At 34.7% G+C, this 61,811-nt stretch overlaps 7 protein-coding genes and 2 long non-coding RNA genes across 14 annotated transcripts; 4 read left to right on the top strand and 5 right to left on the bottom strand.

Moving 5' to 3' along the window:
* The first annotated feature begins 1,279 nt into the window (after positions 1-1,279).
* On the top strand, positions 1,280-2,703 carry LOC140957837 (uncharacterized). Of its 2 annotated transcripts, none has more exons than XR_012171698.1 (3): positions 1,280-1,424; positions 1,886-1,938; positions 2,063-2,703. It is a non-coding gene; the product is annotated as an uncharacterized lncRNA (long non-coding RNA). The 2 variants fall into 2 exon arrangements; XR_012171699.1 differs by having other exon boundaries at positions 2,048-2,703.
* LOC140957836 (potassium transporter 7-like) lies at positions 2,410-13,557 on the bottom strand. The gene is made up of 10 exons (XM_073415231.1): positions 13,090-13,557; positions 10,493-10,721; positions 9,954-10,202; positions 9,774-9,824; positions 8,708-8,968; positions 6,882-6,934; positions 6,656-6,770; positions 6,181-6,435; positions 4,279-4,801; positions 2,410-3,380 (listed from the first exon to the last, which is right to left on the bottom strand). Exons 1-10 carry the CDS (start codon positions 13,360-13,362, stop codon positions 2,849-2,851), a joined length of 2,541 nt encoding a protein of 846 aa, XP_073271332.1. The 5' UTR covers positions 13,363-13,557; the 3' UTR covers positions 2,410-2,848.
* A 5,674-nt stretch (positions 13,558-19,231) lies between these two features.
* On the top strand, positions 19,232-23,277 carry LOC140957045 (protein LNK1-like). 5 transcript variants are annotated; one of them, XM_073414115.1, is made up of 7 exons: positions 19,240-19,311; positions 19,409-19,635; positions 20,179-20,551; positions 20,640-20,949; positions 21,942-22,427; positions 22,902-23,035; positions 23,142-23,277. In XM_073414115.1, the coding sequence occupies exons 3-7, from the start codon at positions 20,238-20,240 to the stop codon at positions 23,254-23,256; spliced, it is 1,359 nt and encodes a 452-aa protein (XP_073270216.1). In that variant the 5' UTR covers positions 19,240-19,311; positions 19,409-19,635; positions 20,179-20,237; the 3' UTR covers positions 23,257-23,277. The 5 variants fall into 5 exon arrangements, with proteins under 5 accessions (XP_073270215.1, XP_073270214.1, XP_073270216.1 ...); XM_073414114.1 differs by lacking the exon at positions 19,409-19,635 and having other exon boundaries at positions 19,232-19,311; positions 20,142-20,551; XM_073414113.1 differs by having other exon boundaries at positions 19,234-19,635; positions 20,142-20,551.
* LOC140957047 (uncharacterized) lies at positions 19,498-20,357 on the bottom strand. The gene is made up of 2 exons (XR_012171576.1): positions 20,136-20,357; positions 19,498-19,950 (listed from the first exon to the last, which is right to left on the bottom strand). It is a non-coding gene; the product is annotated as an uncharacterized lncRNA (long non-coding RNA).
* LOC140957046 (uncharacterized CRM domain-containing protein At3g25440, chloroplastic) lies at positions 23,106-26,770 on the bottom strand. Its single transcript, XM_073414118.1, has 4 exons — positions 26,580-26,770; positions 25,748-26,222; positions 25,250-25,651; positions 23,106-24,395 (listed from the first exon to the last, which is right to left on the bottom strand). The coding sequence occupies exons 1-4, from the start codon at positions 26,630-26,632 to the stop codon at positions 24,258-24,260; spliced, it is 1,068 nt and encodes a 355-aa protein (XP_073270219.1). The 5' UTR covers positions 26,633-26,770; the 3' UTR covers positions 23,106-24,257.
* An 8,177-nt stretch (positions 26,771-34,947) lies between these two features.
* LOC140956873 (pollen receptor-like kinase 4) lies at positions 34,948-37,890 on the bottom strand. Its single transcript, XM_073413780.1, has 2 exons — positions 35,803-37,890; positions 34,948-35,705 (listed from the first exon to the last, which is right to left on the bottom strand). The coding sequence occupies exons 1-2, from the start codon at positions 37,034-37,036 to the stop codon at positions 35,026-35,028; spliced, it is 1,914 nt and encodes a 637-aa protein (XP_073269881.1). The 5' UTR covers positions 37,037-37,890; the 3' UTR covers positions 34,948-35,025.
* Positions 37,891-38,732: 842 nt separating this feature from the next.
* Positions 38,733-40,315, bottom strand: LOC140956872 (uncharacterized). Its single transcript, XM_073413779.1, has one exon. The coding sequence runs from the start codon at positions 40,213-40,215 to the stop codon at positions 38,935-38,937; it is 1,281 nt and encodes a 426-aa protein (XP_073269880.1). The 5' UTR covers positions 40,216-40,315; the 3' UTR covers positions 38,733-38,934.
* A 3,967-nt stretch (positions 40,316-44,282) lies between these two features.
* On the top strand, positions 44,283-46,855 carry LOC140956708 (uncharacterized). The gene is made up of 4 exons (XM_073413560.1): positions 44,283-44,667; positions 44,762-44,822; positions 44,945-45,089; positions 46,433-46,855. Exons 1-4 carry the CDS (start codon positions 44,430-44,432, stop codon positions 46,682-46,684), a joined length of 696 nt encoding a protein of 231 aa, XP_073269661.1. The 5' UTR covers positions 44,283-44,429; the 3' UTR covers positions 46,685-46,855.
* An 8,553-nt stretch (positions 46,856-55,408) lies between these two features.
* Positions 55,409-58,154, top strand: LOC140958100 (F-box/LRR-repeat protein At4g14103-like). Its single transcript, XM_073415495.1, has 4 exons — positions 55,409-55,540; positions 55,935-56,904; positions 57,390-57,533; positions 57,715-58,154. Exons 2-4 carry the CDS (start codon positions 55,951-55,953, stop codon positions 58,027-58,029), a joined length of 1,413 nt encoding a protein of 470 aa, XP_073271596.1. The 5' UTR covers positions 55,409-55,540; positions 55,935-55,950; the 3' UTR covers positions 58,030-58,154.
* The last annotated feature ends 3,657 nt before the right edge of the window (positions 58,155-61,811 follow it).

Below are 61,811 nucleotides of genomic sequence, written 5' to 3'. Positions count from 1 at the left end.
GCATTTGTTGTTGGGATGTTGGGAAGATATCAGAGTAATCCAGGTTTAGACCATTGGAAAGCTGCAAAGAAAGTAATGAGGTACCTTCAAGGGACCAAAGATTATATGCTTATGTTCAGACGAACTGAGAATTTGGAAGTAATTGGCTACTCTGATTCAGACTACGCTGGCTGCATTGATTCAAGAAAATCCACTTCAGGATATATTTTTATGCTAGCTGGTGGAGCTGTATCTTGGAGAAGTGCAAAGCAGACATTGACTGCTACTTCCACTATGGAAGCTGAGTTCGTATCTTGTTTTGAGGCAACCTCACATGGTGTATGGTTGAAGAGTTTCATTTCAGGGCTTAGAATTATGGATTCTATATCTAGGCCATTAAGAATATATTGTGACAATTCAGCTGCTGTTTTTATGGCTAAAAATAACAAAAGTGGTAGTCGAAGCAAGCACATCGACATTAAATATTTAGCCATACGAGAACGTGTTAAAGATAAGAAGTTACTTATCGAGCACATTAGCACTGAATTGATGATTGCAGATCCTTTAACTAAGGGCATGCCACCATTGAAATTTAAGGATCATACAGAAAGAATGGGACTTGGTTCCTTTATGTAATTTTATTGTAAGAACAAATTTAATGAAACTATGATGTGATATTTTCTCATATTTGTGTACACATTCATTGATTCGAGAAATATCAATAAAGTTGGACCTCGAATAAACATTGGGTTTATTCATTAAGTTATACAGATTTGAGAGACATAATGCATTGTAATACATGGAAGATAATATTCGTTTTAAAGATGACCTATCGTCATGATTCATGTATTTTGTTTTCTCATATGGTAAATGATATATATGAGCCAAGTGGGAGAATGTAAGTAAAATGGCTCATATCAGAAAGGAAGACGTATCGTGTAGGAGTTGGCGACGGCCAAGAAGCCTAAAACTTTTGACGAAAAGTTGCGTACGCCGACTCAACTTCAGAAACTGAGATGCGTACACGATTATTCCTTTGAAAATAATGCTCCCAAAATTTCTCGTTGATGGTATGAGATGCCTATAAATAGCAACGATTGAGGTCCCTAAGCACACACACCTCATAAGAAATATACACCATCTATCGAGAGGGTGGAGTGCTTAGAAGATTTCAACCGGAAAGAAAAGCAGAGAAATCAAAATTTTCAATGGCCGGAGGTAATACTCGATCTATTTCCGCATATAGTTTTATCATGTTCATGTATACGTAAAAACATGATTTTGATAAAAATTTCTAACATCTTCAGCTAATGTGAATCTCACTACTGAGACAGCAATTGTATGGCTTGTGTCTGATGCCAAGGTTGCACCCGGATGGCAAAAGGATTTAGGGCAAGCTCTTGCAAAGAATTTGACTAGTTGTGGATTCGAATCTAATCTCAGAGGTGGGCACTTGCTTATCCATTTTTTGGACTGTTCAGTTAGCTTGCCAAGTCACTGCTTATGATCTTGCAGTTGCTGTTGTTTGCTGTCGCCATAACCATGAAAGTTTTCCAGCAACTTCCTAACTATTGAAATTTTGTTATTAAGTTAGAAAAATGTGATAAATCGATTATGAGATAACTATAGATAGGCTTTAATGCCAAAATCACATTAGTTGTGACTATTTTGCCTCTCCTCTTTACTCTTTGTTGCCTTCGTCGAATTTACCGGGTCAGTCCCAACGCTCAAGTATGGGGCGTATTGTTATGTTTAGGCAGGTGTTGATGTTGTCAGCTAAATCCTAACTACTAGTCCTCTGAGACTGCCCTCTAATTTTTCAAGTAGACAAATGTTTTGTTATAAGTTGTGGGCTTTCGCGGAAGCTTCCTGGGGATATTGACTGATCAAGGAGCTACTGATGCAGATGCACAATCGTAGGATACAAGGGATTCTCTTTACAACCATTCCACCTTCATGGTATGTCATTCTACAATCTACATTGTACATAGAGAGATTCATTTGCATCTGTTTACCTAGTCCAACTCTATCCTCCTTTTACCATTTATCCACCCTAAACACTGACTAGTGAAATATTCTATAGGTTCATCTTCTGCTTAATCCAAGGTGATTGCATTTGCCCCAACGACACAAATTTGCCATTTCATAAGTCGGTGGGTCAAGTCACTCAAGCATGAGTTGTTGACATGTGATATCTTGTTCAAAAATACTTTGTAGTATTTGGATATAATTAGGTGACGAAATAAAGTGGTGTTTGTATAACTATGTATGGAATATTGTAAAAAGTTGCAATGGTAAATGGTATGGAGAAAAATGCTCATGCTATAATTTGATGTTGATATATTTATTTATTGCATTTTAACTCTTCATTGGACTTGAATTCAAGATATAAATATAAATCAAGTAAATGTACATTCATTTCTCTTAATCTTTGAATCGGTAAATATTTCACACTTACATTATTCTTTCACGCAAACCGACGAATATGTAGAGTATACAAACAGATGAAATTCCAAAAATGCTCAAATCCAACAAAGAGACGCATCATACACGCGGAACAAATAACCTTTGAAAGAACCGCAAATCCTTGGTTCATACCCATGTTGAATCGCCCTCTCCACACCGGTTATGTACTTAAAAAATAGTAATTTTGACATGTTACTATCAATATTCCCACCTCTAACGAGACAGATTCACCAAAAACTACAAAATTTTAAGAAAAATTAATAAATAAATGAATAATATTCATAATAAGTTAAGGATCAATACCTCAGATACTGGAACCACCTGAACTCTGAAGTTTGCCACCTTACGACCTTCGTATCCACAGAGTTTCCAATCACCAAATGGGATCAATTGGTTATCGGGTTTAGACCATGTAAGTCATCCCCACCTGTATCAAACGTGAGTGTGGAACACTCAAATTTGCGGTACCCCTCCTGCTGTTCTTTCTCAAGAATGCGTAGAAATAATTTACAACAAGCTTCTTAATAAACCAAGAACTTTTTCTTGCTCGAATGTTTCCGTGCCCAAGAAGATACACGATTCCAGATTCCTTAGCCTTGCGTAAAATAGAAAGCTCCATCTCAAGACTTTCTTCAGCATCAACTATCATCGGCTCAGTGGAAGCTAGTTTTACCTCTTCTGAGGTGCTTGCTTCTGAAATGAAATTGTTTCTGTTATTAAACTCATCCAGAAGAGGGACGGCAAGCGAATAAACGCTTCCATTGGGAGCTATCAAAAACTTCGACATAGAATACTCCTCTTCAGATTCCGAGTCATCTCCATCGGTTTCCAGCGACCTTTCTTTAGCTTCCCGGCGAATAAACTTTTCGAGGCTCTCAATCAGCAATTTCTCAAAGATCTCATGGTTTTCTTTGCGAACATCCTTGTAACCATATCTGTTAATTGCAGAGTCAGAGGACCATGGTGTCAAAATCTTCTTAAAATCAGCTACTAGTCACACTAAACAAGCAACACTACTATCCCAAAATTAATGTGGGAGTAGACTTTGCTAAGTTAATGACAGGATAAACAAGAACTGATACATGGAGGTTACCTTCTCTTTGGAAAATCATGTCTGGCGTATTATTAAACTAATTCAATATCATTGAAATTAAAAACAAGAAGTCCACTATATAAATAACGAGCACGATTGTCTTCAGGTCTCAATTGCAAAACAGCATTCCAAATGTAGGATTTTTTCATTTCTACTGAAAGCATTCTTGAACAAGATTTGATTTCAGGATTCGTAAGAACAGATTGTGAGGTTCTAATTCAAATAATACAAGTGAAATGGTGACTCTACTTGGTCTATCTAGATGTCAGTTTGAGAAGTGTTATTATCCCACAAGAGTGTACCAGTGCGTCAAGTAATTTTTCAAATGTCTTGACATTATTAACACATGCTTGAATTAATTTCAAAAACCCAGAATTTAATTTGTTCAATTTGAGAGAGAGTTCCGTCCAACATGCTATTAAATTATCCACAACAGAAGGCCACTAGACCAGTAGTCTTAATGGCATTTTTGGGTGTTGGCCTATTAAACTAAATAATTACTCCAATCGCGCCATGAGCTATCGATTTCTTTACGAAGCAGAAAACACTATCACTGTATGTTTCCACATCAGACTTCGAAATATCCATAGAACTACCAGAACAAATCAGTGTAACCTCTCAGTTATCAATATGAGTTGTCTTTACATACCACCCACCAGCCACGATGAGTGAAGGCAGCTTGAGGACGACATATAACCACATAAACTAAAATCACGAAACACTCTTGAGAGAAAAGTTACCTAGCAATGCAACGGAATAAGTGGTAGCCTCTGGAGCAGACTCTTGTAAACAGAAACCTTTCGCTTTGAGGCACGAAAGATGCGGTGACATACTTAATACATACAAATATGACCATTGAATGCACTGCCGGTAGAGTGGTTAGAAAATAGCCAAATATAGCTGGTACCCCTTTTGCTAGCTCATTGTAAAGCAAACCAATGCCAGGAGCTCTCACAGTACCTAGGTTGGGACCTAGTTCCCGCAACAAATCCATGGACATCTTTCGCTTCACCTCTGTTTCATACTTCAGCTTGCTCCCATAATTCCAGATGTACATTATTAAAAATATGACAATGGCAAAAACCAATATGATCCAACTTCCATCCCCCACACTCCATAAAACTGAAGAAAAAAAGGTCAACTCCAAACACAAGAAAACGATAGCAAAACTCAGCACAATAAAAATATTTGTCTGCCATATGAGAAGCATCACAAGAGTTACTAAGATTGTGGTCATCATCATGACTCCAAGTTCTGCAATGCCTGTAAGAAAGTCAAATTAGAAAACAGAAGCCTGTCCGATCCTAGTAGAAGCACAAATTCATATAAAAAAATATATAATGGCAATCGTAAACGTGAAGCCACAGCTACTTTTAGTTTGAAAATCATCAGCTCAAACTTAACCAAATTCCATATTAGATCTTCCAGCAGCCCAATATAAGGTGGAAGTCACATGCATATGTGACTGCTAATACTATATGGGTAGTAAGCCAGAAAAGCAGGGTCTGAAACACCAATGATGTACTCATCTTCTTAAAAACTGCCGGAAATGCTTTAGCTTCGCAAATGATTGAATGTTTTAATGATGAAAATAGTGCTGATCAAACATACATAGTCTAACCAGGAATTTGGCAAACATCTAGTGCTGGAAACAACAAATTTTTAAATAATATAAAAATAAATAAAATGAATGCATAGCTTTGTAAATCAGTTTGGATACAGTAGCACTTTGCTCAAAAAAGTATTTTTCCAGTATAGCTTTTTAACGTTTTTCATAAGCAGTTTTTGTTTTGCTAAAATCGTGAAATAGCTATTTTAAAAAAGAAACTAAAATTGAGATTCTAAAAGCTAAATTTTCTCGCTTGTGGTTTCCACTTTTTTTAGTAAGTATTCAAACTTCTCTATCTAAAATATGAGTTTTGAAAAACTAAAACTTTCATTTAATCAAACTTATATTCAATCGCATGTTATGTCCTCAAACTTAGTCGTTAGATGTCAGTCATTGCAAAATGACAGGTTATTTTGTAGTAAACCAAACACGTCGTTTCTTGTCTCCTCTCTCTCAAAGTATTGTGCCAGGGGGGCAAAAGGCTTGCAAACTCATAACCCAAAACCCAATCAGTACCCAACCAACTCAGTAGGATAAGTTTCAGGAAGGTTTTGAGCCAACACAATCACAAGATGATTGACCTTAACCTGACAAAAATTACTTGCATCCATTGTATAAATTTTCTGTGCTCTCAGAGAGTTACCAGATAGAAAGAATTTTCAGGTTATGATAATTTTAGGGGAATTTATATTTTTATTAAGACAAAAAATATAACTAATTATTAGTTTATAGTTGAAATTTATTGTTTGTCTTAAATTTGATTTTTATTCAAAACTGTTTAATAAATGCCATTTTCTTCCTTCCATATGTCTCCTAATTGAAAGGCCAGCCTTTTGTATCTTGTGCTCCAAGTTCCCTCAGAACACAACTACGCGTTAAAAATGCTAATGGACCTTTCTCAACACACATGTGAGAAGTTCTATAATTTACAGAAGACTAGTTGCACAAAATCGCAGAGAGACAACCTAAATGAAATGGCAGGATCATGCGAAGCAAATAAACAAACTCCAAATAGATGTGATCTGAGAGTTACCATATGCATTTCCAATCTCATAAATACTTGAGATATTGCACACCAACACCAGGGTCAACGCCAGCAAAAACCAGTTCATGACTGGAATATAAATTTGGCCCCTGAATTTCCTTGAGGTATGTATAATTTTAAGACGTGGGAAGCAGCCAAGTGCTATGGACTGCTTAATACAAGAGAAAGTCGCAGTAGTCATAGTCCTGCTGGCAATCAATGCAGCCACATTAGCTATGAGGAAGACAGGCCAGAAAACTCCAGCTGCAGTAGATACCAAAGGAAAATCCTACATTAGCTGGCAATTAAAGGTCAACCTCAAAATAGAAATAATTGTCACTATCTCAAATTTCACAACGCTAGACTGTGACTGGAGGCGGGAACCCATTATCAAGACAATAATGATGCACAATCAACATTGTCTAAGTATAGTACAAATGATAAAATGCATCTCATTCTTAATAAATATATAATTCATATTTACTTGGAACTGAAGAGAAAAAAGCCTGTGTTGTGTCCTCATGGTTCTCCATGAGATAAGCAGCTTGACCCAGATAACCCAGCAGAAGGCAAGGCAACACAAGAAACACAAACGTGAGCTGCCACAACCAGTTATGTCCTTCGTGAGAAAATAAAGAAAAAAACAAATCTTCTATATTATTCTGTTAAAAGGAATGCTAAAAGAATAAAGGCAGTAGCTTACTGCTTACCTGAACAGATCTCACAGAAAAATAGCAAAGATCTGCAAACATTGCCTCAGAACCTAAGTCACAAAACTGATAATCAGAAATAAATTAAATTACCGGTTTAGTATAATAATAATGATAATAAAGACAAAGCTGAATTTGACATCTGAGAATGTTTGATTTCTGGTGAACTACACTTTAAAGTTGATGTGCAGTTCTAACACAATTCATATAAGCAAGCTAGCACCCAAAGTTGGTTGGCTTTAAACCATGATAGAAAAAGAGAGCGGGAAACATTCAGGGGAAAGGGGTCTTCATTTCACAACAAAAATATGTTCTGGATATACTAAAGAATTGAGATGATAGGTCGCAAGCCTTGTGACAATCCAATTGAACATTCGCAGATATCAAAGATTGGTGGGCAAGCTTATCTATATCTCACTCACATACGTGGCCACTGGCCAGATATAGCAAATGCAGTGAGATTAGCCCGTTTATGCACATTGCAAAGAAATCTCACCTTCAATCAATTTACAAAGTATTCAAGTACTTGGAAGCAGATCCAGGCAAAGGAATGCTCAACAGAAAAAATGGTACTCTGAAACTGGAAGACTACACGCTTGCGGATTGGGCAGGTGCAGTTTTAGACAGAAGCTCTAGTTTGGGGTATTTTACCCAATTAGGAGGAAACTTTGTAAAACAGAGAAGAAGAAAATAAAGTATGGTGTCAAGGTAAAGCACAAAATCGGAATTCAGATCAACTGCATTAGGAATTTGCAAGTTGTTGTGGCTTAAGATCATCCTAGAAGATCTAAGATTATCCTGGGAAGGACCTATAAAATTGTGTTGTGAAAATAAATCTGCCATTAGTATGGCCCATAATTCAGTGCAACGTGATCAAATAAAACACATTTAAGTAGACATATATTATATATTTCATTAAGGAAAAACTCAATATTGGACTAGTTTGTACGCCTTATCTTCTAAACTCGTGACCAACTTGTTGACATCTTCACCAAGGTTGTATTTGGATTGATGAATTTTAAATATATTCAAATATATTTTGTTGTTTTAGAGAGCAATAACATGAACTTCAAATCCACTGTAATATGTTTATTTAATGTTTTATATTAATTATGATTAATTTCAATTCACCAAATAATCCATCCCCCAAATGCATATCAAGAGAATCTTTAATCCTACATTCAGAAATATTTTAGACAAGTTGGGAATGACGAATCTCTACCAACAAGCTTGTGGGGGTGTTGAAAACTTGAAATGACAGAATTAGAATTTTTTTCTAAACAGCTGTATAGAGCTAATTTATGCTGATTATTTGGCTCGATTTTAGAAATATGATCTGTATTTATTCTAGGATATGTATTTATTCTTTTGTAAGGTTTCCTAGAATAAATGGGTATTTTCCTAAGACTGTGTACATATTTACATATATATACCTATTCCTCTGTATCAAAATAAAATGGTGAAATAAAGAGTACATTTCTCTTTAGATTCATTCCCACAAAATGGAAATTTTTTATTTGGTTTGAAGTCCTTCATGGTCATCCCTGAAGTCTATACATATTCTATCACTTGTCATTTGCCAAACCACTTTGGCATTCAAACGTAAATGATTCTGGCAAATTAGTAAAAAGATCAAGAAGAATTTAATGGTTCGGCCATGATATTACGAACAAAAATTATAAACTAGGATAAAGGACAAACAAAGATTGACACAGGATGCGTGTTGAGAAACTGAATTTCATACATTTTAAAGCAAGCCTGACTTCAGAAAATTACATAATTCCCTTGAAACATGAAAATAAACAGAGGCATTCTTCAGAACTTACCTGTTGCACAAAGAAGACAGCCCCCTAAGGAGTACCAGGCGTTTGTTGAGTTGCGCTTGAAGAAATAATATATATGAATTGGATTAAATGCCCGCAAAACTCGAGTATCATACTTGATGAGGTTGTATATGCCAATGGCACCAAGAGAACAAAACCATATAAACAACACAGGACCTATTACAATTCCCACTTTACTGGTTCCATACCTCTGGACACTGAATAGTATTATAAGAAATGAAACTGAGATCACCACCACGTGATCTGCAATCCAGAAAACTAAAACCTTTCAATAATCAGCTAGAGTACATCATTCAACTGAATGTCTGGCCATTAGACAACTAATGGCACAAAATATATGAACAAATCCTATTTCATTTAGGAAGCTAGATCTATACATAAAGAAAGCATTCAGAAACTAGTGCCATTGGTTTTTGTACATTAGACATTACTATATTCGATTAGTATGTAAAGATGAGAAAAAAGTCAGTATTGCAAGAGTCTAATCAGATCAATTACGAGTATGGAGATCATGTAATTTACTATATCATATTAGGTTAAATTGGAAAATTTGGAATTGATGTTTCTATGATCACCCAACCTTAAGGGGAGATCACAAGATATGGCCTTTAAGTACCCATACCTCAATTGAATTGTTGAGAGCATGCAAATGATTACACCACAGATCCTAAATTTTCTAAGCTGACATCTCCTAGAATGTTTCTAAATACTCGTTACTCATTACATTACGTGGAATCTAAATACACGGATCCTCCACGTTTAATCAACAGTCAAAGGTAATATTCAAAGTCAAACTACAATGGATAATATAATTAGATCGTTGGATTTTCTTAACTCAAATCAAAAATCAAAATCAAAATCATTGTGAGACTCAAATTTGTTGGCGTAGCAGCATTTCATGACCACTGGATTAATCTTTTACTTAACAAAGCAACAGTTTGGACTGATGTTGATATCATAATAGCTTTCAAGCATCTGAAAAACAAGGAAAGTATTTTATCCCTTAACGTATTCTGGCAAATGTAACTAGTAGACAAATATTAATCACCTTGCTTGATCCCAGACACTCCAATCTTTAAGCCATCAACAGCGGATATCACTGCAAAGATTGTCATAAACTACTTCATGAGATTTTCATAATGCACTAGAGCACTTTTTGTCTTCGACTACTAAATCACTAATTTATCCAGGAACAAATGGATCTAAAAAAGAATCTGGTAAAAAGCACCTGACATAGCCGGTGTAACAACACCATCAGCTATCACCATAGAAGTACCAGCAAGAACCAACATCAGGAGAAGCTTTTTCAAAGCCAGGGAGGCTTCAAGTCTTTCCTTTATCTTCAGTGACCTATCCAGCTCAGTTGATGGCACCTCTAGTTTAAAGATTGATATACGAGTATCTGATGGAAGTTGGTTGGGTAAAAGACTAACTTTAGCATGCCTACAAATCAATGAGTAAAGTGCAAATGTACCACCTGCAACAATAGGTCAATCAACTAGTTTAATTCATTTATAGATTATGCATTAACAAGAGTATGGTAATTGTGTGTTGTGAGTGATGTAAAAGAACATTCTCAAGGTGATGTACCTTCACCGACATCATTAGCCCAAAGAAAAATAAGGGCATACTTGATCAAAGGAATCAGAATTAAGGTGTACAAAACAAGGGACAAGCACCAAGAACATCTTATAGATTATGCATTAACAAGCGTATGGTAATTGTGGGTTGTGAGTGGTGTAAAAGAACATTCTCAAGGTGATGTACCTTCACCATCATCGTTAGCCCAAAGAACAATAAGGGCATACTTGATCAAAGGAATCAGAATTAAGGTGTACAAAACCAGGGACAATGCACCAAGAACATCTTCCTTTCCATTGGCTGGTGCTTTGCTAAACATCACACTGAAGGTGTATAAAGGACTAGTTCCAACATCTCCAAAAACAACCCCAAGAGTCAGAAAGGCAAGTACTATTTTCCTAGCCAAAGTGACATTCTGCGAATACGATTTCAAAATCAACACACCAATTCTATACCTATTGCAGGACAAAAAGAAATCTATCAAAAGCTTAATTCACACGTTCTATTTCAGTAGAACAGTTTTCTAATAATGTCAAACATTCAACAGATTCCTAAGAAAAAAACTGAAACTAAAAATTCAAGGGCCTTGGTGCTTGTTATCTTAATAGTTAGAAATAGCTAACAAACTAAAGTATTAGCCACATAGACCAAAGTGATTTACATCAGTAGGATATGCGAGACAAAACAACAAGATCATACTAAAATCAAATGCAGCTGTCTCGGATTGCAGGGTTTCAGACCTTGTAGCTCAAAGGAATTTTCCACCGGACCAACAATTATGATGCCTAATTATCATTCATCAATCCGTCACGTCAAAACAGAGGACAGTGTTTTATTAATTTTTTATGAGATTACTGTTCTCAAGCTTCAAATTATCAAAAGCGTGAAGCATTCATTGCATCACTTGGCATACCAAGATTTCAGTAAGTTCAAGAGGAATTAGGAAGCTTTGCAGAGCCTTGGGGCTGTTACAGGTACATTTTGATATTTATAATAAATGGGAGAAGACAAGAGTCAGGGGCGGAGCCACCCTTGGGCTAGGGTGGGCTCCAACCCCACCTATTTTTTTAAAAAAAAAAGTTAGTAAATTTTAATTTTAATTTATTTTCAGCTCATATTAAAAATAGAACAAATTTTTTATCAGTTTCATTTTTTTAGTCTCATGTTTAAAAATAAAAAATAAAACAACTCCCACAAATCAAAATCCATATTGTGTATTGGTTGGTTTATTGTCGTATGTTCTAAAATTATGTAACTTCGAGATAAAAATTCAACGACTCTAAAATTATGTTGAATATTTAGTTGTGATTATTCGAGTTGCAATAATATTGTCTTATGATATATATGAATTTTGGAGGTTGAATTTTGACTCTAAAAATCTATTGTTGCAAATTTTTGGAATAATAATCAATTGGTTGAAATGTTTGATGATTATTGATGTGCAATTATTATTGGGCTTGTTTTATGATTTTTTTATTTATAATAACCGAAAATTGAATAAGTATGAAATTTGAAAAATAATTCTTTGTTGTAAATTTTTGGAAATATTGAATTTTTCTAGTTAAGTAACTCAGAGAATGAAGAAAATAAAAACTGTCAAGTTATTTTTAAATCAAAAGAGCATAGCAAACATCAATTACATTATATGAGTGAACAAAATATCGGTTTCAACCAAAATAACAGACCGAAATGAATTAATTTGAAAATTCGGTTCGGTGTTGAGGTGCAATTTTCCCTCCTAAGTAGAGCAATCGAATCATGACGCTTAAGCTGTTCTGCGATTTAAAATATTTGAGTTGCATTATTACCATAAGCTATAACTTTTGGTAAAGCGGCAATCGTTTGGTCCTACATTCGGTTTATTCGGAAGTTCGGTTAAAATTTTTTAAAATATAGGTTAGTTCGATTCAATGTCAGTTTTTAATATAAAACTTCGTTAACCTAACAAACTAAACTTTTACAGATAAAATTAATATTATTAAATTTTTTAATAAAGTTTATAAAGATATAAATATTACAATTTCTAATAACATTTATTAGATAATCGTACTATACTTAAAAATATTTTTTTAATAAATAAAATTTAAATTTATTTAATCTTATTTTTATATTGTACTTTTTTATTTTAAACATGATTATTTTTAAAAAAAATTCTAAAATTTCGGTTAATTGTGTTACTGACCAAAATAATCTACTTTTTCGATTTGGTTTGTTAGGTTTTCGTTGTAAAGTTCGGTTGGTTCGGTTTGTAGAAAAAAAGTTTGGTTAATTCGATTTTAGAAAATTTGGTTCGATTTTAAGTGAACTTATTACTCATTCTAACATAGAATGAAACCAACACCAGGTACTTATGAATACTGGATTCGTCCCTTGTATGAGTATAACAATGAGTTGAACAGTATGCACCATATACGGAGCAACACAAATCAATCGACCTTGAAATGAACATGGGCCGAGTACAAAAACAGGATAAATGGCCGCGCAGAATCTACTCCACAAATCTGCAGCAACGCTAAAGGTGGAGATTTTCAAATTCAGTAGCATAAGTTCGACCTCTAAAGAAATTAGAATAAAAAATACTTATAGAATTCAATCCGCTTCAATAAATAATTTGCATTACGTTCCTCTTGTGCCAGTCTTTTCGATCAATTTATTGAAATCAAACCAGGCATGCAATCATTATGAGAAGAATTGAAAGACCTATTCCACCCCTTTATCCCCATTTTTGGCTGAGTATGAGAAATACAAGAGCTTCGAGGGCTCGACTTAAAAAACACGCATACCTCAAAGGTATTCCTCTGAGCGCCACGAACTTCGAGTGCTTCAACGTCAAACGGATCAATCCTAGGCTCAGTACGTATCAACTTGTACTCGCCGCTGTCTTCGTCATCAGAATCCAGCTGCCGCGGAGAATCCTCAGCTCCTCCGCCGCCACCTCCTTCTTCCTCGCCGTCGTTAACAGTCTGCGACCACTCCTCGTCTTGATACACCCACCGAGAATCAACTGAATCCAACGACGATAAATCACTCTCCCCCCTCGACGATCCCTCCGCCATCCAACTACGTGCGTACACGGGAATTCCTAGACGAAATCATACATTGATTCGACAACATAAATTTCCTCGAGCCGGTGAGTGAATTTATACGCACGTGTCTAAGATTGAATGATTTGATTTGAAGATTGTAACAAAGGGGCTTTCTTTTCCATCCAATCTCAGATCTGATTATTATTTATTTGGCGGCTACGCAAACTATTTATTATTGGTCCAATTTGTAATCGAACTAGTCTTTCCCTTCTCTTTCCATTTTTTTATTGAGTGATTTTATTATTACATGTTTTCCATTCTTCCAAATTCGATACTCCATTCGAATATTAGATTTTTTTATCTGATTAAATAAATAAATAATCGGATATGATGATTTTTGGGTATGAGATAGGACGGATCTTAAAGATTTTTTTATTATCATGTTAATTTTAATATGTTTTTATTGAACGATTTGGTTTGATAGAATGAATAAAATTATTAGTATAGAGTTGATGCTATTTTTGTTGGATGATAATGATATGATAAATTATTTGTAATATTTTGTTACTTTTTGTATAACGTTTAATTTGCTAATTTTTATATATTTTTTATTGTTCTCAATTATTTGGTGAATATTCATAACTTACTTGAAATAATTCGAATTTGAGAAAATACAATCGTATGGGATAATATGATATTTGGATATGATATGAATATTCAATCTTTCTATGGGTATGGGTATGAGTAAGGGTATGGGTGTGGGTATGGAGATGAAATTGAATACCCGGTGGAGATGAGGACGATGATGAATATAATAGATGGGGATGAGGACGGAGGATATGAAATCCAATCCAAACATTACATATTGTCATACTTAGTTACGGATTTATATTTATGATATATGTGATCCTTATATGGAGCAAAAAAATATTATTTTTAGCATAAAAAACAATATATTTTTAGTGTTCAGATCGGGTAGAAGATTTGTATCATAAAAATGATAAAATTGACTCATGAGACGTTTTCATAAGAGTTTTTGTATTTTTATTAGCCACTGGACATATCCGATTATTATAATATAATAATACTTCTGTATGATATAATATATAAATATTATATATTATTCATATTTTGTTTTTAAAATAAAATTTGATTTACCTATGATGTTTATTAAATTAAACATGTCATGATTTAGGAAGATGATTTTTTTACAATTATAAAATATGCAAATTCAAGTATATTATATTATATTAAAATTAATAATTTAATAAAAAAACATTATCATTTTTATGAGTCTTCCAGAACAAAATCATTGACATCAGAGTGTGAAGGATAAATTTTCAGAATTAAGGAAAAACACTTCATGAAAAAGTGAGTTAGGTATCGAGATCTCTCGCTTAATTAATATTATAAATTATCATTATAATTACATACTTTCTATCATCGGCCACGAAAAATCTCGATCTCGAGTTTGAGTCTTTCACCCTCGATTTCAAAATATATAGTCTCACTTACTAGCCAACGAAAATTTGTTATCAATTGTTGTCGTTTGTGAGCTCTACAAGAGTGGCGTAATTATTAATCATCAAATAGCATTTGATATTTTCTTCGTTTACAAAGCATATAAAAAATTTGTAACATAATGTTTTTTTTTGTTTAAAAACTCTAACAATCATGAATTTGTTGATAACCAAATTTGTTATTGTGTTTCTAACATATGTACTCAAGTATGAAGTTACTAAATAAATATGAAAGCTGAAATTCGAATTTAGTCAAACTAAAAATTTGATTAGCTGTAGTGTTTTGATGATATCTCTCAGCTCAGTGACGCAATTGACCAGTCACCAAAACGACAGAACATAAAACTCAATTTTTGTTAGGTCGTTGTTCACGTTTGTTGGACTAAATCGGATGCTATCTAAGCAAACTAATTACAGCAAGGTTCGTCAGTTTGGTTCATCAACAAAGACCAGTTGGGTATGAGAAGTTGCGATATTTTTGTCACCTTGATCGAATCGTTTATCCAAATGAAACGATTCAGTATGCGTTACAAAGCTAAGAGGATTATCTACAAATCATATTCATAAGTAAAAGTATGAATCGGAGTGTAAGATGCTGCTAAATGACGATAAAAATAAGAGTTCTACAAAGGCTGAAATGTTGATTTCAGCAAACCTCATCAGTTTGGTTCAATATAACTTACAAGACCAAACTGTGAACCAGACTGAATGACCAGTATAGCTGACGACCCCAACTGAATTATCAGGCCAAACTGATTGACCAGTCTAGTAAACGAGCCAAACTAAATTACCAGTCTAGCTGACGAGCCCAATTGAATTATTAGTCTAGCTGAAGAGTCCAACTGAAAAAAAGTGTCAAAATAAATTTGGCTTTGGAAAAATGTCCAGCAAGGTGGATTTGACTGTTTTAATATCAGATACAGCACATAAAATTTCTAAACGATAATATTCTTGTGTCTAAAAAATATATATATATATCATTGTTGGAGCCTATATATACAACATCTTGAAAATCAAATACAAGCTTTGGAAGGAGATTCAAAGCATGAGCAAACTACATGAAAAAATTAGCTAGAATGAGAACAAGTCCAATGTGTGATGATGCATTTGAGATAATCCTCCACTTCCCTGAACTCTACGGTACTAGGACGACATTTGATAGACAAGTAGGAAATTGTACTTCTCGAATAAGCTCTGCACTAAGAAACTCTCCCACTTCTTTTTTTATAACTTTATCTTTCTCGGACTCGAAGTGACTCTTCTTCTGTTTTACAGGACGAGCATTCGTCAAGATATTCAATCGATGCTCTGCAACATCCGGGATTGTCCCTTTGAGTTCTTGGGCTGACCAAGCGAATACGTTGGGATTAGTCTGTAAACAAGTATTGAGTTCTTTCTTAACCTCTGGGTCAAGGTCTGGGGATATTTTGAGTGTCTTCTTCTCGGACCGCAATGCTATAATCTCAGTCTCTTCATCCACCACCTCCTGAACATCTTTCTTCACTATGGGTAACCCGCTTCTTCCCCTCCTGATCATGTTGACCTGTACATGCGCCTTTTTTCCCTCCTCCATTACTACTCCTTCATAACATTGACGCGCGACTTTCTGGTCTCCGCACAAAACTCCAACTCCTTTGCCCACATGAAACTTAAGCTTCTGATGATAGGTGGAAGCTACAACTCTGAAATCCTTTAGGGCTTGCCGTCCCAGAATTCAATTATACGCCGACGGGGTATCCATCATTGTAAAGGTTATCGTTTTTGTTACTCGACGAGAATCATTCCACAGGGATAAGGGAAGAACAATATGACCCAACGGCGGAATGGCATGCCCCGCAAACCCATACAGAAGAGTGGAGACCGGCTTGAACTCAAATCTTTCCACTTTCATCTGATCCAACGTTCTCTTAAACACAATATTCACAGATCTTCCATTATCAATAAAGATCATTGTCACATCGTAATTCGCAATAGTAGCCGTCACCACCAAGGCATCATTATGTGGAGCCACAACGTCTCGGAGGTCTTCCAGTACAAAGCTGATGATGGGATCTTGTGGCAAGTTTGTGCCTCTAGATATCTCAAAGTTCTCCAACCTTCTTCTGTGTGCTTTCCGAGCTCGCCCAGAGTCTCCATCAGTAGCGCCCCCGAGATCATATGAATCATTCCTCTCGTAGAACGGTTGTCCTCATTCATTCTCCCCAAGTGTTCTTCTAGGTCAGTACGCCCGTCATACTCTCCCACGATCGATTGTCAAAAACTTGGGGGAAGCTCTTCTTCCAAAATGGCGGGGTAAAAAAAGAGTCTCTCTCTTGGGCGCTGGAGCTCAGTTTCTCAATTGCTACATCAACATTCTTATATCTTTCCGCATCTCCTCCATTTCAGGATTCTCCCCACTTGAGAGGGGCCACGTCTCTTCAACTATGCGCTGATTGCCCTCAGCATTCTCCTCTCGTTCCTGGCGAGTAGCTTGTAATTCGGCAAACATAGACTCTTTGTTCTTCTTCATGGCCTCGTCTACTTTCTTGGTAATGAATTGGTCTAACTGTTCCAAGGTCAAGTTTCTCACATTCTCATCGGGACGAGGTTGTTCAGTTCTCGTCTCAGGACGATATTGTTCGGATCTCATCTGAGGACGTGACGATACTGAGTTAGTTCTTCTGCTTCCTCTCTGGCCTACCATCTCTACGTCTCAGCTCAAGTTTTCCCACAGACGGTGCCAAGTGATACTCACTGAAAATTTAGGGTTCGATTCCATCATGTGATATTAGTCCGAATGCAGACCTCGAATTTAATCTAGGCATGAAATCACAAGGGAGACCGTTAGAAGGGGCCCGTGAGGGTATCCCGGCGTAGCCCTTCTGACGCTCAAGTCAGATACTGCGAATGGAATGGGAGAGCAACTAAGGGTGCTGCTAAAAGTCAATATAGTGAATGAATGAATTGGACACTCAAACATGGTATTTATAAGATAGTACATGTGTTTGTCACGGGTCACCTACGTGGTTAGGAATGAGCCGTGGGTCCAAAGTCCGGTTTGGGCCTGTTTTTGATCGGCCCATTCATGGGGTATCATCTAATAATGTCTTCTAATAAGACAAATATACGTGCATGCTTTTTTATCTCATGTATTAACTTTTTAGAAGTCGTTTATTGTTGTATTTTGATACATGCCAATGTTCATTAACTGTTAAGTATTATTATTTGAAAGAAGACAAAAAAAAAACTTGTTTTTCTGTTGGCAATCAGTACAACTATTTGTTTGATGAAGACATGACCTTTGAAAGAGTTCATCTATATAAAAACATGATTTCAGATTGAAAAAGACTTAATGGTCAAGCTGCATCTAGCCGATCTAAAAACAAACATCGACAACTAACAACTATTAAAGTCAGCTCAAATTTCAATTTTTTTTAAATAGTTTATTTACTCTCTCCGTTAATTCTTTATCTACAATCTCAACAAATATATAATCATAATATTATAATACAGATAAATACTAAAATATCATTTATCATATATTTGTAAATATTTTGAAAATATATTATATTTGAGCATAAAATTTATCAATTGATATATATTTGTGTTACTTAATAATTTACTATTTTTATACCAAGAGTATGATACTTATTTCTTATAATATATTCTTAAAATTTTTAATAAAAATAAAATTTAAAAATAAAATGTATATTTAGCTGAATTTAATAATAATAATTGAACTTGAAAGCAATTTCGTTTAAGGGTAAAATTTATCTTTTATTTCATGCATCAATTAAGTCATTCACAATAATAGTTCATGCACGAATTTATTAATTTATCAATATTTATATACCAATTAAGTCATTTACAATAATTCATACATCAATTTATTAATTTATCAATAATTCGTATACCAAAATGAATTTTACACTTTAAATTAATAATAATATAATATTTTAAAAAACCTAGAATTTACCAATAACAACTTTCAAAAATTTTACTTAAATTATATTTTATTTTAAAAATAGAATACTTGTAACATATCACACGAGGCACACATTTTTTTTTTTTTACAAAGTCAAATTGACACGGCACTACATTTTATATTTTAAAAAATAATTAAAACAACGATCAAAATAACAATAATAATAAATAATTGTGTGGGTTCCAACTACCAAAGCCCAATCCAAATGTCGAAAGCCCAATCTCTCTAAACACATAGATCCGACACGTGTCATTATTTAAACAGGCACGTGGACCAATAGGATCGCACCAAGAGATCGGCCATGCCCCAATCCACCACCTGTTGCCTGTGCAATGATTGCTCCACACGTGGCTCCATCCTAACCACTCGGACTCTCTTTAAAGCTCTTCCACTTATATTCTAGTAATCTCTAGAACTTTCCGGATCATGCACATATAAACTGAAGAATCTGAAACATCAATTAATCTCTGAGTCGAGGCTTCGATTCGATTACCGGTGAGGTTTCCGGAAAGCTTCTGCTGTGGTGATTTATGATTTTGATTGATGCTCTTGTAACTCTTTTAGAATGTTGCTTTTTTTTTGTTCGATCTAGTTTTGTTTGATCGTTTGGAAACTGAAATCAGGAGAAAATTGTTGGGATTTGGGAATAGAATGAGCAGAGGAATTGCCAGATTCCGGGTTTGATGATGCGGAAGTCCGGTTGAAGAGATATGCGTTTTTACTGGTCGAAGTATGTCTCTCTTCCAAAATTAGGAGATTAGGCGCATTCAGTGGTGAGAAGAAGATAGAAGATGACACATTTCACTGAGCCTGAAGCTCGTAAATTTCATTCTTTTGTAGAAATAAGCAAGTGAATGTGTTAGATAAGGCGAAGGGTTCAGCTATCTTTCTGTGATGACTTGTCTTGAAACGAGAGAAAGCTAATATTTTTGAAACAGAGTAAAAAACTTGGAAATTATACTCCTTGTAGGAAAGCTAGTTAATTCAATTGGTTTGTGTAAAGAACATTTTCTCTTATTTTCTTGATGTGCCTCGAAACACTGATGCATTACTTTGATTGTGTTGTGAATTCTTCTGCATTAGGACTGCGTAATTAGCGTAAGAGAGTAACGTCGCTGTTGGCTCCTTGTTCTCCTCAACTTGAGTATATTTTAAGTTTTTTCCATTCTCAGCATCATAGTCCTTGTCTTTGTTATTGAAGTTGTGATATTGTCGGTTAAAAACTTTATGGGTGGAGGGATTGTCTTTCACATTTATGGAAATATCTGCAATTCTTGCGGCTAGAGTTATGTAGCAGCTTCATAGCATTAAAACCTCACCTTCAGGCAACTCGTGTGATACCAAACATACATCTGTTTCTAGACACGACGAACGCTGAGGAAAACAAAGAAGATATTCAACTCTTGTGAAGACAAAACAAAATGTTGGGAAAACAAAGTGGCGTGTGTTCATCTGACAGCAAGTCAAGTGGAGGAATTCCAAGTGTAACTTTTGACAGTACAAAGGATGGCTTCAAAAGCAATACAGATTCCGAGGGTCGCGTGTTCTCAGCGAGCAATAGCTTTTTCGGCAACAGGAGCACTCCTGTTTATAGCCATTCTCTTAGCTTTCCTCTCAGTGACCTAACTCACACGCGAAATAGTCTCAATTTGTTTGAGAACACATCTTCTACTGATTTCCTATATGATGATTTACCTGAAATAGGTTGCTTCGACGATGTTGACAGGATATTTAGGTAAAGCCAACCAGTTTCTCATATGTGATTATTTCAATCGCCATTCTTGGTTTATTACACTCACTCATAAACATGCGTTGTCTTCCAGAAGAAGTTATTCAACATTTGGTCTTGAAGACAGCAAAGAGGATGAGCTTGGTTGGTTATCATCAGATTATGATAAAGGAGAGTCAGGAGAAGCGTTGCGGTCAGATTTCGGGTTTCCATGTCATGACACAAGCATGCGAGCAAATGTATCAGAAAATCAGGGCTCCTCTAAGAGCTATACTGAATTGAGTGAGGCACGAATTTTGATGAAAGGTGTCTCTTGTACCCAGGAGAAATCTGATTCTTCTACATCTTTTGTGAATGGACTTGGCATATGTGATGGCAAATATTGTTTTATTCCTGAAGAGCAGGTCAGTTTATAGCTTATCATTTACACCTATGCATCTTTTCTTTCCCGACTTGCCTATGCTAGAAAATTGAAATTTCAAATTACACATGGGGCTATTATTTTATGGAGAGGAGGATACTGGTAAACTAGTTGCTATTCCAATACAGCAAGTGGTGGAGTGGTAAGCCTAAATTTTCTTTATTATTGTCTATTAGAAAATTATTTTTAAACAACGGCTTCATGTATATTTAATAACTAAATTCCACAACCACGTAACAAGAGAAATAAACACTCATTTATGGGAATGAACAGTTTGTTCCGAATAAGTAGTGAAAGATGTGTTAATTAGTTTACTTGTATTTGACAAAGAACACCCACTTGCAACCAGCAATATCACTATGTACGTACATGTAGAAATAAAAACAGAGCCGCACTTCCATTGGGATAGCAACACGTACTTCTTGTCATTCATAGCATTCTTCTATTCCTGTAGGTTGTTTCTCGATAGGAATTGCGAATAGAAAAGTAGACAAGGCAAGGACGAACTAACAAAAGTTTGGAGAAAGGCTATGATAAGAAATAGGATTTAATAAAAGGCCAGTTGTGTTGGTGCGCTTCCCTCTGAAAATGGCATAGGAGTATCCAAATCAGAAGCAAGCTGCCGATGGTCCAGATCTAGGTTCGAGAATTGGACATTGGTTAGGATTCCAGTACATCAAGTAAAATATTAATGTGCTAACAAATATCTAGCATATAAAGCCAGCCTATAATACAAGATAAATTTATTTATTTTAATAATAGTACCTAACAATCATGAAATCAATGTTGCTTGAAGTTGCAACAATTTGCAAGTAAATGGCGAAGGAAAGAGACGCTACACAGATGCAGAAAGTAACAAGTTTCTTTTAGTAAATGCACTCTATTAATGTGTCAGAGTTGAAATGAGCTCTATTCTTGCTGAAAGTTTGTCCTCAAGTAGAGATCCTAAATTATTTGTTTTTTGATGCCTGACAGATGAATGAGTGCAAACACATGGAGGAAAAAAGAAATGAACCTAACTTTGGAAATGGTAGCAACAGTTACCTTGGCAATTTACCATATGAACTAAATCAGCTTTCTTCTGGAACCACTTCTCTTCAGGGTTACCCATCTGAACATATGAGTCAGCGACTGCGAGCGACTGGACCCGATTCCTTCTTTTGTCCACTATCAGGGAATGATAATGGAGCGGACACATATACTTTTCAAAGTAATCTATCTTCTCAAAGTACAAGTTTGATGGAGCAGGCTTCCATACAGGATCCTGGACTGGTGGGAAACCAAGTCAAACTTTGTGGAGATACATTTGAGAATGCTGCTGATGCTGGAGGAGTCAGCTTGGTAATTCCAGTCGAACCAGGCTCTTCAAATAAACAAGAGAGCTCAATGATCAATATGGGTGCCGAATATATCTCACTGGCAGCAGCTAGTTTTTGCCAGCTTCAGCTTGTTATGGAATGGGTAACTGCCTCTTCTTTGACTCTTAAAACTAGCATTTGTAATTGATGTCTAGGGCTTTCATTTAGTTGCACGACTTATTCTTCAAGGTGTTCTGTTGTACAAATCAGTTTATGTATATTTTTGTATGATGGAGTTGATGTTAAGGGAGAGTAAGGCAATCCACGCTCGACTTCTAGTTATAAGGGCATAGAAGCAGTGTTGAGAGGCCAACTGAATGAGATACTGAGGGATAAACTGCTAACAATGTTTTGACATGACTATGTTATGACTAAAAACATCAATTCAGCGCCCTCAAAGCGTTGAAACATTCAAAATTATCTATTCATTATAGAAGAATCGTATATAAATTTATTATAATAATCATTTCTTGGGGACTATATTTTCTTCATAAACTAGAATGCTAGTCCTGTTGCTAGTTGTTTTGTTACATGATCAACTGTCTTGAAACTTATTGCGGTTGAAATTCTTGGTCAGTTGGATTTGAGTACAAAGCTGTGCATACGGGATGGTTTATACCGTTTGGCTCAAAGTGCTGAACAAAGGCTCAACCATGCAAACTCACTTGGTAATTCTAGTGGTGGATCATTCATGGCTGAAGAAACAAACAAGTACATTTTATCATATCTTTTATTCTGTCTAGAGTGCGAAACCTAATACCTTTTTACCTGTCTTCTCGACTTCTGTTGTCATTGGTATTCTTTTGATCCTTTGTAGCTGCACCGGTCACATAATTATGGAAACAGGCACAAATCCTATAGATCGATCAATAGCACAGTTGTTGTTTCACCGATCTTCAGATTCATCGGTGATATTCGCCCATGATGTGTAAACTTTCTAGTCATGTTGTAAGGTACAGTTTCAGTCTTGTGCTGTATATGATGATTCATGCAATGAGATGCATTGAATTTGATTTTCATGTGATGAGCAGGTTCCTATCCCCCCGAAACTGGTTGTGTGAAGAAGGCTACATTACAAGAAGGTGGACTTTGATGTCTCAGATCATCATAGAGTATGTAATTAAAGTGCAGTGTAGCAATGTATATTCTAACGTCTTTTTGTTCAGTTTTGTATGTTCATGTTCCCCTCCAAAAATCATAATTCCGACATTTTTTAACATGTAATTATGATTCCAAGGGGAAAGTTAGTAGAATTTGGAGATAGTCGATGTAAATATCTTCAAGATGTTATATGCACAAAACTCTTTTTCTCTGAATAAAAGAGATCCTGCTTCTGATAATAAAATCGTAAATTTCTAATAAATTAAACAATATTTAATTATTTTCCCATTTCTCAAATTCCTTGCCATGTAATTTCCTTTCTCGCATTCATAGATCGATATGTGACATAAACCCACCATCAAAATTTTCATGCCAAAAGAGCACTAAGAGAGCACTGGCGGAAATATTTTGTATAGCTCCAAGTAAGCCACATTTGCAAAGATAAATTGTCACCTTACTGTCCCCCTTAAAAGATATCTAATATATGTGATCACTCTTACGATTGGACGCTTCGGGCAGTCGCACTTCTTCCCGTGCTACCTCGCACCTCCTAGCAGAAGTTGTGCGGTCCGATATTGCCATGAAAATTCTAGCAAAAGAAATTTATCCACTAATTTCAAAATGTATCACGAATTTTCTAAGTGAATCAAGTGAGTTTTCGTTCCATAACTTACAGATTTACAAGCCTAGCAGACGGTGGTGTGAATGTGAATGACAAAATCTGAATGAGATACATAACAGGTAATAACTACATAAAAAAAATACTCATCAACCTGTAACTCATCATTCTTCAAATACTCGTGCCCCAAAAGCTTTCATCATGTTTTGCTCTTCACTCCCCCAACACCGCACTTCGATCCTTTTTAAACCGAGCTACATGTTTATGATATTCTTCCAGTTCATTATCCAATTTTTCAATGAACTCACTTGTATGCTCCAAGGACTGCTCGTAACGATATTTTTCCAGAGCCTACGATTAGAATAAATAAATGTCATCAAATCATGTCAGGATGAACACAACCACCAGCAGTCCGTGATAAACAGAGTGATCTCTAAATTTTGTCCTGATTTTTTTCCAACTGTTGCACTGCACCTAATCTTGACCAAGACAACATAGCCAAGTCTAGCTCGGAGTATTCAGGTTCATGACTGGATTAAATTACTCAACTAATGTCAAATAAGCTTCTGTTACAACATAAAAATGCAACCCAAAAATTTAAAGCATAAGACAACCTAAATATAAAGTTTGATTGATCTGTAAAATAATAGTTAAACAACGAATGACAGAAGTGACAATTACCCCTACTTGACAATCGGTTACAATCAAACACAAGATAAGAGCTGACTAGACAAGATTCTAAAAAACACGAAGTGTGACATTTCGTCACTGTCAAGCTTCAAGCTTTACAAGTTTAAGCAGGCTTACAATGAGAATAATGATAAAAAATCGTTTTTAGTTTCAGCTATAATTTTAATTATATCATATCAATCAATATGTTAAATAACATAAACATACAAAATTTAAAAACAAATGCATAAGTATGAGAAACTCTTGACTATTTCAGGTTTTATTTCGGTGTTTTTAGATTTTTTTTTTCAAAACAAAAATAATATTATCAAATACATATTAATAAAAATTTAACTTTTATATAAAAAAATTTACCAATTAACTTAAAATTCAAAGAAAAAATTAAAAGTTCATTTAAAATTTTGTCTAAAAGCTCACGCTTTTTTGCACTGGTCAACCTAAGGTTGCCACTTTTTTCTCGCTTCATGCTTCTTGCTTAATCCATGTTTTCATGCACACTCAAGAAGAGTTGATACCTTCGCTTTAGACAGAGTATCTGGGGGTGACATGACATCAGGTTGAACATAATTCTTCCCTCGATAAAATAATATTATATTATTTGGCTTTATGTCGATAACAATGCCTTTGCTCAACCTAGCAAGCTCCTCAGCATATTGATGCACTTGTCCAGGCTTGCAAGGCTTGCACACAACTTTCACTGTCTCGTGCTTCTTCCAATGAAGATGCATATTAAGAACCACGCCACCAAATACCCCTCGTCTCCCAAGCGGAACATAATTTTTCTTTTTCTCACCAGTACGCTTCAGATAAAACCTTTCCTCTTCAGTCAATATTTCGGGATCATAGGTTTCAGGCAGTGCTTTTGGCACCCCATATTTCCTTAATTTCTCAATCAACCATGCTTCCTTCCTTTTTGCCTGATATCTTATAGAATACATGAAATGAAATGAAATTGTACATAAAATATAGAAAATAAATTTGAAAGTCAATAACTTTAGGGGCAGTATGCAGACCTTTTCTAGCTTGTATCTCATTCTAACTTCAGGATTCGGAGAATTCATTTTCTTCTTTGCTTTCAACCTGTAAAACCTAAGTTCATTCAGCTTTCGTTTTCTAGACAATTTGTCCTGTTTTGCTTTCAGCTTTGCTTTCTTTCGAGATCCTAGTTCGCCACCTGGCTCACCAATGTCAAACCTGACAACATCTCCATCCGTTTTCAGCTCAAAAACTGAAGCATCGCTCATGATTCTAGCAATTTGCCACCTCGAAGAAAGATTTCGATGATCAAACATGTAGGATCTTTTACCAAATGAATCATTTGCTAACAAGTATCCACATGACAAATGTGGAAGAAATTTCCTCAACGGATAAATTCTCTGGCTTTCACAGTTGAAATGACCCGAATATCGAATCAACAAAGTAGGTTCTTGTGAACATGAAGAACTTGAAGTGTTCCATGCAGGACGGAGTAATTGAAGGACAGACTCACTGCATAACAAATAAAGTCCATTACCACTGAGCTCCCACAGTCAAAAAGCTTAACCAAGAACCCAAAAGGTTTCCTTTTGTCCGTAATTACTGAAGACTAATGAACCTTATCAGTTAGTTAGTAAAAGAAACTTAAGAACAGAACTCCTTTAGGTATTCAAGAAATTCTTCAAAATCAAATCAGAAAAAAAACAAACTAATCTTATTCTAAATTCATTCCGATCCCCAAACCCATTTCCCTGATGTAACAACACCCTGCATTCTACAAAAAAACTTAAATATTTGAAAATAATAATGAGAATTTCATCAGATGCAGTTGATGTTTAAAAAAACCTTGATTAAAAACACAAAGATTACCTTTTGATAGGTGGAATCAGGCGAGTTTTGCTGAAGATGGTACATCTACGCATCGTTGGTTACGGATTTGTGCTAAGGCATCGCTCACCAGCTCTTCCACCAAATCCCTCCGCTCTATTATTATTTCAAAGAACTGGAATCGCCCAGAATGTCCAGGTTTTGTCGTGCCTTCACAATGTTTTTAATATTATTTAGTAATTGTTGTGAAAAATTTACGTAAAAATCTCAAAATCTTAAAATTATCACACTATACATTTTATAATATTTTTTTCTCAACTCAATTGTGATTTTCTTNGACTCTTAAAATTATCACAGTATACATTTTATAATATTTTTTTCTCAACTCAATTGTGATTTTCTTCACAAATGAGAGATCTATTTATAGAAAATTTTTACAAATAATTCAAAAATAAAATACATCGTTACATACATCATCACACACTAATTTTCAATATTCAACACCTAATTTTACCTAATTTTCAACATTCAACATTCACATTTTCAACACAAATATTTATCACATTTTTAAATAATTTTTCAACACTCCCCCTTGTGATGATGATCATAATGATTGTATACATTACGTGTTTTTATACTGCCTCGTTAAAAACCTTACTAGGAAAAACCCATTGGGATAAAAACCATAGTAAGGGAAAAAGAGTGCAGTCACGTAAACTCCCCCTCATGTTGACACGAACAATTCTTCACAAATTTCGTAGATTGCGCATCCCAATATTATATATGTGCTTTCTGAATATTGTCGTAGGAAGTGCCTTTGTGAAGAGATCTGATGAGTTTTCACTTGATTGAATGTGACGAACATCAATACATTTATTCTTCTCAAGCTCCTTGGTGAATGCGAAGAACTTAGGAGGAATATGTTTAGTTCTGTCGCTTTTTATGTATCCTTCTTTCATTTGAGCAACACATGCAGCATTATCTTCATATAGTATCACAGGCTTCTCGTCGAATGATAATCCGCATGAGATTTGGATATGTTGAGTCATTGATTTTAACCACACACATTCACGGCTTGCTTCATGTAGTGCAATAATCTCGGCATGATTTGATGAAGTTGTTACAAGTGTTTGTTTCTGTGAACGCCAAGAAATTGCAGTGCCTCCACGAGTAAATACATATCCAGTTTGAGAACGTGCTTTGTGTGGATCAGATAAGTATCCAGCATCGGCATAACCAATTATACTTGGATTAGCATCTTTTGAATACAAAAGTCCCAAGTCTGTCGTTCCTCGTAGATAACGGAATATATGTTTAATTCCGTTCCAATGTCTCTTTGTTGGATATGTGCTAAATCTTGCCAATAAATTTACGGCAAAAGATATATCAGGCCTTGTACAATTTGTAAGATACATAAGGGCACCGATAGCACTTAGATATGGTACTTCTGGACCAAGAATATCTTCATCATCTTCACATGGACGGAATGGATCCTTTTCTATGTTTAATGATCTAACAACCATTGGAGTACTTAAAGGATTTGATTTGTCCATATTAAAACGTTTAAGGATCTTTTCTGTATAATTTGTCTGGTGAACAAATATTCCACATTCTTTTTGTTCAATTTGTAAACCCAGACAATACTTGGTTTTTCCAAGATCCTTCATTTCAAATTCTTCTTTCAAGTATGACACAACTTCTTGAATTTCCTTATTTGTTCCAATGATGTTTAAATCATCAACATATACAGCAATAATTACGCATCCGGATGTTGTTTTCTTAATGAAAACACAAGGGCATATTGAATTATTTACATATCCCTTTTTCATCAAGTGATCACTTAGCCTATTATACCACATTCTGCCGGATTGCTTCAACCCATATAATGATCTTAGTAATTTCACAGAATAACATTCTCTGGGTTTTGAACTTTGTGCTTCAGGCATCTTAAATCCTTCAGGGATTTTCATATATATATTACTATCAAGTGATCCATATAAGTAGGCTGTAACAACATCCATAAGACGCATTTCTAAATTTTCAGATACTGCCAAGCTAATCAAATACCGAAACGTAATTGCATCCATCACAGGAGAATACGTTTCTTCATAATCAATTCCAGGCCTTTGAGAAAAACCTTGTGCAACAAGTCGAGCTTTATATCTTACTATTTCATTTTTCTCATTTCGCTTTCGAATAAAAACCCATTTGTATCCAACAGGTTTTACACCTTCAGGTGTAAGGACTATAGGTCCAAAAACATTACGTTTATTTAGCGAATCCAATTCAACCTGGATGGCATCTTTCCATTTTATCCAATCCTGCCGATTTTTACATTCACCAAAAGATTTTGGTTCATGATCTTCATTATCATTTATGATGTCGATTGCCACATTATAAGAAAATATATCATCAATTTCTTCTATATCTTTTCGGTTCCATATTTTTCCAGTATTAATATAATTGATAGAGATTTCATGATTCTCGTCAGTTTGTGGTTCTGACAAAACATTTTCATCATCATGTGTTTCTTCAGGAACATCATTCTCTATTTTGTGATCATTATGTGTTTCTTCAGGAACATCATTCTCTATTTTGTGATCATTGTGTTTCTCTATGAATTTTCTTTTTCGAGGATTTTTATCCTTGGAACCAACTGGCCTTCCACGCTTCAGGCGTTTAATGACATCATGACTATCTTCAATTTGTTTCTTCGGAATTTCAATTCGAGCAGGGGCATTTGCAGCATGTATATATGATTTAGTTACCCCTTTTGTGTCTGCAAATGCATCTGGTATTTGATTTGCTATTCTTTGCAAGTGCACAATTTGCTGTACATCTTTTTCACATTGTTTTGTTCTTGGATCCAGATGTAACAATGATGATACATACCATGTAATTTCTTTTTCGGTATGTTTCTGTTCTCCCCCTAACATTGGGAAGATTTCCTCATTAAAATGACAATCAGCAAAACGTGCTGTGAACACGTCGCCTGTCTGTGGTTCAAGATATCGAATGATCGATGGACTATCATAACCAATATAAATTCCAATCTTTCTTTGAGGTCCCATTTTCTTTCGTTGAGGTGGTGCAATAGGCACATACACCATACATCCAAAAATTCTCAGATGAGAAATGTCTGGTTCTTTACCAAATGCAAGCTGCAATGGGGAGTATTTATGATATGCACTTGGTCTGATGCGAATTAATGAAGCAGCATGTAAAATTGCATGTCCCCATATAGAAATAGGGAGCTTTGTTTTCATAATCATTGGTCTAGCAATCATTTGCAGACGTTTAATCAATGATTCAGCCAATCCATTTTGAGTATGTACATGAGCAACAGGATGCTCAACAATGATTCCCATAGACATACAATAATCATTGAAAGTCTGGGAAGTAAATTCACCAGCATTATCAAGTCTAATTTTCTTGATTGTATAATCGGGAAATTGATTCCTCAATTTTATTATTTGAGCAAGTAATCTTGCAAATGCAACATTTCGAGTTGACAATAAACATACATGTGACCATCTGCTGGAGGCATCAATCAATACCATAAAGTATCTGAATGGTCCACATGGTGGATGGATTGGTCCACAAATATCACCCTGAATACGTTCAAGAAACATTGGTGATTCAGTTTGGATTTTGGCTGGTGATGGTCTTATAATAAGTTTTCCAAGAGAACATGCTTTACATTGAAACTTATTATTCTGAAAGATCTTCTGGTCTTTCAATGGATGACCATGTGTATTTTCTATAATTCTTCGCATCATTGTTGAACCAGGATGTCCTAATCGATCATGCCAATTGGTTAATATTGAAGAATTATCAATTACCATGTTTGATTCAATGGGACGTATATGTGTATAATGCAATCCAGTAGGGAGCATTGGTAGTTTTTCAATCACATATTTCTTTCCTGATTTATATGTGGTAAGACACATATATTTCTCATTCCCTTCATTCATTGTTTGAGTATCATACCCATGGGAATATATATCATTAAAACTCAACAAATTTCTTTTCGATTGTGGTGAATATAAAGCATCATTGATCAAAAATTTTGTACCATTAGGTAACAAAAATTGTGCTTTACCACATCCTTTAATCAAGTCTACAGGACCTGATATTGTATTCACCGTTGTTTTTGTTGGTTTTAGTTCCAAGAAATATCTTTTATCTCGGAGGATAGTGTGCGTTGTACCACTATCGGGTATGCAAACTTCAGCTTTGCTCATAGCATTTTCCATATTTGAACTTCAAAAAATATGCAATGAAAAAAAATTAATGACAATACATATTTAAATATAACACATATCATAATTGTACAATAAAACATTATCATATAAATACATGAAAAATAAATTATTGTACATTTATATTCTACCACTATATTGTTCATTTTCAGAGAAATCATTGAGAAAATCTGCAGCATCAATATTGTTCATTTCTATCCCACCAACATATTGATCATTTCCAGAGAAATCATTCATAAAATCAGCAGCATCAAAATGAGTTGAATCACTCAAACGGTCACTTCGCTCAGTGAAGTTGGTCTCCTTTTCTTTCCCCTTTATCGATTCTTTATAAAGTTTGCAAAGATGCTCAGGGGCTCGACAAATACGAGACCAATGTCCTGGAGTACCGCATCTGAAACAAGAACTTTCAAATCTTTTCGAGTGATTTTCATTAACACTCATGTTTTCTTGATGCCTTTTCTGTGGATGGTTTGGGACGTTATTTTGAGATGAGTTATAGAAATAACTATCTCGATTATTTTCAAAACCACGGCCGCGTCCACGACCACGACCACTTCCTCGTCCACGTCCACGTCCACGACCTCGACCTCGACCTCGACCAAAACCTTGTCTTTGAATTTGATTTTGGTTTCCAGGTTTAAATTCATTTTTACTTACAGCATTTACTTCTGGAAATGCTGTTGATCCAGTGGGTCGGGACTGATGATTTCTCATTAATAGCTCGTTGTTCTTTTCCGCCACAAGAAGACAGGCGATGAGTTCAGAATATCTCGCAAATCCACGCACTCTATATTGTTGCTGTAGTGTTATATTTGATGCGTGAAACGTGGAAAATGTTTTTTCAAGCATTTCCGATTCTGTAACCTCATGTCCACAAAATTTTAACTGCGAGATTATTCTATACATCGCTGAATTGTAATCACTGACTTTTTTAAAGTCTTGGAATCTTAACATATTCCATTCATCACGGGCGGTCGGAAGTATAACTTCCCTTATATGTTCAAATCTCTCTTTTAATCCTTTCCACAGAGCCATGGGATCTTTTTCGATGAGATATTCACATTTTAAACCTTCATCAAGGTGTCGTCGTAAAAATATTATAGCTTTTGCTTTTTCTTGTGATGAAGATATACCATTTTCTTTAATGGTCTCGCTTAGACCCAATGACTCAAGATGCATTTCTACATCAAGAGTCCATGGCATATAGTTTTTCCCAGTAATATCAAGAGCGATGAATTCGAGCTTTGCCAAGTTTGCCATGGTGGTACTAAAAATTACGATGCATTTTATTAGTTAATGAATATTGCAATACAAAGTAATGGATAAACAACAAGTACAAGTATTCGTAAAAATAAAGAAAACACACGAGGAGGATATTCTCCGATAAATACAAGACTGGTGAGTATGATAACCAAAATAATTAAAAATAACCTCGTGAAAGCCATCTTCTTTTTTTCTTCGAAAATTTGATGAAGAATAATTTTTAGAGAAGAAGAGAAAGTTGGAGTGATTGAATGTATTTGTGAGATTGTATTTATAGAGCAAAAACTAGCCGTTTTGTTACCGTTTATTACCGTTGGTGTATAAGAAAATAAATGTATGTATTTGTATAATTTTATGGTAATAATATGGTGTATATAATATTAGTCATATTTAAATAATTATGTATATCATATCACATTATTATAATTAGGTGTCATAAGTTATTTTTTTTAAAAAACCTTATAGGCTTTTATACTTGTCGTATCCCTTACCGGGAGTGTGGGATGTCGTCTTAACATCCTCCCAGGATTTATAACAAGTTTTTGAAAAAATTATTTTTATTATTTCTAACAATAACATTATATTATATATTACATATATAAACAATAAATAAATAACAGTAAAATAAATATTATTACTTTTGTTACCTTTTTCTTCTGTTCGGAGCTTGGAAAAATATGGAGGACTTTTAGAGCTTCGTGCTGATAACGTGTTGTGAAAAAGTAAAAATTTACGGTAAAAAATAAAAATCTCAAACTCTCAAAATTATCACACTACACACTTTATAATATTTTTCTCTCAACTCAATTGTGATTTTCTTCACAAATGAGAGATCTATTTATAGAAAATTTTTACAAATAATCCAAAAATAAAATACATCATTACATACATCATCACACACTAATTTTCAATATTCAACACCTAATTTTACCTAATTTTTAACATTCAACATTCACATTTTCAACACAAATATTTTTCACATTTTTAAATAATTTTTCAACAGTAATCAATATATATATATATTATATAAATTTGTGAAAAATTCATCGACACATCATTGAATTAAAATTCAGTATCTCACTACAATTTTTAAGATTTAATACCTGAAGATGATATAATTTTAGTTTTAATTCTCTACAAATCCAAAATTACAATTTTGCTTTTTTATTATTTAAAAAAAATATAATTTTATCCACAAAAATTACACATGTCTTCTTCATCTAAAATAAATTTTAAAAAATTTTTTATTTCTAAATTATCATGGAATAAGAATAAATATATATTTTGACATACAAAGTACTTATTATGGGGTTTCAGATATTTGATTTCGTTATTTGAATACTCCAAATGTATAATAAAATACTATATTTTTGAGTAATCACCAACAATTCGGTCATTGTTGGTCTTTTCATGAAAAATGCATTATGATAACTTATTCATGCCATTTTATTTTATTTTTTAAAAAAAACATAGTTCATCACTCATCATGAAATAAGATTAGATATTTATTTTGACATACAAAGTACTTATTTTGGAGTTCTAAATGCTTAATTTGGCTCTTTGAATACTCTAAATGTGTAAGAAAATACTTGATTTTCGAGCAATCACCATAAGTTCTGTAATTGTTAGTCTTTTCATTGAAATTGCGTTAGGATGATTTATTCATATCATCTAATTTTTGAAAAAACATAGTTTCTCACTAATTGTGTAATTAGAAAAAATACTTATTTTGACCGATAATGTACCTATTTTGGTGTTCCAAATATTTGATTTGGCTATTTGAATACTTTAAATGTGTAAGAAAATACTTGAGTTTCAAGTAATATTAAGTGACTTTTAATGGCGTCATTTGTGAAGTTAAAATGTGATACCTAAATTGGTACAAATAATATCTAATTAGAGTCTACAAATACACGATTCTACTCCCTAAACACTCATATCCAATTATTTGGGGATGTCAAAATATAGTTTGATAATGACATTAATGAATTAAAAATTTGATACCTAAATTAATACAAATAAGACATACTTTGAGTCCACATACTTGATTTTATCCTTTAAATACTCAAATTCGATTATTTGATGATGTCAAAGACACCACAACTCAACGGATTAGATGAGAGGGTTTTTGGAGGAATTAATTTTGTGCAAAATCAATACAAGTTGTTTTGTGACATTTAGAATGCAATTCATCTTGGAAAGAATCATTCAATGCATTCAAAATCTAAGCATATTGATGTTCGCTATCATTTGATACATGAAGTATTGGATAAGAAGTTGTAAAAGCTCGAGAAGATTCACACAGATGAAAACGAATATGATATGATGACCAAGACATTTCTGAAATGGAAGTTGGAATGTTGTAGAACTGTTACATGGCTGATTGAATTCACAAAATGTGCTTGAATGAGAGAATTTGCAAACAAGTCAAGCCAACAAATTTGAATTCAAAGCACGTTATTTTTGACAAATAACTAACACGTGTTTTTTGTTAGTAAAAAATGGTGGATTTAATTACGTAAACAATTATGTTTTAATTTTTGTTTTCTTCTATAAACTTCACCTATAAATATCAATTATTCTCCATTTCAAAATCATACCAAAATACAAAATAATCTCATCTATAATCATAAGTGTAGAAATAGACCTTGGACAAGATGAGAAAGTGGAGAATTGTGAGAAAATTATCAATGCTTCAATAAATATTCACAAAACGAAGGAAAAAAACTTATCTTTTTTAAATTGGAAATTATAATTGTTTCTTCGAAGAGAAAAAGAAAGATGATTTTCTTAATATAAAATTTATTCATACCAAACATTTACGATAATAAAATAGAAATATGTAATTATAATGTTTCAACCACAACATGAGATTTCCTTATTGTTTCCAAAAGACAAAACAAAACTATTATTACAAACTTTTAAATAAAAATAAAAAATTAAAACAAATTAAAAATATATTATCTCCGATCGTCTTCAGATACTTGCGACGGAGGCAACGAGTAGGAATCATCCGTCAGGGACCTCTCCAACGACGAGTACGAGTACTCCTCGTCCGATTCTCCGGCCACCTTGATCTTTTCCACCTCCGCCGCCACCTGACCGATATCCGGCCGCTTCTCCGGTGACTTTTCGCAGCATCTAATCGCTATCCGCATCAGCTTCAGCATCCCCTGGTTCGCCCCTCTCTGCACAGCGATCTCAGCATCGAAAATCTCGGCCGTCCATTCCTCGCGCACGGCGCGATGGACCCACGCGCAGATGTCCACGCCGTCGATTCCCGGAGCGGCACAATGTGCCGGAACCCTCCCAGTGAGAAGCTCGAGGAGCAGACTGCCGTAGCTCCAGACGTCGGATTTCTTGGATACTCTTTTGTGGGATAGGTACTCGGGGCATTTGTAGGCGACCATACGCTGTGCGGCGATCGGTAGTGCGATCAGGGAGGTGAGGCCGTAGTCGGAGACAAGGATCTCGTCGTTTTCGTTGAGGAGAACGTTGGTGGATTTCAGGTTACCGTGAGGAACCGTTGTCTGCGATCTGGTGTTCTGGTGCAGGTACTCAAGAACTCTAGCAACGCCGCGCGCGACTGCAAGTCTTGAACTCCACCCGAATGGGACTCGGTCGCGGGATCCTCTTCCTCCTGTAGATAATTTCAGTTGGAAGAAAAATTGAACTTTTTTCCAACCCCATCATATTGTGGTCACTAATGAAGACTAGTTTGGATTGAAATCACATACCATGGAGGCGATTGTAGACGTTCCCATTTGCTGCAAATCTGTATAGAAACAGCTTCTCATCCTTGGAATGGTAATAAGCTAGAGGCGGCAACAAATTTGGGTGTTTCTGATCCGAGATTGCTTTCACTTGTCTGACAAATTCTTCACTGCTCAAAGGTTTCAAATCCCTTAACCTTTTAACAACTACGGCTTCCCCAATTTCAAGATTGGCTTTATAACAATTCCCAAAGTTTCCTCTTCCTAATCCTTCTGCTGAAGCTTTCAGCAGATCATCAAGCTCGAACCTTGTCACGCCATTCTCCATGAATACTAGCTTCCCCCTGTTTCCTTCGGGTAGTTTCTTTTCCAGGGATCGGGCTATAATTGTGCTGTCGTGTTCTTCATCTTTATGAGGGTTCTTGATCTTCAGTTCTTTTTTGAGTTTCTTGTATTTCTTGTAGTATATGATGAAGAGGAACAGAAAGACTACTAGAACGATCACATCAGCCACCACTAATATGGCCACGAAATGTGAACTGTTGTCACTATTGTTGTTTGAATCTGAATTCTCACTTTTTGACTCACCAGATAGGTTGGTTCTGGTGCTGCAAAATGTTTGAGTTGGAGGGCCACACAGATTTGGATTGCCCGCGTAGGAGGAAAGGTTAAACGATTGAAGGGTTTCAGTATCCGGGATTGATCCAGAAAGATTGTTGTTAGAAACCCTAAATGTTTTTAAGGATGATTGGTTGAGACCTGGAATCGGACCTGTCAAATTGTTGTCCTGCAGCTGGAGGGATTCCAGAGAATTCAGATTCACGACAGATGGTGGGATTTCTCCAAGGAACCGATTGCCTGACAAATCGATGATTCTCAACTTCAGATTATATGAAAAATCCATTAGATTCCCGGATATGGAGTTCCCCTTGAAGCTGAGACTTGTCAGTTCAGTAAGATTGGCTAATGAATCTTTCTTGATTTCTCCTGCAAGCCACATATGTTCCAAACTTACACCGGTTATTCGACCATTGATGCACTGGACACCATACCAATATGGAGTGTCATTCATATAACACATGATGCCTGTCCAATTTCCATCAAGAAATGAGTTTTTGAATCCTTGTTTGAGTGATAAAAGAGCATCCCTCTCGTACCCAATGAAACCACCTCCAGGGCCGTCTTCTGCTATCGATTGTTCGGGTAAAATCCAGAGGGCTGCGAGGAAAAGTAAACTGAAGAAAATGGAGTCTTTCATGGTGAAAAGTTGTTCGAAATTGTGAGAAAATTGGTTGTAATGGTGATTTAGGGAGTGATATAGTGACTGGTTGTTTCGAGTGATAGCAAATATTCCTTTGGGATTCTAGGACAGCTATGAGTTCACATAGTGTAAGAAAACAAGAAAATTGGGAACATTTATGTTGTAATTTTAGGCTGAGGATACAAAGAGTTTTGCATGTACTGTTATAACGTATGTAGCCTGTCTTCTGGTAGTTTTAGTTATTTTCACCTAGTTGTTCAAAGCTGACATTAAATTTTGTTTTAAAAACTCCAAAATCATGAAATTTAAAGAACGCCAAGTATGAAACTACTGCAACTCTTTTTTGGAAAAAAAATATTATTTTCATAAAACTCAGCAAACAAAGCACTTTATCAGATAGGTGACTCAAAATCTCAATCACTCTAAAGACATGGTCTTAACAATTGATCCGAAACACAACATAGTCTAAATTCTAAAATGAACCAAATTATCATTTTGTATAAAGTGGAGGTCAACTTAGAGCTAATGAAGATGAAAATTCGGACTCCCATGCACAGAAGAAGGCAAGACAGACTGGGATTTCAACATCTTTGGACCTTGAACAAATCTCAACCTTTACGCACTAAAAACAGTGAGCCCACTAAACACGCATTTGTTGTTACAATCCTACATAGATGACATTCTTTGGTTAATATCCAAGTAAAGGAATGCATCGGAGGTCACATTCCATCTAAAAAAGGAGAAACCTTTTAGCCATTAAAAAGGAGCAACCTTTTAGCAATGGCTGTGTCTAGGAACAAGAGTCAGAATCAAACAATGCCGTTCGAGATATCATTGAATAAAATCACGACCTGTAGAATGGGGGCGGCGTGCACTAATTTCAGAGTCAACAAAATAGAGTGTTCAAGTGCCAACCACATCTAGTTTTCAATCCACTGGAATATACAGCTACTGTAATCCATAACTCAGAAGACAATCAGTTTTAGATACATCAAACTGCTCCCAAAAAAAAGGCCCATCATTTTCTATGTGGATTCCATCACCTTCATATTCCTTATCTGAATCTGCTTACCATGGTATATGATAAACAATCCATTCTAAGTTTCGGTATACTTCGCTCGGCTTTATACAGGTCCTACACATGGAATCATTCAAGACAATCGTCCAATCCATAAAAAACAAATGAAAAAGCAAGAAAGACCGGCAACACCATATCATGCTCGTTCAAGGAGGGATTAAAATAAAAGAAATCACTAGACAAGAGGAAGTATGCTGATCTTAGTTTACTATCGGGTATCTAACAAACTAAGCTACAATATTCGAAAGAAACCAAGAAGAAATCAAATTCTTAGCACCGCATAAACTTGCATAGCTTCAAGAAGCGTTCATTCAACGTAAAACAACAATAAGAAACTATGCACACGGAACTTCGATTAAGAAAACTTATAAAGAAAAGCAACTTTTGTTCAAATAAACTAAGACAGATCATATTAATAGTTGTTCATAATCTTACATCACTTCGCAGACATCTATCACTTCAAGTTGATCAATTCAAAGTCATATACTGAAACCAAGAACAAATCAAATTATCAGCACTTCATAAACTTCCACAGCTTCAAGAAACATCCATCGCTTCAACTTAAAACAGCAAGAAGACACGATCCATAAGTAATTTCAATCAAGAAAACATATATATAAAAAAAAACTTTCTTTCAAATAAAGTAATACAGATCATATTGATAATTGCTGGTAATCTTACACAACTTCGCGGGTGTCATCACTTCAAGTTGATAAATTTCGAAGTACAAATGGTAACTCCTATTTATAACTACAATCATAAGCTACAACAGAACCACACATTCTCGCAAAAAGAGCCAGACACGAGAATATCATCATCACTTTGAAACTAAAAGTATCTCCGGCTTCTTAGCCTTACTGGGTGTGTTGGCATTCGAACTGGTAGAATTCGCCACAGCGGCCGCTGCAGTTGCTGCCTTGGCTGCCTCGCGTGCCCTCTTATCAAGCTGAATCAAACTCCGAGTAGCCAAAATTGCTTGCGGAACCAACTCATGAGAAGCTCTAGCATAGAACCGCCGAACCGCCGCTGATGCAGAATCCTTCACCTCGTCCACATTCAGTGGCCCCAACAGACAGTGCCCCAGGATCCTCAAAATTGGTTGCAACAACTCCCAGGGCAGTGGAATTCTCGCATCCATTTCCGCGAATTCGGCTGCAATGCCGTCCTTAATAACTAAATCTCTGACTCTTCCGGTCATTTTTTCCATCTCATTGGTCTCTTCCTTAATATCACTCCCAAACCCATCATCATATTCACTCCCCCCATTATTTTCTACAATACTTTCAGGTTTTCTGTCGAATTCCGAGGTACAAGGGCAATCATTCCCAGCCCAAACAGTCGCGAATTTACAGAAATCCACCTTTGACCAACTGGGCATCTGCGAGATCTGCTGGTAATAACAATCAAGAGCAACACCAACAATGCAGGCACGCTTAGTCGATTTAACCGCGATCTGCGGTTCCAAAGGAGGGGACAGGACCCCAATCAAAGGCTGACTTGACTTCGAATTCGAGTTCGAAGATTTAACGGGATTGCGAGGGGAGTGATACAGGGTAGGCTGAGACAGATCGGGAATGGAAACAGTTAAAGGCTTGCCGTTACGTGCTTTGGTTTCAGATGAATAAAGGGCTAAAAGTACGGCCTCGAAGCCGGAGAGAGACACTAAATTATCGGAGATGGGGTGGTGGATGCGGTGAAGGTAGACGGAAGAGATAAGAGGGAGGTACGAGAGGACAACGAGACGAAGATCGGGGTCGCCGGAGAGGTATGTATCGTAGAGCCAGTGGCAGAGGGGGTCGTCACCGGATCCGGAAGAGGGGGAGGAGAGAGCGGCGGAAACGGAGGAGTAGGCCGCAGCGGAGAGGAGGAGAGATCTAGCCGGGCGGTCGGTGTCAGCGAGGGAGGAGAGGTGATCGTCGGAGTCAGAAGGTAGAAGGGAGGCGAGAAGTTGGATGCGGGAGCGGGCTTTGGAGATGGATTCCCACCAAGAGTGCATAGGGTCGGAGGAGTGGCCGTTCTGGGCTACGGGGTTGGCGTTGTGGTGATCGGCGGAAGAGGCGGAGGAGGAGGGGCTGGCACCGGGGAGGTGGAAGTCCATGACGGTGGAGGGAGACAACGGCGTCAGGCTCCTCCGGTGGCTCTTAATTGGCACGAGTTTGGTCGTGCTTCTGAAGTGAAATCGGAATTTATTTCTATATCCTTGGTTATTGGATAAAACTATTTTTTCTATAAACTACATTAATTTTTTATTCTATTTGTAAAAATTCGAAATTGTATAATTAAAATTTTAAGATTTTCAATCATCACATTTATATTTTGAGAAGGTCTCTTGTTAGACGATTTCACGAATCTTTATCTATGATACTGATGTAAGGCCCGGGGCCGAAGAGGGCGGGGGTGATCGCCGGTGCCATGAGGTTGCACGGACAATGAGCGGCTCCTGGCAGGCTTCTAGGCGGAGGGAACATGAATGAGCTGATCTTACACCGGAAGGAGAGGGATTCCGAGACTGTTTAATGTAATGGACTGTACAGTTGAAGAGGGCTTAAAAGATTTGATATGTGCTACTCATACCACGAAGGTGCATCTTCTTTTCGGTAGCTCATCACATAAGAACTCTAAAGTTAAGCATGCTTGACTTGGGGCAATTCTGGGATGGGTGACCTCCTGGAAATTTTCCTAGGGTGCGTGTGAGTGAGGACATAAGCACGCTGAAAAGACTCGTCTTGGAACAGTGAGGACAATCGTCGAATCTGGGGCTTTATTACGTCTCACATAAGTTTTTGACTTATATTTTTATTTCAAAATTTCGTTTAACAATTTGATTCCAAAATAAATAAATGTTTATATATATGTTTAAAAATATGATGAAATCTACAAACAAAATATGACGAAAGTGGCAAGAAGCGTGAATATGATCGTTTCAATTTCAGAAACTTTACTAATAATCATATTCTTGTATCTAACGTTTTTATCATTTTTGGAGGTCATAAATACAACTTGAAGATCAAATACACGCTTTTGAAAGGGATTCAAAGCAGAGACAATCTACATAGAGAAATTAGCTGGGATGAGAACAAACTCAAGTGTGAGGATACATTTCAGATATACGTACATTGTGAAGGATTAAATTCTAACACACAATCACTCATACATATACATGAGAGTTTAGTTTCAAAGTTTAGATGAGTGAGTCTTCACAAAAATACATTAAATATTGTGTTTGTAGTTTTAGCATAATAGGCGTTGAACATTATTTGGATTGTGAGGTTGCGAACTACAATCAAGTGTGCTAGAAGTTTCAATTAGGCAAGAGATAAGTCTTAAGTTGAAATTAGTTTGTACAAGAGTTGTATAAATCAAAGTCTTCTAGTGATAAATTTCTGGATGGAAGAAGGGGTGAATTGTTGAAGCATTTTATGCGTTTTTCAAATACTAAAATATTACATATCAAATGGTTGATAAAATGCTTCAACCAAAACGTTTTTACATATTCAACTTACACATCTTTTACAAAGTATTTAATTGGTTTTTAGACGGATTATTTTGATTTCTTTCCGCTTGGTTATAAAACCCTACTCTATTTAATTTCTCGGTGTTCAATATTTCAAAAATCGAGCTATTGTAACTAAATGATTATCCCTCAATCGATCTTATTAATCGGTATCAAAGCAGGTTGTTTTTAAAAGAACATTTGAAACTGGTTTTTATCTCTAAAATTCGAAATTTTAGAATTTTCCTAACATATATGTGCATAGTTGAATTTTCGAGCAGCTTGAAGCAATCTTAGGGAAAATGAGATAACTCTTTTAGAGTGTCCAAATAACAAACTACGTTTTGCATTGCAAACTAGACTCATAGAAGATTGTAGCAGCATAAAAGTTGCAACCTGTTAATGCACGAGGAAAAGAAGTTTATTCATTAAATTCAGACCGTGTGCTGCGGTAGAAAATAAGTTATGGAGGATTTGGTTAGTCATTCCTCTACTTTTATCAATTTCAAACTTTCAAAATTATAAGGGTGATTTATTTTGAATCTTGAGGGGGAGATAAACTTTGTGTTGAAATTATTTTTTTTAAAAATATATCTTTTTTATTTAAAAAAAAAATATGTTAGATGAAATCATTGTTTATCTAAGTTTTATGTTAATAATAAAAAAAAGAGGGACTATTGGATTTTGGAATGCTAACAATCTTGATTTTGATGATAAATAAGCTTATTATTATGTTTCTAACATATTTACTTAAGTGTGTAGTTGTTTGTTCAAGTTGAAAGTTTTGGATGATGAAATAAAAAAATCAACACAACTTAATTTCTGGCGAATTGAAGTATTTTAATGATATCTCATTGTTCAATGATTAAAATAACCAGCCACAAAAACGGATAAAAAACCAACTCAAAATGATACTAATCATATTCAGAAATAGAATACTAAATCAGAGTTTAAGAGGACGAAAATTTTTCATTGAAATAACTGGTTATGCACTTAAATTCAGTAAAGCATAATCTCTGGCACAGCTGAGTGTTTCGAGCATATATATCTTAAAATCAACAAATCAAGAGTTATAAACAAGAAACATGACTGCTGAAATCAGGAGTGCTGAAAACCAGTATACCTCAAAATGTAGTATAGCCCAAACCAATAGAGATGGTTTATATTCGACATTGGTAAATCACAGGAGAGATGCTATGCATTTAAATGAGCGTGTGATAACTCCTTGTGACACATTTAAAATCGTGAAATCACGACTTAAAACAAACAATATCACAAGTGGACTGAGTCGTTACACCTTGTAAAATTATGTTGGGGTGCAATAATTGCCTCAACTTGGTCGAACAATCGAAACATGATGTTTTGAGATGTTGTACTGTTTAAAATATTAGAATTGCATTATTACCAACAACTATAGATTTGGTAAAGTGGCTTGCGCTAGTTTTTACAATTTGTATCGGAACCAAGGTTACGTGTTCGATTCTAATTGATTGCAAGGAGCAGAATTATTTGGAGATGGATTTCGGGTGAAATAATTTCTCTTCTTGGTAAAACAATCAAAACGTGATGCTTGAACTATTGTACGATTGAAAAGATTAAAGTTGTACCATTACCATCAACTATAAATTTTGTAACCAAAAAAAGTGAAAAAAAACCCCTTTGTAAATTAATTTTATTTAAAACCCTATGTTTCTTAAAAATCTAGCTTGGTTTTTTTTAACAAGGGGTTAAATGTGTAGGATTATTTAACAAATGAGAATATATTAATCTATTAATATTTTAAAAATGTTTGATGTATTTTAGACTTTCACATAAAGTTGGATGCAATTAACCTCACATATTCACAATAAATTATATTTCGTGCATACACAAAACTTCAAAGATTTACATTTTAATTTTAATGAAATGCTCCATTTATTTGAAAAAGATGCACCATAGAAAATTGAAAAGGCACTTTATTTCTATACTTCTAACCATTTAAACTTAAGTAAAAGCAAATTATTATCGAGTATCTCATTGAGGAGCCATCTTTTTAGAAAAAAGAAATTGAAGACAGATGAATGCTCAACTATCCTGCATTAGGATTTATTATTTTTGGGATGCCAAAAAATGTAAAACAAAAATTAAGTCCAAGCTTTGTTAAAATATTAATAATATAGAGTAGTTAATATGTAAATAAACATTAAATATTATCTTGTAATTTATATGTTTGTTTTTTTACGATTTTATTACTTGTATTGTAATATTATATATTTCAATTTTTGACAAAATGCTTCCCATAATGATTTTATTTTTCCTTTAACACCAAACAAAGCAGAGTTCAATTAAGACAAAAATTTGTGTGATACGGTCTTACGGGTCGTATTTTGTGAGACTGATATCTTATTTGGGTCATTCATGAAAAAATATTACTTTTTATTTTGAATATCGGTAGAGTTAAATCGTCTCGCGGATAAAAATTCGTGAGACCGTCTCACAAGAGACCTATTCATCAACTAATGTTATAAAAATAAAAAAAAATGTTTTTTTTCTAATCATATAATAAGTTTATTTATTTTTATTTTTATTTTTGTTTTTGAAGACATATAATAAGATATAAATTTAATTTAAATGTAACTTTGTTTTAATGTAGGTACGTCTCTTTCTTCAATCCTAACTCTCACCCTCCAAAGCCAGCCAGCCAGCCAGCCAGTCAGCCAGCCAGCGAACTACACTACAATTGTGACCAAATCCCACCTCGTTTGTCTCGCCCCTTTCGATTTATACACCTGCATTCAACTTCCCAATCAATCTTGGCCTGCACTCGCAATCACTTGACAATGGCGTCTTCAGTTTTGTCCCAAAATCTCTTCACCACCCTCACTCCTTCGCAGTCATCAGTGTCCCGGAGAAGTACTGGAAATGCTTCGCCTTTTTCTGTTTCTGTTAAGCCATCTGCTCTTCTTTCCGGATCCCACGTCGTTTCTGCCCATTTCAAGAGGCCCCGCGAAGGTTTTATCGCCGACTGCGCTTCCTCTGGTGATATCAGCTCAGCTGATGAAACCCCAATTGAATTGAGTATGAATCTTGATCCCAGGATCTGAATTCTTGTTTTTTTTTTCTTATTTCGTGTTTCAGATGACTTAGAACGCTGGTTTTTTAATCTTTTCAGAGTACCCATCATTTCCGACGGTCATGGACATTAACCAGATTCGGGAAATTTTACCTCACCGGTTAATGAAATTTCTTAATATTTTTTTGTTACTTTGTATGGTAATTATTGCATTATTTTTTTTCATAATCTTCCCGGAAGATTTGATTTTTTATATGGTTTTTATCTTTTATTATGTTGTAGATTTCCCTTTCTGCTGGTGGATAGAGTTATTGAATACACTCCAGGTGTATCAGTTGTGGCTATCAAGAATGTGACGATAAATGATAATTTCTTTCCTGGGCATTTTCCTAAGAGGCCAATTATGCCTGGTGTGCTCATGGTTGAGGTGAGCAATCCATGTTTGTTAAACTTTTTGTTGTTAATCACACATGTTGTTCGATACTCGGGTCTATACCAAAGTTTATTTTTTACTTGATTTTATGATCATGTTTGTTCTTTCATTGTTAATGCTTTGTTTTTGGATGGTACATTTGCAATTGATGACGTGTTTGGAGGTTCTGATTCTCAATTATAATGATGTGAGGTGCTAACCTTTGTTTTTGGGTCTTTATTTCAAATTCGTTTTGAGGTAAATTATTCATATACTAGTGTCTTCCTTAGATACTAGAGTTTCTGGTGGAAAACTTGAAACAATTTGGATTGATTATCTAAGTGTTCAAGTTTGGAGGATCTATCATTGTACGAAGTAACCATAGCTCGGATTGGATTTACATTTTTTGTCTATCGTGGATTATGTAGTTTATGGCCGTGTATTGGCCAGCTTCCAGAAATACATATGGAGGCTCAAGGCAGAAGATAAAGGATTTTGAACCTGAGATTTTGGTATTGTTGGGGAGGGGTGACATTCTCTAACATGCTGTTGATTGAGGTGAAAGACAAGTGAATTTTTAAATGTTTTTAAGAATCAGCAATAGTATTTATGTGGCGGATAAGAAAGGAAATAGAAACCTCGAAAACCATGTGTTGGCCCTGAAATATATAATAATGAGGACCCAAGTTTTCTTTTTAATTTCCAAATTTAGTTTAACTATGGTCAGTTGCAGAGTCATTGTAGGGGCAAACCAAAATGATAAAAAAATTTGGGTAGTACTCTTAATTGTATATGAAATCTGTACAAATGTTAAGAAAAATTGAAGAGAAAGGGAGGATGACCTTGTCCGCCTCCCTACCTAGTGGATGGATTTTTCTGACAACTTTTTCGAAGCTAAGTTTCTTGATGGTAACCAACAGAAGAACATCGTGCTGGATTCCAAATATTTATATTACTTTTTGGTGTTTCCTCTCTGCTTCCACCCTGTCTACATTTAGTACTTATTTCATTCTGCTTGGATTTCCTCATGTATTGACTGTATCATTCCCAGGTATACCAATCTCGTTACTTGCCTTCGAACTTTATGATGAATAATTCTTGCAAACACATGATCCGAAATTCTGATTGTTATATAATTGTTTCTCTGCAATTTTGTCATGAAAAATAAATATCTTCGAAAATGAGGTTCAACGTCGTGTTTAGGCTGGTAGCTTTCTTTTATTTGTTTGACACAATCGGTAATGGTATCTGACTGCTAATCCATCTACTGTACTTTCACATGAGCACGTGTTCCCTTGGGCTTTTGTTCTCAAAGCTTGTCTTCGTACTAGAACTGATACATATTCTATTGAACTCAGGCCATGGCTCAGGTTGGTGGATTGGTTATACTGCAACCAGAAGTAGGAGGCTCGCGTGATAATTTTTTCTTTGCTGGAGTCGACAAAGTTAGATTCAGGAAGCCCGTAATTGCAGGAGACACCCTAGTTATGAGAATGAACCTCGTGAAGCTTCAGAAACGCTTTGGAATTGCGAAGATGGAAGGAAAAGCATATGTTGGAGGTGAAGTTGTTTGCGAAGGTGAATTCTTGATGGCTATGGGGAGCGGGTGACGCGGTTGTCTTTTTGGAATATCATTTTTTTTAATTAAATTTTCTCTCCCATTTTATTTTTGACATGGGTATGATTGATATATGATTATCTGTTTCTGAGTTGGAGGACCAAGTCGATCATGTCTCTTAGAGGTTAACTATTTATTAGCTTTCACTAATTGATGCTTTTGCTCCGCTGGTATCAATTAGCGTTCTATATGTTTTGCTATATGGCCTATATTCAGGCACTTTTTCATAATTAATTTTTTTAAAAAAAGATTCAAACATACAGTAAAATAAGATATATTACAAATATAATATAAGACGCCAATGCTAGTTTGCAGTGTCCGCTGTCATTTCCAGTAAAGAAGGTACAGTCTTGTTAAGCAAGTCCATTTACTAATGTGTACAATAATGTATGTCCATTTACTGATGGTTTTTCTGGAAAATGAACAATTATTTATACATGTGAATTGAATTTAAGAAAAAAACAAAAGTTCACAATAGTTGGAGCACAATTCCCGGAAATCAGCTTTATGCAATTACATGTTTTCACTTTGAACGATTCTTGGATTTTTTATTCAGGAAATTTTAAAAAAATTATAGGTCTTTGCCGTAAATTTGTAGTTCTTTCACACATTTCATAACAGTTTAAAAATTTTATATCTATCTTTTTCCAATTTCACTTTCTTTTCTTAAAAAAAAAAATTAAACACATTAGTCTATATTTCTGATTTTTCCAATATAGTTCATGTATAAAGTTGGTGTTCTCTTATATTTGGGTTGTGATGTTATTATTGGGAAAGAATAAGTGGGAATATAATATATCACATGTAAGACCGATTCGAATATTAAGATCTATTAGTTTATTGGAGCTGCTTCAAGTTTTGTGTACGAAGTTAAACATCGATCTAATGAAATTTACTATCAAATTGTCAACTTAATATTTATTAATGGAAAAAAACGTCTTGGAATGAGTAAATGTCAACATTGTTGATGAAGAAGTTTTAGAGTTTATAATGCAACGCCAAAATTTGCATATCTTACATTTGTACGTGAAATTAGAGCCAACGAACCTTGATTTTCGGGGGCATGAACATGAATAATATATTCCACACGTCGTCAAAGTTGATTTCCAAAACCAACCGAGTACTTCCACACACATGGGTTTAAATGAGCCGGATTCGTATATTCCACATGTCACTGAAGGATTAAGCAATATAAATTTGGACTATGGAAGTGGATCTTGAGATCAATATATTATAGGCTCATCCGAAGAAAATCCCACATGTTGGCCGAATACTACAACTGTTTGGGTTGAAAGTTTTGGAACAAGTTGGGATCCAATTGATCATACGGTTGATGTAATTGCTCGTTATTTAGAAGAAGAAGAAAATAATAATGATGCTTGTACAAGTGATACTGAACCAGAGATGTCATATGACGAGTCTTCAGAAGAAGAGAATAATGAAGAAGAGATAAATGATGATAGATAAGATAATCTGTTTACTTCTGCTGATGAGGGGACGTCATCAAGAAAACATGCACCATTTATGCCAATCATGTTTGAGATGCCATCATTTTTTGATAAAGTATTTGGGGAAGAGGTTCCTGATTCTATTGGTTTACTTGCTGATTAGCGATCTAGCTTTTATAATCCAGACAAAGGAGAGCTGTAAACATGATTTTTAAGGATAAAATGATTTGATCGCATCTGTGAAATATAACTCGGTTAGAGTTTTCATACGTGAGTATGGCGTTGTTGAGAGCACAAGTACTTAGTGGAAACTGTAGTGAAAAAACACATCATCTACTATTAGGTGTCGATGTGGTCTTCGAGCTTATTTGATGTCGAAGACAAGTTATTGGAAAATAAAAATGTATCTCTACCAATGTCTGTATAGATCATCGTAACCTGATTAGTGAGATGGTGGCAAATAACTGTTGGGAATTGTACGATGTGATCATGCGTTCGAGATTAAGTATATAATCGAGCAAGTGAAAGATAAATTTGAAAATGCAATCTCTTATACGAAGGCATGACAAAGTTTGCAACACGCGATGTAGATTGTTTATGGTACATGAGACAAATCCGTGCAATTACTTCCAAAATATATGAGTGCTCTGTCTAAATATAATTCAGGAACAATTGAGGAGTGGAACCATCTGAGATCGAACAACTAAGCGATAAAAATATTGAACTATGTTTTTTGGGCTTTCAAGTCATGCATAGATGAGTTTCGACGCGTTTCGAAACTGCAGAAAAATCATTAGTGTCGATGATACACATATGTACACAAAATATAAACAAAATTTTGATCGTTGTCACCTTGGATGTGAATAATCAAGTTCTACCACTAGCTTTCTCCATCGTGTATGAAGAGATCTCCAACATGTTCTTTGTGGTGAAAACAGTGTGTGTCTAATTTCTGACAGGTATAAGAGAATTGTGCGAGCTGTTGAAAATCTAACATATTTCTGACTTCCACATAGTGTGCATCGTTTTTGTTTGAGACATGTATGCTCAAATTTTAATGTAAGTTCAAAGATGTGCATTTGAAAGATTTATGCTGGAAACGGGTAAGCAAAACCAAATTTCTTTCAATTGAATTGACAATGGAGGCAATCAAAGACAAGAACATTTTTGCTCACATGTATTTGATAGGAATTTCTAAGGAGAATTCCTTATTTTCATTAATTAAAATTTCCATGTTTATTATATCATGTATTAATCAACTCTTGATAATGCATGATATATTTATATATACATATATATATATATTAATGCATCTATATATGCACATATACTATCTGCATAGACATATTATTTAAAATTAAATAGTCATTATTTAATTTCCTGGATTAACTTATTAGTTAACCAATTCAAGACCTCTCTAGAATATTTTATGAAAATTTTGTATATATTAATAGTCATTACTACTGATATTATTATTTAATTAGTAAATTCTAAATTCACTAAATAAATATTTGTGAACTCATTATAATTTCGATCGACGATCTGATAGCGCCAAATAATAAAAATTAAAAATTTCGTTGATCAAAATTTTCACTAATACATTTTTGACAGCTGCCAGTTTTGTGAACCCCTTTTACCAATACAGACAGTTCTGTTTTCTTTACTCAATTATCAGTTAAACTAACTTCTATTTCTTTCATCCTTTGAAAACAACTTATAAACTCCTTTATAAGCATTCTGTTTTATCTCTATTAAACTACAGTTTTCAAATTCAACTCCTTGAACTTGACTATCTCAACGGGAACACAAAATCCAATACTTGTGACCCTCAATAGTTCAAGAATACATTTGGCTATGGGTCACATCTCTATTTGATTCAGAATAACATTTATTTTTACTCAGACTTGCTCTAATTAGCCTCATTCTTTTCATCAACACATTGATTAAGAATGTCGGAACACATTTCTGATTGCACCCATCAGATCATGGTAAGAACGTCTAGTTGCATCGCCCCATGATCCCTTAGGTATCATTGATTGTGTCTGCAAGGACCTTAAGTTATGGTTAGAATACAATACAGTCTCTTCAACTCATATATTTCGATAGAATAAGCAACAATTGGAATATTGAGAGTTGCATATGAATTCGATAATGATATGATGTATCTTTAAGTAATAATAGTAACATGGTATGTGGAACTGAGGAAACATCTTTCCAAAATGCACATGTCTTATTCTGGCCAGAGATTTTTTGCAATATTAATTCAACAGATCACATATGATATCTTCACCTGTAAGAAAACGTTGATTCCCCGACTACAATGTATTTACTCTTACGTATTTCGAAACTACAACCAACCTCGCCTCCTTATGACCAATGTAGTCGGTAAACAGATCAAAGTGCATGCTAGTACATAGAACCTCTACTTTGTCCCGGGTCAAAGAACTAATGATGTACGATCATAATCGTGGACTATTTGTGAGGCCCATTTACTCTAATGACAATTAATGATCAAACAATAATGCTTTGATATAAATCCGCAGCGGAAAAAGGTTTAAAATACTTTAAAACGGACCTTAGGGCCTAGAAAAATTTCGGCATGACCTCCCCGCAAGTAGGACATCCCGAAAACTCAAGCAACAGTTTATATCAAAATATACTCCAACTAGAATCATTAAAATAAAACCGAAGTTAAACAACCTATAGCCGCACTGGCCAGGACTAAACAGAAATTAAAACTTACCAAATACTCACCAGATCATAAGAATCACATAGTCGACTCAGAAAATCACAAAACAACCAAATACCACTACAGATACACGGGGCATCTCCCCGGCAAATAAAATACAATACAAGACTGAAACAAACTCAAGATATACATATAGACTAACTGGGAGACTCCATTGAACAGAACCAAGCAATCCAACCTCAATCCCGAGCTCCACTGGCGGAACCTCGGCCTGATGCTGTAAAACGACTCGGGAGATCTATCATGGTGCCCAATAGCAACCACAACAGCCCCCAGTAAACAACTGAGGTTAGGATTCTGGTATGAAACAGTTCAACAATAACAACAATAGTCATAAATCATGCATAATCACATAATAAAATGTAATATGCAATGCATGAAAGACTCAACGAATAATCGGGATAACAGGAGCCAACAAACGGTACGATAAAAACTGGTATAATGCTCGAGCAACAACACAGGGGAGCTACATCGTCATGCAGCTAAACCGCCCTGCCAAGTATGCGAGGTATGCCAAGCTGTGCTGAATAACACCCCTGACTCGGCCTCCATACAGCTGATACGATATAATAAGATGGCACAACAGAACGGACTAGATGACACAATCCCAGCGCTCACCTCAAAAGGCTGCACTAACCATGGAATTGTTAAATCACATCTACGGTCTCATGTGTATAGGCCTATCAGCCACACTATGATCCCGAGATAAACAACAGTGCCAGATAACAATGGATATCAACAACGAGCTAACAAGAACGATAGGGCTCAATATGAATGTCATAACAGTATGCCCTACGCTAAATGCCAATAATATGTCACAATAATAAACATATATCACAACGGGCATTTAACAACTTACAACAGTCAACAAATCATAAACACGATCAGTGCAACACAGAATGACAATTAAACATGATTTATGTTTTACCGTCGTATGTTACCGAGCTGTAACATACCTATACCAACTTGAAACTCCAATATCAACTTCTCTTCAATACTCTCGGCCTAAACAAAACCACAATAAGCCGATCATGAAAACTACATTCCATACCAATGTCCGATTTGGTGCAAAAGAGCATAAAATTCGTATATCGCTCAATATTAACTCAAATCAATATACACCAATTGGAAATGAAAGATAACTCAAATATCTAACTTTTTCTTGAAGAAACAATTTCCATAATCCTAATAGATAAATCCCAGAATTATCAAGAAGACGCTACTCCATACGCACTTCGCGGCAGAATTCTGTAATTGAGTAGTTTCGGCAAAATGAGCATAACTATCTCAATTCTTAATGGAATCTAACGAATCTTATATCATTACGAAGATTACACATAGCTTTACAACTTCCATTTGAATCATAAGTTCAGAATCTGACTGCATATATGACATAATCCCGAATTACAGTTGGTACTCTGCACAGTTCAATTTCGAATCTGGTTTTGACACATTTTCGTAGAAAAATCATAACAAATCCGTTTCTAATCGAAATCCCATGCTTCTAGTGGATATGAACAGCTAACATAAAGCACTACAAAGTTTGTTTTGATCATTTCTACAAATTCAAATTACAACAATCGCAGCAACCCAAAAACTCTCACCCAAAAACTGGAAGAATTCGAGCAGAAACAGAGCACCGGAACAGCAGCTTTGATCTACCCGTATCCTTGCTCAAAATTCGCAATTTCTATCTTGAATCGAAGCCTAGGATGTTAGGAAGACACCCCTTCAGACCGATCGAGATTTCGACGCCGGACGGAGGAGATATCGCGATTTTTCCACAGCTGCTCCCAGGGTTACGAGAATAGAGTTTTCTTCTTCCTTCTTTTTCCTTTTCTCTCGATTCTTCCTTCTCTTATTTGGTAAGTTGTGTGTGTGTATATATGTATATATATATATTGTGTATTTGGTTATTAAAATAGTAACTCAAGCCCATTTATCCCGGTCTGAATTTATTTTGCTCTCGTGTGTTATTTAAACTCTATATGTATTTTATATCGTTAAATTCTCCGATATTCTAAAATACATATTTTTAACACACTTTTTGAATTTATTTGGCATAAAATAATTATTTTAATTTACAACTCAATAATTATTCTAATTATACCAAATTACCGGATAATTAATTACAGGACCTTACACTATTTCACTCGATAAATGATAACCACTTAGACAATCCAAGAAGGTTATTCAGTGCATCATCAAATAATCACTCATCAGTATGAATGGACATCTACATGCCCTTACTAATGAAACACGACGTTTACATAACAGATGTTAATCTCAAGCTTAACCGATCTTTATCCTAATTTTAGGCGGCTGATTCGAACAAGAACCTGCTTAGAATATATGGTACACTTCCTGCTCATTTGATAATCTTACGTTGAGAGCCAGACCTCATAATACATATTATATACTCAAGGACTTTATTTATGCAACTTGCATGAGTGCACATATAAAGTAAATATCATAATTAGATAAAAACATAAAATATTATTAAAATAAAAACTGTTTTTACATTATGGTCAATAAAGGTCAAGCCCCAAGTTGGCTCGCTAGACACATACTCTAACATAAAAAAAACTCTAAAATCAGATACGAAATCGATGCTCACTGATGTAATTTCACGTTGAGAGAGAATAGCACTTGTAATTACAGTCCCAATGGCTCTCTCGAAACGAAATTAATACCTAGAACAGTGTTGCGATTTGCATTTTATTTTCTAAAATCGTGTTTTCATTATCGACTAGGAACGTATAAAAATAGCTACAAGTTTAGGAACTAAACTAAAATCGTGTACCCTTTTCTTTCCTTGCACGATTTTTAAAACTGACCCTACGAACAATTTTGCTTATCTTACGTCATATTTTATTATTTTCCCAAATTTACTTAAACATAAATTTTAATATTCAACGTAATTGATTTCAAATTGCTATATATCAAATTTTATTACACTTAATTTTATTTGTGTAATAATAGTGTCGATCAATTAAATCATTACGATTTCATATATTAAATTAATATAAAATTCACATAAAGCACAATCAAATATACCCAAACAATTTCATATACTAAAAATAAAATATCATATAAATCAAAATCAAATATATCCTGGAAGTTTGATTTTAATATTCTAATTTGATTACATAAGAATATATTCTACGTAGTTCGTTATAATTACACTAATAAAATTAAGTAACTCGAATTTGATAGTGATTTGAAATCAAATTTTAAACTATTAAAAATTTCTTTATAATTTAAATAATTATGAAAACTTCAAAAAATAAAAAATGTCAATGTGTACTAGTTATGATTGTATAAATAAAAAATCATAGAATCACACGAAATGAAATCATTAAAATAAAAAATCATTTTGTCAAAAAAAAAAAGGAAAGATAAAGGATAAAAACTCATTGAATACACAAATAAAATAATACAAAATCAAAAATAATTTCGATAAAAAATAAAAAATCATATAATCACATGGATAGTTTGAAAAGATTAGGTCTCTTGTAAGACGGTCTCACGAATCTTTATCTGTGAGACGGGTCAATTCTACCGATATTCATAATAAAAAGTAATACTCTTAGTATAAAAAATAATATTTTATCATAAATCACCCAAATAAGAGATTCGTCTAACAAAATACAACCCGTGAGACCATCTCACACAAGTTTTTGTCTTTGAAAAATCACCTTGGTCAAACATTCACTTTTGAATTATGACATTTCTTATACAAATTTTAAAATTATGATTTAAGTTCATAATGAAACCGAAAAATACGAGTAACTCTTTAAATAACACTTCTATGTATGTAAAATCAAATCATATATTGTTGTTCCAATTAAGATTCACATATTTAATGTGAATTTTTCCAACATATCGTACAAATGAAAATAGTTTTAAAAAGGATATTAAATAAAATTTATAAAAAATTAATTATTAATTAAATCCCTCGGCTGGAATTAGATTGCATTTAAAAACAGAGAAAAAAGTCGTTTTCAACATATTGCTCTATTTTAGTGTAAAATTGACTTCAAAATAACTCAACTCTTACAGAAAATATAAAATAATAGAAAACATATCTTCAACTCTAAATTCATTGCAAAAATGAATATTTTCTATTATTTTGTTTTTAACAGTTATTTAATTCCAAAAATAATTAATTAAAATACAAATATATATAAGAAACTCTTACATTTCAATAACAACAAAATTAATTTAATTTAAATAAATAATTAATTAAACCTAGATTAAATTTATTAAAATAATTAGTTCATATTTATAATTAATTCATATAATAATTTTATCCCCGTTAAATAAAAAATACTTAGTTTATTTCGAACAATAATAAATTTAAAAATAAAAATATTGATGATATAATTTAATAATAAATATATTTACTACTCATTACTCAATTAGCAAAAGAAAATTTAAAAAAGAAAAACCAAAATAAAAAATGCCACGCCGTTTCTGATGCTATTCTACGTCAGTTCATTCTCTCGGACACATGTCCAAACAATGTATGTATCGCAGTTAAGCCATATTTCTTAAGAGTCACACTGTTTTACAATACCAGATTTGAAGAACGAGGAATATAGCAAGCAATTAGGGCTCTGACTGCTGTTATTCTACGTTAGTTCGCCGGGTAAAAGTTTGAAAAACCTTCGCTTGTTGATTTTGTTTTCGTTTTTGTTTTTGTGTTTTTTGTTTTACATCTTCAAGTTCTTCTGTTATGGATTATTTGTTGAATTTTATCCGCTTTATGCCTTGGGAAGAAATTGATATCTTTATTCAACGATGCTCTAGGTTCAGAATACAGAACTGGGCGTGTTGGTTGCCTCTTTTTGAGAAAAAAATATCTTTATGAATTTTTATGAGTAATTTTGCTAAAAATATGCGTATTTGTCCAGGATGGATTGTGCCGCCGTGCGTGGACCATTTTTTTTTTGGATTCTTGGGCCTGTGCATGTTGGGATTTTGATCTCGTTTCCGTGTTATTTTGATTGGTAACTGAGTTCTAAATTTTCTATTATATCTAGGCTGGCTGTTAAAATAATGGACGAAAGCATTCAGATTGATAGCAATGGAGATAAGAAACCTAGAGTGGATGCTGCGGACAACGATGGCGGCCAAGATTTTATTAGTAATATGCCGGAAAGTATTATTAGTCAAATTCTGTCCCTCCTCCCCACGAAGGATGCCCTGCGGACTTGTGTTTTGTCCAAGGATTGGGAGTACAAGTGGACTGGGATTTACAATATATACATAAATGACGTGGACCGTTTTTCGCTTAGATCGACTAGGAAGACAAGTGTTGTTAACTGTGTGAACAGAATTTTCATTCTTTCTCGGAATTCGAATATAAGGAGATTTTGCCTTTTCTGCCACCAGAAGTACGACACGCGTCGCATGATAACATGGATATCTTCTGCATTGATGAGGAACGTGGAAGAATTGGAAATAGTTTATAAGTATGAAGGTGTTGTTGTACCCCGTTGCCTTTTCTATTGCACCAGATTGACAAGCCTTAAGCTACAAATGCCTTGCACTTTCAGGCCAATCCAGAATTGGTTTTCCAACCTAAAAGTTCTTTATCTTGCTCAAGTTGAAATTCTAAACGAACATGCTCCCAATACTAACCAACTGGTGTTTAATTTTCCGATCTTGGAAACGTTTAAACTAGAGAGGTGTAGATGGTTGAATGTGACTTTTGTAGAAATCCATGCTCCATCCCTGACTAATTTCTATGTGCAAAAAAACTCGGATCTTCCTGAAGTAGATAGTTTCCAGATCAAGATTTCCAGAGCCAAGCTTGGGAAGTTTGAATTTCATGGCAGTTGTCTAGAGAAGTTTGATCTAAGTGCGTCTTCTGTCTTTTGTGCATCAATTGATTTTCATGGATATTATCAGGATATTCAAGCAATTAGAAAAAATGGATTGAATGGTCAGCTCTTATTGAAAAAATGCTCTGGCTTAAATCATCTTCAACTATCAGGTGCTATGGTGGAGGTCAGTTTGCTTAATCTTGCTACACTCATTATATTACATGGATAACAGATTTTATTCGTAAAATTGTTTCTCTCACCCAATAAATGAAAACCAATTGATATGGTGCCTATATCCTGCTTCCAATGCTCTTTGGCATTTGATGTTAGAAAGGTAGAATCAATACTTGAGAATTTTGAGACTTCAAGGTTGCATTTGGACTTGAGAGAAACATTTCCTAAGTTAATGAAAAACCAAGTTGGCTTACTATTGCTGAGATTATTATCTGTGTAACAAACACACACACGTATATGGTTGTCCGATGGTCTAAATATGTTTTCAATTTTCAAAGAAAGGGACAGTTGGAGAATTTGAGGTTTGTATTGTCTCAGTTACTTTAATATTTGTAACCTCATGTGGCAGCTAGCTCTGTTTTTTGGTTAAATGGAATCTGAATTTTAATGAACTTTATATCCTCGTCAACAATAATATTTCTTTGTCTGTGACAGGCGATCGTCCAATCAAAACAGGGGTCTCCACTCCCTAGATTGAATATGGTGAAACATCTAGAAATTTTTACATCATGCAGCAGCGAAGCTTTTCTGGAGTTTCTTCATTCAATGCCATCTCTTGAACGCGTAAGGTTAAATGTGGTAAGCTTGTCAATGCCTTCCTGCTATCCACCTTGCCTTTGTTGTTCCCTTTATTTAAGTGCAAATGAAATTAGAACTTTCAGTGAAAATGATTAAATATGAGTCTCCTCCATGTTCTCAGTTCATTCATCTTTTTTACCTGATAAAACTCTTGGTTAAGTTTATTATGCTTCCTTTGCAGTGGTTGTGGGACGATTACGATTACGCTTTAGTCGAGCTGATTCCTTCCTGTATTTTGTCACATCTTAAAGAAGTTCAGTTTAATGGGTTCAAGGGAGAGCAACGACATGTTCATATGGCGGATTTTTTGTTGAGAAACGCCGGAGGGCTGAAGAAAATGTCGGGGTTGTCGAGAAAGAAATGTGAAGAGAATCAAGCTGAAAAGAATTTTTGGACTAGACTGAAGGTGGCATTTAGGAATGGTGATTTTGAGGTTGCTTCTTCGAGAAAAAATATGGCAAATATGGCAGAGTTTGAACGTTACTTCGGGTCTTAGCTTGAAAGAAAATTCATTCAACTTTATTTATTCCAATTTCTCGATATCATTGTTTGTTACATCTGTTTTTTCTTTGTTATAAACAACTAAACAAAGTTTTTTTTTCCCCTTTCATATATAACATTTGTCGGAACATTCATTTAAGTTACACGATCGACATGAAGTCGGTCTTAGATCATACAAGATTAAATATCTCGCAGACACATGCATGATCAACTTGATCCTGCATGAATTGAATGTATGTTTAAATGAATTTTTCTTTGATCTGATCGAATTGTTTTGTATTTTTAATCTTTTAATAAAATTTATTTTATTTTTGTTTTGTGTGAATTTTAATAAGATTCTCTACCTTGAGATTTCAACATGAATTGAAGGAAATTCCAAATACAACAACTGCTGAAAAAACTAATGATCCACTTGCATCAAAATTTTCTGTTAAATGACCATGAAACCAAATTTTCAAAAGCTTGGCTCCAGAAATCTTGATGTGGCGGTTCTCTGCTTCAAACTCAGTTAATGCTGGAGCATTGACTTCCACAAAATTCGCATTTTAAAGGAAAATTACTCATCAAAATTTGTGATCTTTTTTCTCTAATAGAGATACCCCAGTTCCTAATTACATGCCCATTTATGCAGCTCTGCTCCTAGAGCATCGTTGAACACAAATAGCAATTTCACCCCAAAAAAATGCAGAAAGTAAGAAAAAAGAAGGTAATTTTAATAGATAAAAGCAAAACAAAATAAATCTATGTGAAGACACCTTAAAATCACAAATAAAATTAATGGTTTTATTGAAACATATGCATCTTTTAGAAAATTATATATGCGAGCAAATAATGAAAAATGAAACATTATAAATTTACGTGGTTCGACAGTTTTCCTAAGTCGACGTGAAAGAGAGCAGCAATATTTATACCATGGAGAAAGTTTACAAAAGAACTTTCACTCACTCGATATTTTTCTTATCCCAACTCTATATAAAGAAACTCTCAATTTTGAGCTTTCTCAATTGCTTATTTTGTTTCTCACTTGGGATGATCTTCAAGGCAAAGCGTTAAACCTATTTATAGGGAAAGTAGAAATGAAAATATGGTTTAAAATCCTCCACATTCTTCAGCTAAAAAACTACCATATTTATTAGGTTTTGCCGACCATCAACCACCATATTTAACATATGCCAACTAGTCAACAAATCTTCACCTTGGCATAAATTAATAATATCCATAGTGTTTGACATGCTGTTCTCATTCATGGTTCTCATCTCCTACATACTTCAATCAAGTCAAAGTTGTGTTTGAAGTTGGAGGGTGAAAGTGGCTTAATCATCATGTCTGCTGGATTATCTACTATAGTTATTTTTTCCATTGTGATTGTTCTGTGAGAAACCAAATCTCTTATGAAGATCATTCTGATATCGATATGTTTCGTCCTTCTATGCTACATAGGACTTCTCATTAAATGAATTGCACTTTGACTGTCACAGTAGGTTATTTTCTTAGCTAGAGGTACACCAAGCTCACCTACTAGTCCATGAAGCCAAATAGCCTCTTTCACAGCTTCTGTTGTTGCGATGTACTTTGCCTCGGTGGTTGACAAAGCAACAATTTTCTGCAAGGTTGCTTTCCAACTGATAGTACATCCACATAGTATGAACACATTACCAGTTAACAATCTCCTTCTATAAAGATCTCCAGAAAAATCCAACAATGCTTCCATTATTGTTCTTAGAATTCCAATAAGTTAAGCCGACATAAATTGTTCCTTTCAAGAAATGTATAATCCATTTCACTGTCTGCCAATGTCTTTTTCCAGGCTTCGCTATGTACTTGCTTACAACACTGACAACTTGAGAAATATCCGATCTATTACATACCATGGAATACATGAGGTACCCAACTGCGAGATATTTGCTCCACCTCTTCCTTGGTGTTGGGTGACAATATTTCTGGGAGTTTAAAAAGAGCTTCTAATCGGAGTTGCCATAGGATTCACATCTTGCATGCCAAAAGGTTCAAGTACCTTTTGAATGTAATTATTTTGTGAAAGAATCTGTGTGCATGCTTTTCTATCTCAATGGATCTTCATTCGAAAAATCTTCTTCTTAACTCCCAAATCCTTCATCTCAAACTTTGTACCTAACTGTGCCTTCAATTTTTCAAATTCTGATATTTTTTTTGCAAGAAATCAAAATATCATCAACATATAAGAGTGGATAGATAAATAGATCATCTTTGAGTTTCTTCATGTAAACATAACTATCATACTTGCTCTTTGAGTAATAATTTGCATGCATAAAAGCATCAAACCACTTGTACCAATTTCTAGGGAACTGTTTCAAGACATAAAAAGATTTCTTCAACAGACAAACATTGTTTTTTTGCCTGGAACCTCAAATCCTTCTGGTTTTTACATGTATATTTCCCGTTCAACACGCAGAAAAACTGTTTTGACATCTAGTTTCTCAAGTTCTAAGTCAAAATGATAAACAATTGCAAGAATTTTAGGAACTGAGTCGTCTTTTACCACTGAAGAGAATACTTCATTCTAGTCAATCATTCAACTTCAAAGATTTTAGGAATTTATTTGATTATTAAGTTATTTTGACAGATTATGAATTTATTCGTCTTGCAGAATATTTGTATCATTATAGGCCGAGGAATTTAAGTTGATCATTTATACCGTTATTGAGTTGTTATATATATGTTACAGTTTGGTAACATATGACGATAACAAAAAAATTATGTTTTATGCATATTATGATATTTTACGAGTAATGTGATATTAAATGTCTCGTTATTTATATGTTCATTGTTTGACATATTATAAGGCATTTTGAATTAGGCATGACATTTATGACATAAATCTTGAGCCTTGTTGTTATTGTTAACCGTATATTGGTGTCCGTTGTATTCGGAACTTGTTATTTATCTTGGGATCATAGTGTGGCTTATAGGCCTTTATTTATACACTGGAGACCGTAGATTTGATTGAGCGTCCTACCTTTTAGTGCAACCCTTCGGGATGACAATTGGGATTGTGTCATCTGGTTTTGTTTCGTTGTGTCATTCCTATTGTAGCGTTGATAACGGTATGGATGTTGAGTCATGGGTGTTTGTTTTAGCACAATATGATATACCTAGACTGAGGCGGTATAGCTGCATGAAGATGAGGCTCCCTTGTGTGTTAGCTCTGGCATTGTTCTGGGTTTATTGACTCATGTTATACCATTTGTATTGAGCCCAATTAGATGCATTCCATATTTCATTTCATAAATATGTTATGCATGATTTATATTTATTATTGTTGTTATTTAACTGTTACCTCATAGGGCCGTTGTGACTGCTTTGGGGTATCGTGGTGGGTCATCCAAGTGGTTTTGTAGCACCAGGTGGAGAATCCATTGGTTGAGGTTGGGTCGTGTTGTCAAGCCTCCCAAATATTTATGTGTATCATGGAGTCGTTATATATTTATTGGGAAGATGCTCCGAGTATTTGTATTATGTTTTGAGAGTCTTGTATCGTTGTTTGGATTTATTTATGTTTTATCGAACCTTGTTGGCTTTATTACTTGGTTGAATGATTTTTATTATTAATGTGTCTTGCCGACACCCATTTGGGTGGATTTAAATCGTTGATATCCTGGTTTTAGTTATTTATATATCAAATTGTTGTATGAGTTTTTCGTGTCTTGATTAAAATTTTATAAGCCCAAAGTCTATTTTGAACTATTTTCCTATGTTTTTGCTAATAAATATTTAATTTCATGTTAACTAAACCTTATT

The sequence above is a fragment of the Primulina huaijiensis genome, chromosome 14 (genome assembly GCF_012295235.1).
Source record: "Primulina huaijiensis isolate GDHJ02 chromosome 14, ASM1229523v2, whole genome shotgun sequence".
In the NCBI taxonomy this organism is placed as follows: Eukaryota; Viridiplantae; Streptophyta; class Magnoliopsida; order Lamiales; family Gesneriaceae; genus Primulina; species Primulina huaijiensis.
The sequence above is the reverse complement of the archived record's forward strand: the minus strand, read 5'-3'. Positions and strand labels throughout refer to the sequence as shown.

Coding starts and splice junctions, on each gene's coding strand:
- LOC140958100 (XM_073415495.1), top strand. CDS start 55,951: ATGGACGAAAGCATTCAGATTGATAGCAATGGAGATAAGAAACCTAGA. Junction 56,905..57,389: donor TATCAGGTGCTATGGTGGAG/GTCAGTTTGCTT, acceptor TGTCTGTGACAG/GCGATCGTCCAATCAAAACA. Junction 57,534..57,714: donor AACGCGTAAGGTTAAATGTG/GTAAGCTTGTCA, acceptor CTTCCTTTGCAG/TGGTTGTGGGACGATTACGA.
- LOC140957046 (XM_073414118.1), bottom strand. CDS start 26,632: ATGCGTAGATGTACCATCTTCAGCAAAACTCGCCTGATTCCACCTATC. Junction 25,652..25,747: donor TGAGATACAAGCTAGAAAAG/GTCTGCATACTG, acceptor ATAAGATATCAG/GCAAAAAGGAAGGAAGCATG. Junction 24,396..25,249: donor ATACTCTGTCTAAAGCGAAG/GTATCAACTCTT, acceptor TTCTAATCGTAG/GCTCTGGAAAAATATCGTTA.
- LOC140956708 (XM_073413560.1), top strand. CDS start 44,430: ATGGCGTCTTCAGTTTTGTCCCAAAATCTCTTCACCACCCTCACTCCT. Junction 44,668..44,761: donor TGAAACCCCAATTGAATTGA/GTATGAATCTTG, acceptor TAATCTTTTCAG/AGTACCCATCATTTCCGACG. Junction 44,823..44,944: donor CGGGAAATTTTACCTCACCG/GTTAATGAAATT, acceptor ATTATGTTGTAG/ATTTCCCTTTCTGCTGGTGG.
- LOC140957836 (XM_073415231.1), bottom strand. CDS start 13,362: ATGGCGGAGGGATCGTCGAGGGGGGAGAGTGATTTATCGTCGTTGGAT. Junction 10,722..13,089: donor CTCAGAGGAATACCTTTGAG/GTATGCGTGTTT, acceptor TCGTATTCGCAG/AATGTCACTTTGGCTAGGAA. Junction 8,969..9,773: donor AGTGTCTGGGATCAAGCAAG/GTGATTAATATT, acceptor TCTGGATTGCAG/ATCACGTGGTGGTGATCTCA.
- LOC140956872 (XM_073413779.1), bottom strand. CDS start 40,215: ATGGACTTCCACCTCCCCGGTGCCAGCCCCTCCTCCTCCGCCTCTTCC.
- LOC140957045 (XM_073414114.1), top strand. CDS start 20,238: ATGTTGGGAAAACAAAGTGGCGTGTGTTCATCTGACAGCAAGTCAAGT. Junction 20,950..21,941: donor GTTTTATTCCTGAAGAGCAG/GTCAGTTTATAG, acceptor GATGCCTGACAG/ATGAATGAGTGCAAACACAT. Junction 22,428..22,901: donor TTCAGCTTGTTATGGAATGG/GTAACTGCCTCT, acceptor ATTCTTGGTCAG/TTGGATTTGAGTACAAAGCT.
- LOC140956873 (XM_073413780.1), bottom strand. CDS start 37,036: ATGAAAGACTCCATTTTCTTCAGTTTACTTTTCCTCGCAGCCCTCTGG. Junction 35,706..35,802: donor CGTCTACAATCGCCTCCATG/GTATGTGATTTC, acceptor AATTATCTACAG/GAGGAAGAGGATCCCGCGAC.